Below are 71834 nucleotides of genomic sequence, written 5' to 3'. Positions count from 1 at the left end.
TTTTCAGGAGACATTCACATTTACAAATTTAAAACAAAAATGAATTTTTTTTTTTTTTTACTAGATCTTGTCTTTTCCAGAAGCACACCACTAAGCAGTAAAAATGGGTAGACTGCTGGAAATGATACCAATGTTGCATAATAAGAGTGGAGTCGACCTAGTTTGTTACATGGTGAGTGACTGAGATCGGTTTTGAGATGGCGCGACACCACTATCAACCAGTACACAAAGGCCCATGCTCCCGAACCACAGAAGAGGGTTGTTGACCAAATGAATTACATCTGAAGTACAGACAGCATTTTACCCCAAACAATCCAATAAACATCTCCTTCTCAAATAATTCAGTATGGAGGCACACACTACTCTCTTTCCCTCGGTGGAAACTGTGGGGTTTTCGCCTGTTTGCACAAAGGTTGCTTTAGTGATTTAAGGCCCTTTTAAAAATCGAACTTTTGTCTTCCGATGAATTTCTGATACACACATGGTAAATAGTTGGCATTTATATAGCGCCTTTATCCAAAGCGCTGTACACTTGATGCTTCTCATTCACCCATTCACACACCGACGGCAATTGGCTGCCATGCAAGGCGCCGACCAGCTCATCAGGAGCATTTGGGGGTTAGGTGTCTTGCTCAAGGACACTTCGACACAGCCCGGGCGGGGGATCGAACCGGCAACCCTCCAACTGCCAGACAACTGCTCTTACTCTTACTGAGTCATGTCACCCTCACAAATACATATTAACATTCTGGCAATGTCTAATATTAATGTGTGCAACTAAGGCAAGTGCGTTTAACAACATGTACTGAACATATTTGAAAGCCAAAGCCAAAACTTGGGGCGTGGGGGTTGGACCCAAAATGCACGACTCAGAAACAATGGTTAGATAAAGTCCCGTCAGGGCTTTATTCGAGACGAATCCCAGGAGCGTAGTCAAAACAAGCAAAGTCCGTACACGTAGATCCAGCCAAACAAACACTAAACAAACAAAAAGCACGGTGCCGAGGGAAGGGGCAAACTCGTAGTCGGTAGACGTGCAGGAAGGTCCGGTAGCAGGAGAGCCGTCAGCGGGGCAGAAGTACAGGCGGACGGCAGGCAGAGTCGTAGTCGAGGGCGATGCGGAAGTCGAAATCATGAAACAATCAGTGAGGCAAAGGTACAAAAATGGTAGGCGAAGACGTGGTCAAAAAACAAACGATGGTCAACGAAACAGAAATCAATAAAAACCAGTCGGTAAAACAGGCTTGGATCTTAACGTGAATCAATCAGTAATAATGCTCAAGAGTTGCGTAGTAAACTAGAGACAGACAATTTCGCAGTGAACAGTAGCGTGACTGGGATATAAATGCAGGTGTAGACAGGTGTAGACAATTAGTTAGAGCGTAGCAGGGAAATGGAAAACAGGTGCGATGGATGACAAGTTTAACAAGGTAATTAGTAATCGTTAGTAATAAACCTATCCTGCCCTAGCATTAGTAAATTACTAAATGACATGCACGAGAAACGTAAGGTAACATGAACACATGATTAGTTTGTTAGTTTCTACCCAATCCTGATCTAGTGTTAGTAGTTTTAGTAAATAGACAAATGGAAACAATTAAGGAGTGAATGACAGAAAGAGAGAGAGAGAAAAGGCGGAACGCAAGGTTTGCGGAAAGACATGTAAAAGTGTATGTTTAAACAGTAACCAGTCTCCGTAACAATAAACATAAATAAAAACATAACACAAAACGAAACTAAGATGATAACCACTCAACATAACAAGGTAATATAATCATAACAAAACATAACTAGACATGACGAGAAAATAAATCGTAACAAAAAAAAGAAATAAACTAAACAACATGACAAACTTAGACTAACATAATACATGATAAGACAAGACAAGACTAAGACAAAATGAATAAACATAAAACATGGCGAGACAGACCTGAAACGTGACAGAATGAATGAATTTACAACCAAGATTGTAAGAAAATTGCTTTAGAAAACAAATACATTACGCATGTTTAATTAACCAGGGATGACTTATGCCAACGACCATTTCATCCATCCATCCATCCATTATCTGAACCCGCTTATCCTGAACAGGGTCGCAGGGGAGCTGGAGCCTATCCCAGCATACATTGGGCGAAAGGCAGGAATACACCCTGGACAGGTCGCCAGTCTATCGCAGGGCACACACACCATTCACTCACACACTCATACCTATGGGCAATTTAGACTCTCCAATCCACCTAACCTGCATGTCTTTGGACTGTGGGAGGAAACCGGAGTACCCGGAGGAAACCCACGCAGACACGGGGAGAACATGCAAACTCCGCACAGAGAGGCCCCGGCCAATGGGGATTCGAACCCAGGACCTCCTTGCTGTGAGGCAGCAGTGCTACCCACTGCACCATCCGTGCCGCCACGACCATTTCAGACAAACAAATATACAATTTGATAAATGTTCTTGCGGCATTTGTTCCCCAGTATAACGCAGGCAGAGGTTTGGCCGTAACTTGTATGTACAGTTTAACTTGAATGTAATATATAACTCAAAAGGCTCTGGCAGTTTCAATACTACAATTTTTGTCGTGTAACTTTGTTCTCAGTAAAAAGTTGATCACAAAAAATTGGCGCCTACATGGATTCCATGAATCTTTCCATTGTTATCATGAATTATTATTACTGGAAGCAATTGTTGTCATCTAGCACCTTAACTAGTGACATTTGCCAGCTTGCGCAAAAGCAACAGCAGCTACTTAGCCATAACAAACATTATTACAGCTCACCTAATGTTAACTTTCTTGACCATGGCTGCTCAATGACTTACAGTGACTGCTGACAGTGAAAAATTGTTTTTTATACATTTGAAACTTGATTCATTTCCATACAGAGGCGTTTATTTATTTTAAAAATATACAATTCCTTAACATTTTCTTCCATCCTGGCATAGCCTGCTGTGTCCTCAAGCCTCCAGCATTGTCTAGATATCCTGACTCATAGTAGCCTGGAGACCTTTTTCTGAGTCCTACCACAGCTACGCGCTGTCTGGCCAGAGCCTGGGTGCAAAGGTGTACACATTGTCTCCTCTGGATGTGTGGACCGCGTTGTCATTTCTCGGACCTCATCCAGGACAGACATACATAAATGATAGTGGAAACTGTGGCTGAGGTGTATGTTATACAGAGCTGCATCATTATCACAGATAATAGTGATAGCAATGATGTTATATTGAGTGCGGTAACGCTCAATATCTCACCCGTTTCAAAGCCGCAGGTCTGCTACAATGGCAACGGACTTGCAACTACTGATTAGACCTCAAAATGAGATTTTGATGATAAACTGTAGAAATGGAACAAATGGAGAAATGAATGGAGAACAGGCTGATGATAGCGTTAGGGCTGATCAATTTAATTTCCTGTCTTTTGAGGCTTTCAGCAAATGCAAACATTTAACTTAAAACATGGTTTTTTTGTGATTAATGTACAGTTAGCGCTGGTTCACACATGGCCCAGGAGAGGGGTCACACACTTGGTTATGTCCATGAATATGAATGTTTAGTCTGTCTGATGAATGCATGTCAAACAAATGAAAGTAGAGAAGGATTATTATGGCTTTCATGCAGCTTCATCCATTACAATGTGAATTGAGTGCCCCAGTAACATATTTATTTTTGTTGATGGCATTTGTTATCATGCCCTAAATAAATATTTCTAATTTGGTCAGGGACTAAACTTATGAGGGCTCAGCTCAAATTACATATGCAAGATCTGCCACAGATAATGTAAAGTAGAAGAGACTTGACTTGCTCTCTATACCTGCCAAGAAATTATCATTCTTGTCGAGTGAAAGTTCCATGTGCCTGTGAGAACTCTATAGGACTGAGTCTCAGCTGTGTGATCTTCAGTCATTTATTGGACCGTCTCCGCCACCCCACCCCTATCCTTGCTCCCTCCTATATTTATTCAGTGCCATCGCAGTTCTACAACAGTCAACCCCGCAATTCTCCAAATGTCTGAGCAGATTCTTTCACGGACATGAAACGTCTCGTCCTTCACTCCCCCTGAATAAAGCCTACAATAGTAGAAAATACGCGGTTTTATTTCCACTTCTCACATTTTCCCGCTTTAAAGCTCCACGAATTTACACTGCAAAAGGAAATAATGTCTGTTTCATTCTCATAATACCAATTACAATAACTGAACTTCATATGAAATATGAACACTTGAACTTTTTGCCTTAAGGCTGACATAACATCGTCATACACATGACATAACAGCTGTCACAAGACGGCTATTATGTAATGTGTATGACTATGCCAAATGACATAATGACATTTATCAATACATTTATCGTCGATTTAATGATATGTCACTTGACATAACTTGATATCATCTGTTATACCATCTTGTGATGTTGTTATATCATATGTAAGACAGTGTTATCTCAGCCTAATGGTGAGGGGTTCAAGAGAAGTGGTACCGAAATTTCAAATTGCATGTTACCACATCACTCCACTCATCTAAGAATATTTTATTCACAGAAGCATATTTAATGCAGCTCAGAGGTTGTTAGACATTGAAATGTACTGCAGTACTGCAAGTACCTTCTGTAACAACAACACAAAGGAACGGAACTGGCAAAGCATATATTGAGGGGAACATTGACCCAATATTTTCAATTTGTGCAAGACTGCCATCTATGGACTGAAGACTAGTGTGAGAACCTTTCATTTTCTCATGTTGGAATAAAAACATGCCGACAGCAAACTAGGATTTGCACCATTTCTAATGGATAGATGACATTTCCTCGTATACTGTCAGACACAAGACATAAAAATGCAGTCTTTGTGGCCCCACATTGACAGGTTTGAGGCCATTAGCTGACTGTAACTGATAGTCCACAGTGGCAGAACACCATGGCAGTTCCATCAAGGGTAGGTTGGGTTTGAGTCAGCCAGGGTTCCTCAGATTGCAATTGCATGATTTCCTCCTCAGAATGTGTAAATTTGCCTGCCCATACAGTGAGCTAGTAGTTGCTGCCAGTTAGAGAACTTTTCTTTAATTACCAACAACTCATACTGTATGACCTAGGCTTGTGTGAAAGTGCATTGGATTTTCCAACTGCAAAGTTTCTTGTGCACAATGCAGGTGGTAGATTTGTAACTAGAGAAGTACAAGTATGGGTCAAAATTGGATATAAATTGCCATGAAAAATTGTCCAGACAGATACAGATAAGCAAACATGAATCAAATGTTAATATACTATATGAAACATGACCACCACAAAAAGGTTCACTATTTTGGTCTACACCTACATCTTTTCATTGACCATGATTGTAAAGATTTATTTACCAGATTTAACAAATTTGTCCATTAAAGTTCCAACATTTTACAATGTCTATCAAAAGCCAGTGAAATTACAGGTTTATATTTGTGGCTGAATACAATTCTAGCCACCATATTCAACATTATTACACTTCAGGGATTTTATTCAAAACTATTATCTAAAATCTTAACCAGAAGGCCAAGTTTGAACAATGGGAAGTGTGTTAGGCATGTCAGTCCAACAAATGTCGTGTATAACTTTGGCAACCCACAACAACACTGGAAATCAATACCGGCAGTAAATTGCTATTAATAAATAAATGTTTCTAACTACATCCCTCAAGGCATGAATCAGATTATGCTTGATGAAATTGCACATTTTAGGAATGTGGCAGGCAATAAAACATACACAAGCACTATCATACCTGTCATATGATCACATCACATACTGTAACATTCACTACTGATAACAAATTCAAATCAGCCACACGGGTTTAGACTTAATTTTATCACCACGACCACCTTGACCTACCTGCAAGGTCTCAGGCCGAGACAAAGAGAGAGGCATGGACACCACTTGTTTTTCCCTGCAGCCTCTTTAGGTGTAAAGGCTGGAGTCTCAGCTAATCATTTAGGTTGCTATAACCAAGAATAACTACATTGACGGTGCTTTTGCAATGCTATAAGCACACGTCTGATCCAACCCCCAATGTCATTGCTATAAACAACATGATGGGTTTTTTTTATTATGTAGTATCATGGTCTTAGCTTCTTAGGCTGACGAGCGACATGACGATACCTAGATGATTGACCAGAGTGATTCCCTGGGCAACATTAGTGAGGTACATAGCACACCCAGGCCTATCAGCCACAGCATGTTCCAGATTTGATAACAAACTGTGGGGGCCTTCTACAAACTAGAACAGTGGCAGAACAATGAGTCACCCAGCATGTTGAGATTTGAACAACAATACTATTGTAGGTGATGCCACCCACTGCATTACTTTGGGAATTGAAGATATTTTTCTTGGTCTTGTCAGTTTTGAAAACAGGCATCAAAGTAACCATAAAACCTCCCAGTGCAGACTTCACTTTGCCTCATAATCAGTGATACTATATGTGTTGCTGTTGGCTTTCGCGTCATAACAGACATGAATACCGATCATATGTATGTTGTGTGTCAACAAATAGTGATTTTGGCTGCATTATACCTCATTAAGCATTTTAAAAATATCTCAGACAGACTGTCCCCGTTTAATTTGTTTATATGTAATTTCTAGGTTTAACCTGAAAGTTAATTTAATTTTAAAGGCACTGAAAACACCACGAAGCACATGGCACAGGGAGTGGTAAGTCACAATTAAGAAACTGTTGCTCATCGCTGTTTAACCGGCAACAGGTTGGGATGAACTATGCCATGTCACTGTGCCTCATTTAAGATGCTAAGTCCTCAGCTATCTCCTGTATAACACCTGTATAGTGTATATACACTTTTACACTTTTCAGCCTGTCATAAACCATAAAATAATAATGTCTGTCACACGCTGTTACACACCCCTGGGAGGACAGAAGAGCTGGTCACAGGGAGATACAGAAAATGTTGGGTTTTCTCCGGCTTTTATTGATGCAATAGTGGCTGGAGAGAGAGAGAGCACACAGCCATAAACAAAAGTCTTCACCCTCATCACATTTGGGCTGAAAAAAATAAATTAAAATAACTTGTGTAGCTCTTAAGCTGTCTTGTGTCTTATCCTTCTGTACTCTGCTGCATGTTCCTGACAGCTCCACCTACTGTGGAGAGAAGCAAGTTTTTAAATTCCTGGACTGATACAAATTACTGGCCAGGTGTGTGTCTAATTAAGCAGTAGGCGCGGTCCTTGGATTGCCCTGCTTCCTTCCCACAGACATTTCTGTCTCACCCGGAGCCGGGAAGCGTCTGCCAGACGACCCCTCCCTTGGGACTCATTGGTTATCACCTCACCCCCGGCTCCAGCGAAAGAACAATGAACACCCCACTTGTTGGACCCCTTCTGTAAGCTTTACCCTCGCCATCTCTCTAAACCCAGGCCAATCATGTCCCAGAATCAGCAGAAGGGGGGTGCGGGAAATAACCCCAGCCATTATACTATACTTTTGTCACACAATTAAAAATTCAATCTGTGCAGTCAGATAATAATGAAAATCCCCATGCACACACCGGATGCCCACCTCTGTGAGTCTATTAATAGCCTCTGGTGGAACTAGGCATTGGTGCACAAGGGCACGTTAGCAACCGGAATCCAACAATGCCTGGATTGCATCCCCTTTCACACTATGAGGTATGAGATACGTCTCGGCTGGAGCGGAAAGGATCTGTGGTGTGCGGGGGATGGCTGGGTGGGGACAGGGGTGACCTTTAGGGAAACAGTTGCCTGTGGATGGGGTAGGGTTAAAACAGGGAACTGGGGCTGGGGTGGGGTTAAAACGGGGAACTACAGCTGGAGTGAGGCAAAGATGGGGAACTCGGAAGCAGGTGGAAAGGGAAGGAGCATGGGGAATGAGAGAGATGTTTAACTGGTGCGTCTTCATTCTTCCTCCCTGTGTCCTCTTGGATAGACAGGTGATCCTCCGCTAGCTGGATAGCCGCACTCAGGGAGGGTGGTTTGTGGCATCAGAGCCAGTCAGAGGTCCCTCTCTGGAGCCCCATTATAAACTGCTCCAATGCCACCAGCTCCACGATGTCGTCTGGAGTATGGCACTCGGGTTGCAGCCAGGGCTGGCAGGAGTCAAGGACATGCTTATCGTAGGTGAAGTGCAGACCCACTGCCTTAAACGGACATTCTCACAGTCTCTTCCGGTGGTCCTTCGGCTTCAGTCCCACCCATTCCCAGATGGTAGCCCGGAGGATGGCGTAATCGATCAGTGCACTGGCCGGTATATGTCCTGCAGCTAATTGTGCCTCCCCCAAGAGCAAAGGTAGGAGGTGCAATGCCCACACTTCAACAGGTCAGTCACACGCCATGGCCGTCCTTTCAAACAGTTCTACGAATGCCTTTGGGTCGTCCTCTGGCCCCATGTTCTGTAATTAGGGTCAGGGTGGGACTAGATGTTTGCTTCCTCAGCAGCTCTGTCAGGACAGCTCAACCCGCAGCTTGCGACCCCGCTATAGCCTGCATCGTCTGGTGTAGGTGTTCCTGCAGGCTGCAGAGACTTGATGTTCCTGCATTTATTGCCAGCTGCTTCACCATCTGCAGCAGCGCACAAGTTTCCATCTTCAGAAAAGAGTTGGACACAGGGTGATAAGGAAAATTACGGTGTTCACCAGATTTTATTCATGCAACAGAAGCTGGTGAGAGAGAAAGCACACACCCATAAACCCTTCACCCTCATGGGATTCGGAATAAAATAATAAATGAATATAACAAATGTAAAGAAAATAACCCAACTTGCATAGCTTTTCAGCTGTGTAGTTTTTCAGCTACTCCTCTTCTGCGAGTTCCTGGTCTCAGCCACCTGAAAAATCCAAAGTCCAAAGGCCATGCAGGTTAGGGACAACAGATGAAAATTAATGCTGGTCAGCTGGTTAAATGTATTAAATAACCAATTAAATAATACATGACCCCAAGCAAGTTTGACTGATTCTTTCTTCTGTATAGCCCTATACATTTCAGAATTCTTATTTTGTCTCAGTGCTTTATTCAAGACTGAAGTAAAGTTTTATGAAGTCATGCACATGAGCCATACTCCGAGTCATTATTGGCCTTCACTGAACAAGTTCTGTGTATCATTTTTTTTAAACTATTTTTTCTCATTATAATGAGATATGTTGGTATGTCGTTATAATGAGAAAATGATCTTATTATAATTAAAAATGTTTGTACCCCTTTCCATTTACATTACTAAATTTTATCTTGGTAGATTTCAGGGAAATTTAAAGCTAAGTCTTCTGTATTGGGTGTGATCAGGTGTATGGTCTACTTTACCTGAAAGTAATTCTCACGTGTTTGACCCGCATTATAGAATCAGTCCTAGTTAACTATGATGTGCAGTGTCTGCTCTAAAATAAAGATTTCTCTGCTCATTTGTCTCAGGACAAAAAAAGATAAGCTTTTTAACTCTGTTACTCTGGGTGTGTTCATACCAAGGTAATTGTGCTTGATTATTATTTTCTTCCATTTAAAAAAGTGCCTGGAATAGTTAGTGTGCAAGTCACGTTTCTCGGTACTGTTTCAAAGCAATCATACACACCGCATCATTAAATGTAAGTTATTCCTGGAAAGATCGTGGAATGTGCCAGAAATGCTTCAAAACGGTTTATAGATGTGATTCAGTGAAGTTAATTTGCTATAAAGAATCTTGTGTATCCAATTGTTATAAGCATGTGAAGTCGTTTAGTCATGGCTGAAGCTGCAATGTTGAACTATCAGACTCAAAATGAATGCATGTTGAATTATTGCTGCAACTGAATTAAACTAGTTAATGCTAGTTAAAGACTTACGTTTTGGCTTTTGGTTTTTAAAAATAATCTAGCATTCAAGCCAAGCTAAGCAATGTAATGTTACACACTAATTTGTTCATGTGTGACATCTGTCTGTTTTGAATGATTACACACACATTTCACTTGCTCAATTGTTTATGTAATAGGAAGAAACTAGGAGTAACAGGAACAGTAATTTTTTTATTGTATAACTCCAAATAATGATAATGATTTATATCAGAGATGTTCACAAGTCATCAAATGCAAGTCAAGTCTCAAGTCTCTGAGCTAGAGTCCGAGTCAAGTCTCAAGTCTTCAGAATGGTGCAGTCTAAACAACACTATGGCGATAGAAATTCATCACGAGTCCTATGCTAATGTGTAGAAGACATATTTTGTATATGACATGAAGTGTGTGACAGCTGAATAAGCAGTATTATCAGGGGCCTATTTAGTCTAGGACTAGGCCTAATCTGCATCTGTGACTCAAGAATAATAATTATAACTTTATTTGTAAACAAAGTTACAAAGTGTTGAAAATTGAATCACGTTGCAGTATTGGTTTATTAATATACTCATACTTTTTTTTTTTTTTTTTTTCAAGTTGTATTAAAAAGTTGTGTAACATTTTCAAATGAGGCTAGATATTTTTTATGCAAGAAATTGTGAGCTATGATTTTGGGACTAGCTACATCTACATAATGCGGTAGAAAACTTCGAATCCTAAGGAATGCCATTGCATTTTTGCATAGTAAAATTATAAATAATTTCAAAACTGCATGCAACTACAGTACATGACAAACTCGAGTTCTACGATAGCTTTTAATGTTAACGTCAATGACAAACAAGCTCTCCCGTTCATATTTGTATTACACTGGAATGGCCATTTTACTGAAAACGCAGCTGCTTGTGTGAACTACGTTGACAATGAAAATGTACGGGGCTTTTCAAGCCACCCTGAAGAAGTTTGTTTTAACGTTACTGTAGCTTAAGCTCCTGGTTTTCTAGCTTGCATAGCTTTTCAAGGTCAACCATTTGAAATGCAAGCCAACATCGCTACAACTTGGCGGGCAACAAAATAAAAAAATATGCAGTCTGAAACGCGCCAACACAAGAGTTTAGCTAAATTACGTTAACGAAACAGTGAACAGTGGTGGGATCAGATCCAGTGCTGGTAAACTGACTTACCTTTCCGTATGAGTTTTCAAATGTCTGTTGAAATTTTACGTGGTTGCTCCCGCATCTTTTATTTTAGTTCTCCACATTTTGATAGTTGCAATAATTTAGTTTGTCTCGATGAGCCTGCATTATTTAAACTCAAATGCCACAACATGCTGTAATATTAGCGAGCCATTCTGCAAGAAATACAGCGTAGGGTGTTGCTATGGTTGCTACTAAAAGGCACACAGTATGGCGCGTAAAACGACGTTGGGTGTGTTTTAACTAAGGAACGTCTTTCACATAAATAATTGGAAAATAATAATTGGCTGTGACATTATTCACTTCGTCATTTTCACGATGCCATTTGGCAGACTCTTACTGTTCACGAGTCCTTATAGACGAGTCCGAGTCGAGTCTGGTGTCCGTGTATGTGCGACTCAAGTCGAGTCCCCATCTCTGATATAGCCTACATACTTTTTGAGCCAATATTAAAATAAAAACAAAATGATATGTCCACAATGTCAGATTTTAACTGATTCAGTACTAACAATGCATGTCATCTTGAATCACTTTGAATCAATATTACTGTAAGTGTTTCTTTCAGAAAAAATAATTCACTCAGCAGAAAAGTGCGAAGCATTGCTCAGCAAGCACACCCTATGCGGGAGTGACACTGTCGGTCTGTACCCCAGTGGATAAGGTACGTGACTGGGACCAGGACGGTTGGTTGATCAAACCCTGGTGTAGCCACCATAATATCCACACAACTGTTGAAACCTTGTGCAAGGCCCTTTACCCTGCATTGCTCCAGGGGCATCTGTCTAATCAACTATAAATTGCTTTGGATGAAAGTATCAGCTGAATAACTAATTGTTGTTACTATATTAATCCAAACAATTCCACAGGTTCGCTGTTTTTAATATCCCCAGACCACTTTATTTCACATTTGTCCAGACAGCCATTCCCAGCCACTAATTTTTTCATTCCACATAATTTGGTCATTAAGGGGCCATTTATTCTTGTTTAATGAGGAGTTCATGTCTGTAAAGAGCATGTCGGAATATATCCATACACATACTGTCCGCTGCAGGAAGTATATTTCCTTATTATATGAATTGTAGTATTTATTCTCCTGGATGGTGGCAGAATGTTTTTTCATTAATATACTGTGAAATATTTTGTAGATGTCCAACTGACAATGAAGTAAATGTTGGTCATGAGTGAGAGATTGAGAACCTGCATCACGTACGTACATACTAGACACCAGAAATCATCAGCAAGGGTATACTCATACTGCTATTTATATAACACACCTGCTCTCTTGTTATTGTTTCAATGAAACTTCCTTAATGCTCTAATTGGATTGACATGAGTGGAAATGAATGTGGATACCTGAGAACAGTCTAAATTGCATTAACAGGGGCTATCCACAGTGCCCATGACTTTAAAGTGGCTGCTGTACCCTTCAGCAAATGCTGTGCTATCTGCGCCATTCGGGTATAAATCAGGCAGTACAAGATGTCGATGCCACAGAATCATAAAGATGAATTCACAGCTGCTCTGTATGTACGGTCACCATAGAAAAGGATTAGGCTGGCGGCTGGCCAAACCTTTCGCTTTCAACAACTTGAACAAAGTGTTCATTCCACATGGCTCTAGTTGTCCCAGAGGATCACCGTGTCCTCACAGAATATTCCGTCCTCTACTAGGGGCGGGGCTCCGGCATAGCCACTGAAGATGCGGGACAATAGGCACCCAAGGAGCTTAGATCCTAGACTTACATCTAGAATGATAATGTGCATATGTGCATATGGTGACTAACCATTATAAAATTATAAAAATATGCCAGGACTCATTTTAATACATGTACGTCTTTGATAGACTTTAATGAATGTATGCCTCATGGAGTTTAACAGGGATATTTGGTACGATTAACCAATACCTCAGGATTTATGTGTGTTAGTAATGTCATGTTCTGTTTTCTTTTTCCAATTCAGATAGGAACCGTACAAATGTCACTGGTGGATCAGGGCTGGGTCCTGTCAGTTCTGCTAACAGAGGTGAGGCACAGGTGCACATGCATGGGCTATTTCCTCAAGATGAAGTCAGAGGAGATCTTCCGGAGTGGTTCAGGTGTCAGACCTGACCCTAAAGGGTAACTCGGTGTAACTCTGCTCTTTGTGTGCCTATTGCCTTAAATAGCCCCCTCACGGTCAATCCCAAGAAGGACAGAACTCCTGAAATGGTTAAGAGTCATTTTCTTGCATAGTGTTGTTAGCTTGTGGATTTAGACAAGTTAACACGTTGGATGCTAATTGGGCCTCACTACCTTCTGCCAGAGTGATTCTGACCAGGGTGCTTTAGGGGAGTGTTAATGGTCACAATGCTGGTACATGATTATACTGTATAAGAGCATAATTCTCTCATCTGCATTGGTGGAGTTTTTGCTTTCTACTGCTGTTTTTAAAACAATAATTCCCCTCTTTTGTTCAAGCTTACGTTCCAGCACCTAATGACATCATACTGTGTACCTAAGTGAACTACTGACGGGCCTTGTTCATCAATATAAATAAACAGTGACACATACCCTCTATAAATCTCTGATGCCTGTTTTTAGCTCTTGTTGCAAAACAGTCTATAAATTAAAATCACCAGTAATGCACAGACAAAAACAAAAGTGAAAATCTAGGATCCATTTAATATTGGCAACACTCACCCTGTGAAAAGCAATACGAAAAGGATATCAGGAATTAACAATTGATAAATGATAGTGTAGTTCAGTGTAAACTTGTTATTTTTTTCATTGTGCAGTATGGTTTCCCCCAGTTTTCATTGTGGATCAAATGTCTCATGTGAGGGACAACTTGGATGAAGGAATTTTAGCTTGGACAACTGGAATATGAGCCTAGTTTTTGACAAATTTTTCCCCTTTTGTAATTTTTTTAAAGTCCTGGTTTGACCTGCAGTATGGATATTAGCATGTACTGTATGCATATCATCCACGGACTCAAAATCAAAGCAGGTAAATTTTAATAGTAATTATTCATTTATATCACATACTGTATGCTGCACTTCATGCATTGGGATAAACAAGGCATTGCTGTATATTTAATGTGATAAAATATAACCTCCTAGACATAAGTTACCTGATACAGCAGAAGACTGCAACTAAAAGTTGACCAACACAGATTATTTTTATTTCAGATAAATAGTGTTGACAGCTTTACAGCAAGATGCAAGTCTTTAAAAAAAGCAACAAGTGTACAACTACATATTTGGCTCAGTGTTGGGTGACAATATTACCATTACATAAAACATGAGTGATGACTCAGTCGTGATGCAGGTGGCAATAACAGTAAACCATAAAAATTAACAACTAAATTAGCCTCTAATATTTACAGTATATGTATAGATTTGCGGGAACTAGAGGCAATTTTATAAGAACTGTGTTTTTATAAAAAATGAGTCTCAAGCTTAACGTGACTGCTTATGATGTTTCTTCAGCCTATGATTTTGAATGATGTGGAGTTGTTGCACAATTGGTTTAAAGAGTGCCAGAGCTGTCTATTGTAATAATCCATGGGCTGCTTTGCCCAGATTCGTTTTTCAAAGGAATCTGTTGAAATACTGATCGAAAAATCAGCAACATGAATTTCAGAAAAGCAATAAACTATGAATGGCACTGACCTGTGCTCATGAATTATTATGGCTGTAAATTCTGAAAGCATGAACAATATACATTTATTTAAAGCCATAAAAGCTTTCGGATGCAGATCATATCACTCCCTGGCAGTCAGAGTCGGGCCTGTCAATCAACCCCAAACTATCAGACAGATTTTCTGACAAGCAAACGTTAATACATTAGATAGCATTAACACAAGATACTACCCAATAGGCAATTATATTTTAATTATGCCATAAGCTTGCTTCTTATTATGCAAAGTACCACCAGCACATGGTCACCTACAGCCTAATAATGAATCCAATTACCAAACAACAGAAACATCTCAGTTCTCCATGATCAGCGTTGCCAGAGTTGAACATGGCTGTTTGACTGATATAAGAAATACACAACTTATTCCTTATGTTGTGTATTTCTGTTTGCAGGCATCCAATAATGAACTAAGACAAGATCCAGATGGAGCAACCTGTGGAAAGATATCACACTTACACCGGCTTTGCAGGCTAAAGGTCCCTTTAAACCTGGGAAAGATGCTTTACCACTCTGCCAGACACATGTGAAGTCTGCCTTATGAAAAGCAGTACTTCCACTTGAACAATTACCCGGGGCAAGAATCAGTGTAATGGAGCAAATACAAACTGGTTCATAGGGACACAACTGTGAAACTTGCTAATTGCTATATATTTGGAAAGCATTAAATAACATTTGTACCTTTAATTTGGCTTTGTTCCGTTATGGCTCTGTATGTAATTGTTTGGGTAATTAAATTGCTTTGGTGACTTACTGACTGCACAACAGCTACAGTAGTCCTTGAAGCAGCAGTGTGCCTGAATAGATTTGCCTACTGTACTCCAGTCTCCGTGACCATCAGGCCCTCTCTGGGAGAAGCCTACTGTGTGAACTAAGCACTAATTTAATAGACGCATATGCTTAGAACAGCTGACGACACCTGCAAACTGTCATGTTATCATAAATTTGTGCAGAACGAATGCCCTCTTTAACATTGCCCTCCAGCCTGGAGCCTGAGAGGAGTTTCCCAGAAGTCTGACGCCATTAGCTGAATGGAGCCAGTACAGTGCTTCAGAAAGGATTTCTGTCACCTTTAATATTCAGGTCATCAGGGAGGGTGCCAGAAGAGACAAAAGCATTAAATCAGGTTGACAGTACAGTAGCTATTGCCAACCAGCCACCATACATGGCCAAGATCATGGAACTATGTTAATAACTGGCAGTAGCCATTGATTTCTTCATTTCATATGCTTCACACGTATTTCACCTCAATTAAATTTTTCATTCTCCAAAAATTTTACACCTGAAATTCTGTTATTTCAGTAAGGAATAGTTTGCTTTTGAGGATTACTGAGAAATGACTGTTTTTGTATAAGTCCAGAAGGAATTTGGAATAATTTAATGTAATTATGCTGGTAATTCAAACATTTAAAAAATGATGAACGTATTTCTGACATTTCTTGAAGCATATTATACTATTCAGCAATAAACTGCCAGTTTAGAGCAGGAATAACAGGAACTTACCATCATTTGTGGAGAGTGTCCTAATGTCACTCAGGATCAAACACCACCATAAATCAAAGAGCTCCCCGGGCTCCCAGCAAAGCAGTCACTGCATAGCCTAAGAAAAGCTATGAGCAGAATCCACGTGTTCCCCCAATTGGAAGCAACAACACACGATGCAAAGGGCTGACATCACCTTGGTTTGAATTCCTGATTTACTGCTTTCCTAACATGGCCAAGACTGCCACCTACCCACTTTTAAGGACAAGACATTTTAAGGTTGACTGTCAAGATAGGAAGTGGTCATCAGCAACAGGATGTGGGGGTACAAAAAATACATTCTTTTTGTTCTGGTATTTATTGTCATTGATTGGCCGTCTTAGTGACCCTCTGTTTTATCTTCTAAAGTGGAATAATATGTGAACAATGTTTTGAATGATGAGTGAACTATTCATTCTAAGCAGAAAATATACCAGTAAGATGTCCAATGTCAAATAAAGGTTTATATATATATGAAAGAAAAAAAAACACTTTTGCACTGAGAGGGTCTGTTTTGGAGTTGAGGCACTGTTAGTGCACTGTATATAGGTTCAGTGCAGGCCTGAGACCCTGCAGCTGTGTTGGCACCTCGGAGAGCCATGCCGGCGATCAGCTGGAGCCGCTTATGTGAGTGACCCGCTGCTTCGCTGAGCGTGGCGTGACCCCCTGAGCACATTAATCAGCATCACGTCAGTCAGGTAGCCAGGGGGTGGGTGCTCCAGCATGATTCCAAAACCACGCTGCTGCTCATGTCATGCCTCAATGTCTCTTCAAGGTTTTAAGTATAGCTATTAAGCTAATAAAGCCCTGTGGCCCACTTGGGCTGAGAGTAGGTTACATAGACTCTGACGATCCTCTCGTTTCATTTATTTCATTAATTGTTACATTAAGTATGTATTTGTGATTGGCCAGACTTTGGTTACAAAATTGTGTGTCTAAAAATCATACGTTGCGTAATTAGTTTTGGTCTCATAGGAGGTATTCTTCTCAGCTATGAGGATGACATCTTAGCAATGTTATCTTTTTTGATTGCACCACAATGTTGTGCATTTGGCAGTCACTGAAATTAATGGAACTTGCTATTTCACAGTACGCAATTCCTACTCGATTTTTGCTCTTCATTGCCGATATCACCTCCAATTTCGTTGCCGATATTACTCATATGGTATGGTCATTGGTGGGGGAGTTGAGGTGTGTGCCTGTGTGTGTGTGTTTGCATGTGTGCGTTCATGTGCCTGTGTGTGTATGTGTGTGTGTAGGGCATCACATACTGAAGAGAGCTGTCACTGTTAAGGCACGGCAGGAACGTAAAGTGGGGCGCTGGGAACGCACCGCTCGGCGCTCTCACCGTGATGCCTGTGGGCTGAAGTCATGGCCCTCTTTCTGTGGCTGTTACATCACTCTCAAATCCATGCTTCGCTGAAGGTGGCTGGCCCATCCATCACGCAGGCTGTTTACGGAGGCCTTGACAGGCCTGTAATGCTGGGGTGGCAGTGGAAGGTTACTACAAAAGCTCCTAAACACCTGGCCTGTGTAGCTTTGGCCTGGCGTGCCTGCTCCTCCTGCCAGCCCTGTTTAGTGGGGATCTTGCTCTTTACACAAGTCTTCCTAAGCCGTGCTGTCAGCCCACCTGATTGAAGTGCAACCTAAAACTGCCCCCCGCCCTGAGCCTCATCTCTCTTCCACGAGCGTGGCTCATAAACATGCCATGCTTCAGTTTCATTAGTTGTGTATTTCTCCCCATGGCCAGTTCCCCAGCAGGCTGCTGACAAGCAGGATTTTCCTGATGTGATTACAGATTTTCGCATTACATGCAACTTACGCAGTTTAGTCTTGTTGTTATTGCTGTTTTTTCCACTGAGAGAGGTAGGGGATGCCCTGTTTGTTGTTGCTGCATTGAATCTTGGTGCAGATAGTCTTTGTTGCTGCAGGAGTGCTATGCTATGACTCCATGTACATGTATGCGACATGCATTGTCTGGACACCCACATAGCCAGCATATGGTGGACATTTACTGGCCGGCTGCTCAGTTTTGAAGTTGTAACCAGTGGGTTATGACCTCTGTGCTTTTGTGTGCTTAAGATCAAGCCTATACAATTCTCTGTTGCACGGAGTGCGTTTGGCTGTCAGCTGATGAATGCTCTCGCTTGCCCTCGGACCATGAGGTAGTGATGACACACATTCGCAGCAGATGAAGTGGCCGGACCACCCGGCTCCGTAGTGCCCGTGGCTTGACCTTGGGGATCCATTTTAAACGCAGGTGCCAAACAAAAAGAAAAATTACAAGATGACCTACTTCTTCAAGGGCAGAAACGTTGCTCGGCAATTTTCATATTTACTTGTTAACCGTCCACTTATTTGTATCCTCCATGTTGCTTGTCCTCAGGCCGTGGCCATGTCCTTAGCTGCTTTGATCATTGTACTGGTGCTCAGTAGGGGTAAACAGGCTGCTGGTCAGTTGTACACAGGGTATTGATTCCATCTTTGACTTGTCACCTTCACAGCAGCCCCAAGGATGACCTCTCAACATGGAGCTACAGGGAGCAGGGAACGTCAACACGGTTTCTGTATTGATCTGCTACAAATTATAGCTTGCAAACCCAGACCTCAAAAAATATCATCTGTCTAAGAGCATATCAAAGAAACAAAATACTAGCAATGCCATCTAAGAACTTTGCTCAAAACATTCTGCCTAGTTTTGAAAAAAGGTGACAGATTTATAGCAATTCTTTTATTTCTTAGCTATTTGAAGTATCTGTTTAACAGATTGTTCAGTGAATTTCTGGGAAGACAGATGGGGAGTTTGCATGCTTCTAAACAGAAAAGGAATGAAGAAATTTTTAAGCTCAGTAGATCAAATTCGATACTGATTTGTCATTGAATTTATTTTCTTTATCTTGTTAGACAAAATGAAATATTTCACTAAAATATTTTCATATATCTTAGCATATTCTCTGGCATCACTTGAAAGAACTGACAGGACAGGTGAGAATAAAATGATAAACTTTTTGGCCTTGTGTAAAAAAGCAAATGAAAATTATTTGCAGTAAAACTTTATTAGGACATACTGTTCATCTTTTGAATCACTGAATGTCTTAATATGCAGATCATGGCCAGATCAAGTTTTGATGGTCATCACATTCACCTGACCTGGTTCCTCACAACACCAGATGGAGACATCCTTCTTATTTATCAGTTGGAACCAGGTCTTAAGAGTGTCTCTATCTTTGTATTGAGCATTGCTATGCAAAGCACACCTCGGATGAACATGCATACATGGACATATGTGGGTTGGTGTACGGACTCGGTGCTCAGCAGAAATAGAGTTGAGGGCATGAGGCACGGGCAGTCCAGGTATGGAAGGGCTATGACTGCAGCAGCTCCCTCTCTATGGCTCATTAACTGGTTAATTGACATGTCAGTACGGTGTGCATTTCATTGATGAGAATTTCAGGTCAGACTCGTGATCTCCTTTGCTGATCAGCACGTCACCCTGCAGCTATCCCAGGGATATGTGAGATCAGTTTCAAATACCCTGACTATTCCTCACCAGAGTCAAACTCCTGAGCTGAAGCCCTGGTCAAAATGTGTCCCCTTCAGAAACGCAGCTAAAGGTAAAACTCTTCTTTAAAAACTGATTCTTTATAAAAATTGGATTATGAGGTTTTACCAGCTGAAAATAATTTATATAGTGCACATTTAGTGTCGAATGAAATCTCAGTTTTTGTAAACTGTTTTCTGGGAACCTTATTTGTTTGCATAAATACAATATGTATACACTGTTTTATTGTTCACTTAGATTTTTTAAAAAGAAATGTGATAGCTATGACTAACTTCCAAGTGAATAAAGCAGCCAGTTACTGAAACTGTAGTCAGCACTTAATAGTTAAAATTTTACTCCTTTTGAAATTAAAATACCTGCAGGACACATCACTCAAAATGATGTCTAAACAAATATTCAGGAGGTTTCAATAATTTCATAAAGCTTAAATTAATCTTCACATTAGTATATATCATAGTTCAATTTTCATGAGTGCAACCAAAAAGAGTGTGTAAAACCTGCAACTGACCATGAAAGGAAAGTGTCACTCATGACAGAACTTGTTTGTATGTGTGTGCATGCATGTGTGTTTGTGCATGTCAATATAAAACTTAAGGTGCATGCTGAAAATATTTGTGAAAACAGCAGATGTTTTGAAGTAATCTACATCGGTTCATTACTGGGAGACAAGCCGAAAATCTATGAGAAAAAAGCAGCATCCTTCACAAGTTTACTCCATATCCAGTTTTTTTTGTTTACCTTTCAGTATTCAAAAGTAATGTGACCCTCTCTGGAGATAACAACCGTAAATATGGACTATCATTTCTGGCATTACCATTTTGAGTCATAAATCCAAAACTTGATATTCATCCTTCACTCACAATATTGATAGTACATACTAGGTCACGAGTAGAATGGGCCTATCTGCTCTAATTCAATTTTCAGTGTTATGAAGAACCATTCCAATTCTCTGAATGGCTTGTGCAATGTGCAATCATCTGATCTGGGGCTACATGCTACCTGAGAATGCCCTGCAGGTATTTTAGCCACGCTGGTGTTTAAATCAAATCTCGGCCAAGTGTAGGGAGGGCTTGTCACAAGGACGGGCTGGGTGGGCGGGCCTTTGAAATGTGTTCAGAGGAGCGTGTGTTATCATTTCTCCTCGGCGTTGGCCATCCAACCCTGTGTGTCGTCCACCCAGATTTGGCGGCAGCTCAAAGGGAATGCAGGGAAATGTGATCCATATGGTGGCACTATAAAGTCCACCCCAAACCTGAGCCCATATCAGAACCAGCCGAGCCTCCATAACCACCTCGCGTTCACTCTCCACTCCTCAGCGACAGCACTGGTCCACCTTGCCTAGAGATCTTCTCACACCTGACGTTCTCCAGAAGAGACTGCTGAAAGGGTATGTTGTGCTTAGCGGGAGAGGTGCCTTTAAATCTGAACTCATCATTTGTATCAGTTTTCATTTAGCATGTGAATAATAATGTTTATGGCTCCCTAGCTCTGATCTTTAACCTTCGGGATTTATTTGGGAAAATAACCAATTCTAGAAATAATGCAACAATCATATATGTTTTCAATTATTTGCTAAATGCCCCTTGACATCTAATGTTGGATTTAAATGTCCAGATTTCCAGGATTTATCTGTGTAACTCTTGAATCGTAGAATTGTCCACAGGAAGAGAGCACTAGATTTCAACAAACAAGACCTAAATGGGCAAAGTTGTAGACTTTAATCCTGCAATTGGATGTTGAAGGTATTCCCTGGATTTGAATGTTGAAGGTATTCCCTGGATTTGTATCTTTTCTTTACAGAGATCCGGTTGGATTTGCTATGAATTTACTGTACCATCTGGTGTTCCTGCTTCTACTGGGAGGGGTGTCCTGCCAGAACAATCGCAATGCCAAACCCAGCAGCAAGGTGAGCAAGAAGACCGGCAGCAGCCAGAGTGCTGAGCTGGCCCCAGATGATGAGCCCCAGGCTGCAGCGGGGGGTGGAGATCCCAGCAAGGAGTCCGGTACCAACGGGAAGACCAGCCCACAGCAGGCCCCGGCCCCGGCCCCGGCCCCGGCCCTCCCCAAGCCCAGCGAGGACATGAAGCTGCACTTCCTGAAGAACACGCAGGTCACCTGCAACGATGCCACCGCAGCAGGGTGAGACGCACCGCCACACTTTTCTCCTCCTGACCTCCCGTGTATGGGCTTGCTTGATGGAAACTAGCAAGGTGTGGAGGGAGGTGGAGAATCTTTTCCCCAGTCTGAAACAGGTTTCTGGGGAATATGCTTTTTAAAGTAGAATGAGTGCATTCTCCATCAATCAAAAACAATTTTCTGTTGACCATTGACATATTATTAATTTATCTATATAAAAATATTTATATTTTACAAAAGACAAGTGTGTTGTCAAGTTTGTCACAATAACATGTTACAATCATAGAATCTGTTCAGAAGAACAAATAAATATTTGTTTATTATTTGCTATTTGTTATTTAAAATTTGCTTATAATTATTGACAGTGACAGTTTAAAATATTCTTTTTTATATTTCTTAATTTTCTGCATTTATAACTAGCACAATTAGAGCACAATCAAAGCACATGGACAAGCTATAAATCACATTTTTAACATAAACACGGACAATGATTAATTACTTCCACCTTTTGACAAGGAAATGCTTTCCCAGTGGGCTTATTTCCAGGCAGGGGTCAGAGTTTAGTTCCAGAAAAAGAGGACGGTGATGTCATGGGCTGGTTTATAAATGGCTGTTTCTCATTTTGTAGCATTATTAAAATTTAAAAAGAACTAAGGTAATTTCCTGGAATATAAATATTAATATCTACTGTCTGTGCGCATCTGTTGTGTATGATGGGCTTTATACCTCACATGTGCTAACTATGGTTGGTCTGCAGGTTTTACTTAAAGGAATTTAAAGGAAGTAAGCGATGGCTGATATTTTTGGAAGGTATGTATTTTGAACTCATCTGGTTAATTTTATCAAGGGAAGTCACTGTGCTTGAATGTTGCTCTCAGCGGCATTTTGACGCGGAGGTCACTATTTTCAATGAGCCTTTTCTATAAATTTAAGGGTATCATCTGTCTCTGGAAAATGTATTTAGAATCTTTTTTTAACCTTAGAAACTTCCCAGGGTTTGCATTTTGAAGTTATGGACTTTAACTGCCAACTCATTCAACAACAAGCATAATAAAGTAAACATATCATGAAATTCTGCACTCTTTTAAGGACTATCAATGCTTTTATGTGTGCCTGAGTGAACTGAGTTGTACAGAGCAATTAGAAAGTTCAGCCAGGTGACTGTAGCAGGTGGCGTTGCAGGTGCATGCCTCAGATAATCTCAGTCCATTCCCCACAGGCTTGTGTTAAAGGCTAATGCCAGGGCTTCCCTTCTCAACTCATCTAAAGCTAATATTAGGGTCTTATTTTTAGGTGGGTGGTGCTGCTATAACAAAGAGACCTGCAATTCCCGATATAAAAATATCCCTCGTCTCATGAGTTCATCAGACTGGTCTCTAACCCGCAAAGGTAAGGCACATTACTTTTTACTTAAACATGACCCACTGACCAACATCATTCTACTGTATATACTAGTGCAGTTTAATGGTGAATTAGATGGAAATTTATTGAGCATATTCACCGGGTTCATGTGTTTTTTGTTTTTTTATTCTTTAGGGACTGGAATACTGTCATCGCAGGTGGAGGAAAATCCTCACTGGTGGAATACCAACATTGTGTGAGTTTCACAAACATAAAACAAAAATGTGATAAGTATGCACCTCTTCTACATGCAGTAGCAATGCACTCAGGATGTCCTACATGAAAGGGAGACATTATAAATCGATCACATCTGAATGTATTGGTCTGTGTTCCTGCCATCGTTTTCTTACAATATGGTGTCTTTGGAGTAACTTGGTGCCTCGTGGTTTTGCATATCACTTACTCTCACATATGGCATGACAAAGAATGTGTATAAGACCCCTCACATGCTAATGAATGCTTTTACTGAATGCTTTTACAATTCCATGTCCAATAGTTCTTGAAGCTCAGGAGTAGTGATGTGTTACACGTGGCCCAGTGCGGTGTCTTCATGCGGTTAAAGTGTTTCTGAGTAGAGCTGATGACGATGTGTTACCTACAGGTTTATCCCGTACTGCTCCAGCGATGTGTGGAGCGGCACTGCCCCGCTACCCAAGACCAAACAAAAAGACACTGGTAGGATTCATCTCCATGCACCCACTATGGACTTGGTTACATCAATGAAATATCTCAGTGAATGCATACATGGGAAGGTGTAACTTTGCTCATTACTCTTCTCTGTTGTATTTCACAGCTGAGTATAGCTTCATGGGATCCTTGATTATCAGGGAAGTGATAAAGGACCTTGTTCCCAAGGGCATCAAACAGGCCAAAGTCGTCATGTTGGCTGGCACAAGGTGAGCCTGCTTTGAATCCAGGTTGCTTGAAATTCACTGGCTGAAGGTATTTTTGGTACATGTTTGACAGATCCTGTTTGCCATGAACAATGACCTAATGCCTATAATTGTTCCCTCATGAAAGCAGGCATAAACTAAGATTCAATCAGCATTTGTCCTCTATTTAAATAACAATTAAAAGTGGGATGCTTTTGTACACCAAAGCAATTTGGTAGTTTGTGATAAAAAGTGTAATGCTTGTGTTTCATTGTATGGCAAAGTTCATTGTATGGACAAATGTTCACTGAATTCAGACAATGGTTCTGAAGACCCCAATAACAAGGTTATTGTTAAAATGGGTGGGATGAGCTCAGCATAATTGAAATAAAATGTATTTGATGACCTGGGTCAAATACGCAATTGTTTTGGATGCAAATAATTTTCTATGCTTTACAGAGCTTGTGTGATGTATTGGAATCTACAAAATACTCACAAAAAGTACAAACCCCGCATTCTGGCCCACATGCTTGGCTCAATCAATCGAGCACAGGAATGTATTTGAATCCAAAGTGATTACGTATTTGACCCAGGTCTGGTACTTTGTAGAACAGGTTAATGTCTTCTGGTGTGGTGTTTTAACCTTTCAACTACGTAGTGCTTCACTATGGAATGCCATTCAAAGAGAACAACTCATTCTGTGTGTGTGTGTGCGTGTGTGTGTGTGTGCAGTGCTGGGGGAACAGGTGTGCTGCTGAACCTTGAGAAGGTGTCCAGCCAGCTGGCGCAGCTGGGGGCGGAGGCACAGGTGCGAGGGCTGGTGGATTCCGGATGGTTCCTGGAGAGCAAACAGCAGAAGGCACCAGAGTGCCCTGACAGCATCTCCTGCACTCCCACAGACGCCATCAAGAAAGGCCTGCGGTAATGCGAGAGCCCTGAATGGTGTGACCATCCATAAAGTCAGCATTTTGAAGCCAGGTTTCTTTTCTCAAAGCTCAGCAGTTCAGTAGATTCATATTCTGTCAGGGAAACATGATGAACACAATCACTGCTACACAAGTATTGATGTTCTGTTTTTTAATTTTATTTTGATGCCAGTTCAGTTATCTGTGGTTTTACAGCTTTGTATTATGAAATAGCTTACAGTTCCTGCTATTTCATGTCTGGTTTACAGGCTCTGGAATGGCGTGATCCCAGAGAAGTGCCGTCAGCAATACAAGAAAGGGGAGGAGTGGCAGTGCTTCTTTGGTCATAAGCTCTACTCCTCCCTGACTGGTGAGGACCTCCACTACTGTTATACTTTTTTAGAGTAGTTTAAAAGATTGTCAAAAGATGTTACAACCCCACTGCCTTACACTGATAATTTAATTAATTAAAGTGTCACCTGAAGCATCTCCATACAGAACTCATACTCATATAGCTTATTTCTGCCCCTCTGTAGCCCCTCTGTTTGTGGTGCAGTGGCTCTTTGACGAGGAGCAGCTACGGGTGGAGAATATCTACATCGGGGGCCAGTCTTTGTCTGAACAGCAGTGGACATACATGCAGAACTTGGGAAAGGAGCTCAAGACCTCACTCAAAGATGTCACGTGAGTGCTCCAACTCTTTCACTCTTCACTGTATATCCTTAAAAAGCAAGAGTGGAATAGCAATATAAAGTAAAGTGGGGTTTTCAGCTATGTACGTTTAAGATTACTGCCTTCTCTGTTCTCATCATATTTCTGAAACCATATTCCAAACATGTATGTACAGGTTTTAAAAAAATAGATCCTGGAGAGATTGGTTGATTATTAATGTCACTGTTGTTGGATCAGTGTGTATTGAAGTGACCTGCCCGTGGCTTACTGTGAGACATGTGCGTTTCAGGGCGGTGTTTGCTCCCTCCTGCTTGTCCCACACATTGATCACTAAAAGGTAAGGATATCTGAGCTGGGCCTGAAAAGCACATTAACAAGCGTCGCTCCATCTCTCCAGAATGAGCTCATGCTACTCTTTCTGTTTGCCCGTACATCATGCCACATTCTGTCTGTCACTGAATGCCATCTCCTACTTTCACTGTCCGCCAGCTGGGCTTGGCTGCCTTAGCGAGAGCGCTGCAGCTTTCACTGTCCACCAGCTGTGCTGAGCCGTGCTAGCAAGAGGGCTGGAGCTTTCACTGTCTACCAGCTGGGCTAGCAGTGCTAGCGATAGCAGTGGAGCTTTCACTGTCTACCAGCTGTGCTGAGCCATGCTAGCAAGAAGGCTGGAGCTTTCACTGTCTACCAGCTGGGCTAGCAGTGCTAGCGATAGCACTGGAGCTTTCACTGTCTACCAGCTGTGCTGAGCCGTGCTAGCAAGAGGGCTGGAGCTTTCACTGTCTACCAGCTGTGCTGAGCTGTGCTAGCGATAGCGGTGGAGCTTTCGCTGTCTACCAGCTGGGCTTGGCAGTACTAGCGATAGTGTTGGGGTAAGAGGTAGGGAAGTAGGGCAAGGGAAAGGGGTGTGGTTAACCATGAGTTGAGGTCACCTGGGGGCGTGGTTTGTTCTAAAGGTGGTGATAGGTTGAGGGGTGTACTTGCTGTGTTTTGTAACCTAATGCATGATAGGGTGGGAAGATAAATTGACCTACATACTGGCATACTGACAGGGACTAACCCTAGAACTTATGTCAGATGGTGGTGGTCGGACCAGAGTGTTCCCTCTGTCTCTAATCTTTCACTCTCTCTCTTTCTCCCTCCCTCCATCTCTTTCCCTCTCTCACTTCTCCGTTCTTCTCATGCAGTAACTGGCTGGATTTCCTGGTTAAAGGAACCTCTCTCTCACGAGCCCTGCAGTGTTGGGACAAGAGCCTCCAGGAAGCAAATCGAAATAGCAAGACTGCCCTGAAGGGCTGTCCCATCCATCTGATTGACAACTGCCAGTGGCCTCAGTGCAACCCCACCTGCCCAGCTCTGATCGATCAGACCACCCAGCAGGAGCTCACGCTCCTCCAGGTGCTGGCAGGAATGGGCCTGGATCTGAAAAAGCTGGGCTTGGACCTTAAGCAGGAGGGTAGCTCCTTAACTGGCATCGTCAGCAATGGCGGCTAGATCTATGACACCCAGGTCGGGACATGCACCCAACCATTAAACCACTGTGGTCCTTTGTGAGGAGGAATTATGATGTAAACATAATGATCTAAATCTGGTACTTGTGCCACCAAGCATTCCATTGTGCTCCACTGTAACATGGTGTTTTCACCAGCTGGTATGCCACTGGGAATGTGTTTCCCCAGGCTTGTCTATGAAATGCCCCAGTTAAACATGAATGCTGAATACCCTGTATATAGCCACCAAACATTTTGAAGCTTTCATGTAATCATAGTGAACAAAACTCAACTTCACAACTTGGTAACGAGGTAGCTTACAGTCTTTTTTTTTTTAAACATAGTGACTTTGGTAGATTTAACTGATAGAGTTTGCTATGATGAAGGAGCCGGACTGGAGCAAGAGGCACTTGTGAACATTGGCAAGATGTAGATTAGTTTGGGGACACCGCCTGAAGCTATCAAGGCTATCAGTTGCACTCCTAGTCTCTGTAACTGATACCTTTCCCCGTTGATTGAGTGGGTGAAACCCTCCAAGAGCAGTGCTACAGTACACCTTAGCTATGCTTGGACATCACACTCTGCAGGACTGGAGAGTCATTGCCTTTCTCCTATTTCTGAGTTGTGACAATGTCATCTACTGCTGCTACTGCTATTGATAACGCATGAATACATAAATATGTTCATGTACAGATTTTTGAATATGATGTGTGCATGCTGGGAGGGAAGGGCAGTATATTGGGGCATTACTCTGATAACCTCCCATGTGGCTGTCATAGCAATAGCAAGTGTTTTTATTTTTTTGTTTTACAACACAGTTGATTTAGACAAAACTAAAATGCTAAGTTGATCATTTGAAGTGAGTGTGATACCTGTGTCTGAGGATTCCTTTGCTGTAGGGGACATTTCCCTGGTCTATTAAGACTCAAAGGTTAAGTTTTTCACCGTTAAACACAGAGAGCATTCACCTCTCGGTGATAAAGTGTAATGTTAAGACTATTTAATAAAGCACATTATTTTATGTTAGAATAATTTCTCCATGATTTCAATAAAATGCCACATACTGTCCTCTTTATATCAAACATTTTTCTGCCTTTAAAATTAATTTGATTGTTAACAGTACAACTCTTGAGGTTGCATTAAACATTTATTGTTCATTATATTTCTTAATCTATATTCAGTCAATTGAGTAACTAACAAGATGTTTATTCTTACATTATATGAAATTAAGTATTATATATTGTATACTGGCACAATAAATTAAAGAGTTCAAAACCTGGTTTTGTTTTTTTTTATTTTTTATAAGTGCACAATTATCAAGGATAATTTCTATCTTCTCTATTCTCTATTCTTCTCTATCAGATTCCTCCTTTGTATGGCCATTTGGATGCTGTTCTATTCCTATGGCACTGGAGGGTGCTCTATGCCTGCTTTAACTGAAGGGATTGCTTTTAAATGAAGAACATGACCCAAGAAATGAGTTTTTTTGCCCTCTAGTCATCATCTAGAAATGCCATAATGTGAGGAGGAGCATTGGGAAGACTTATACTGAACGCCTGAATGATTTAATGTTCTTGCAAATGTTTCACAGAAATATGGTGTGTATTTATACATAATGAGTGGAAGAGAATAAGCAAACACAGTCCAGGGTAAAAGGTGTAGAGTACATTTTGTGTCAGAAAATAATAATTTTGCTAGTTTTTATTGTTCATCAATTATATGAGTTTAAACATATATTCCCGACCTCAGCTTGGCCGAAAAGCATTCCCTCTAATGCAAAACATATGATGTCTGTGAGAGCTACATTAACCATGAAGCCTCAGAGAGCTCTCATGAAACCGTGATAAAGTGAGCTATTTGCTTATCTACAGAACTGGATGGAGAACAGCTGGCTTTATGACCCTGGCACAATCTCTCTCTCCATGTCCATGCTCCACTAACCCAACATTCATTTTCCCATGACCTAATCATGCCGTCATTGCACGGAAATGGTCAGCGGAGAGTATGAAGCGGGAGTTTCCATGGTAATGGGCTCAGCCCAACAGCAGGGCTCTCTGTATGACAGTACTGTACTTATTTGCTGCCCGCCAGGGAGTGATGTTAGCATAGAAATCTGGGAAGTCATTTGAGATGATGTTGAAACTGAATGGAAAGACAAAGTAGCCAAGGTTTTCTGCACACTGCTGTCATAAATTGTTCAATTCAAAGGATTTTTTCATTTTAGTCCAGTGGTGCCTGGTGGTGGGTAGAAACTGAAAAGTTAGTTTGAGTTCTAGCATTTTTAGATCAATATGAGTGATATGAGTTATTTACACTAGTACATGTACTAGCTGTGAGGTTTCCTACTTAATGCAATTCCCCTAACAAACTAGAGTGAAACATACATATACATGAATATATTTATTTCTAAGAAGATTTCCAGATATCTTAATTGAGAGTAAAATCTAAATCACAGTACACAGGGACCTTCAATTTTGTGAAATGTTAGCAGGCATCACCCACTTCAGTCAAAGCAGGCATTTAACTTTTGGTGTCTATGATTTATGATACAATTAAAAGGTTTTATTAAATAAATTATACAACCAGTACATCCAGGGTTAGTCCTAAACATAGGCAACGTAGGCGGTCGCCTCGGGCTCTATCCGTCCGGAATGGTGTCAAACGGTAATCACTATCTCCACACCCCCCCACCTCCCATCTATCTGCAACCTCACAAGGGGCCAGAAAGCCTAGAGCCCTGCCTGAGTGCATAGATCCATATATGTTCATATATGGGCTGTTTCATCCTGACTATAAAAAACACAGGTGGAAATAACTTGTTGTGCTACATATGGAGTTCTAACGGCCAGCTGGGTAATGGCTGCTAGATATATGACAGTGCGTGATGCTTCCTGGCCTTAGAGCCCAAGATACCATTGGGTATTTTGGGAACACAGATAAAATGCAATTAGAACTAATTGAGATTAATGAGGATTAGTCATAGGGATTAATTCCCTAGCTATCACATTATTATTATTTGTATTATTATAATTTTGTGTATTATTATTATTATTGTTATTATTGGTAGATTGAAACAAATATTGATTTAGGATTTACTGTATCATAGCTACAGTATATAGGAAGGTTGCTAGGTTTGCACATTTATGATCATCTGTTTGTGCAGGAAACAGATAGGGCAGGGCAGAAATAATTTCTTGTTGAAGATTGTTATCCCTGTTCAGTGCAACTAATTTAAATTATGCATGCTATGAAAAAAGAATGGAACCATTCAGGACAAAATAAAGAAAATATCCTGTATAAAAAAGCCACAGGTCTGTGCTGAAGGCTCCAACTATATCTACAGCATGCAGTCATACAAAAAATCATACATGAAATGTACCTTTTCACATGTGACTTTAACATTTTCACATGTGAATTAAGATATTTACATTACATTACTGGCAGACACTCTTATCCAGAATGACGTATAGTTTTTTGTATGTGAAAACAGCATAGGGTACCCTTTTCTGCTTTCATCTTATAAGTGGAATCATTTTTATAGCTCACATATTGGGTGTGCTTTTTGATCATGTGGTTTTTGAACATGTCATTCACAAGAACAAGGACATACACATTGGAAAACAACATATCCTTGTTTCTGCTTTAGCCTTCATGCCATTAAATATATTTTCGATACTGAGCCAACATTTCATGAATATTAAAACAAACTGCATAACGATTAATTTTGTCACAGTTCTTTTTAACATGACAGTTGCTTAATCTAATGAGCAGACATTTAAACTCCTGAACGTGGGCTCTGGAATTTCCAGTGGGACTAATTTTCTATGCCACATGTCCATTAACTTAATTTATACCATGGCCCTTCACCCAAGCCCTGTATGGACAATGAATTTGAATTCAAACTCAGTTGGTGGTTTGGATCTCCTCCATTTTGTTTGTCTCTCCCAGTGTCTGGTTCACAACCAAGAGAAGTGACTCCATATGTATCACATCATCATGGATGTGTACTGTGTTTTGGGCACTGTGAAATAGAGGGCCCACAATGTGGAATGAGTCAGCAAAGTGAAATAATGTCTAATAATGACATTGCTCAATATTCCCTAAACCTCAGAATCATCAAAATGGAAGAATAAGATGTTCTACTGGAAACATGCTGGATAACCAGTATTAAAATTAATCATAACTACTCCTTACTGTCATTATGAGAAGAAATAGCCCCCATATACTTTTAAGACAACATTTGAACACTTAATATTGATTTTGACAACTGTGGCAGCCTTTTGAACCCAGGAAAAGCTAGCAGGAACATTAAGCTGCTGTGGTAGCTCAATCCCTTCATACATTTCCTACTGCAGTTTTAGTATAAATAGTACTTCCTTCCACAGCATGAAACAGGCAGTGACCTAAGTTCCTCCTAACTATGACTATTTCCTCATGGTTTGAGGCCTGTGTCTACATATGGCAAAGTTTTGGTTTTGTCTGACAGACACCAGGAAAGCCTCCTGAGATTGTGTCTAGTGTGGTGAGAGTGATAGAGTGGTGGGGTTTTTATTGTGTGTTTCCTTCTGGAACAGTACCCCTCTGTACCAGCCTTTGGTGTCAGTTAAAAGTTGGGCTGGACTGTTTAAACAAAAAACAAGGTTCTTGTTATCAAAACATTGCCTGCGTTCAGACATGTATTTTAAAGGTGCAGCACATTTCTATAGTAGTAGTAAGTGAGGCAATGACACTTGAGTCAATACATTAGACAATTGCATTGCATTTCTATTAAAACCTCCTCATTCTGAAAGTTAGCCACACTTACCTAGTATACATATGTAGACTATAACATACATGAGCTTTGGGTTAGGACTAAACACTGAGTTTAATCTCTTAAAGTGATTTATTTATTTATTCCATGATGGGACACAGGGGTTTAGGAAAATGGCAGAGTGTGCTGACCCCTGACAGTTTCTTACAAAGCATGCATATGTTATTTGGGGGCAAAGGGTGCTGTGTTTATGACTGAGGTCAGGTCAGGGAGTTCAGCAGCAACACTGAGCTTACATTGTGTCCGCCCTTTCACGCCTCCATAAGAAAAATATAATAAGCTCTTGTTTAATTTAAAGCCACACCTCCACTGAAGTTACTACTCACAATTGCCACATATTTCCCAAGTAAAAGTCTTCATTCTTGCAGGTTATTCTACAGTTATTTTCATACGCTCATGTTCCTCTTGTCTTTCTGCTTGTGAAGAAATTTACCCTTTTTAGTAACCCAAATTCATTTCTAGACATGGGAAAAGTTAGATCAAGTTACAACTATCAGATAATCAAACAATGTCAAGTGTACAACTGAACAGAAAAGTTCAAGAAAAATAAGAAATGATCAGCTTACTTGCTGCCCAATATATGAGAGAATCAATACAAAGTAAAGTCATAATTTAATGATTGGGAAAATTGTGTATGATCCTGCTTTGAAGGAAAAACACAGGTATAATGGTAGGTATAATCACTGTCGCAATAAAGAACTGGATTTATTAGCTACTGTAATTACATTTAGTGTTACAATAATATTATAATTTTTTGCATCTGTCTTCCTCCCAGCTGATGGGGGTGTTTTCCCCACCCTTTGATTGTTTCCTAATTGCCATTCAAATATATCACCTTTGTTTTATCCCATGAAAGATATTAGGCCTTGCATTCTATACAACACCATATATCCTGATGTTGTTTATGCCTTTTAATTGTTTTGATGGCAAGCTAGCATAGCCTTAGAAAGGGAGTGTATTTTTTACATTTAGAAATGATCCTGCTCCCATTGATTACCCTCTTTATTAACATTGAAACAAAGCAGCAGTCCAATGTTCTCTATGCTTAATGTATAGCTTTTGATATAAATTATTTTAATTATAATTTATATTATTATTATATATTATATATTATATATTCTACAGACTTGCACCAGCCATTTATCATACTCCCTCTCCCCCTACAGCAGGGGCTCCCAACCCTCGACTCAGAGAACCCCAATGTACGCTGATTTTGTTTCAACCAATCTCTCGATTAATTAAGGTTATTGAAAAGTTAAGTTCCATAAATGTTGACAAAAACTGATTTAAATACAGTATTAAGTGACAAAGAACTGGTTCAATCAATTAAATCAGTTCGCAGCTGGAACCAGTATTCCTTCTTACATTGAAATCTGATGAGATGTGGAATGAATTGGATAAATAATCAATTGTCAAATATTTTTTAAAAGAACAGTTTGTTCGAAAGTGTCGAAAGTTAGGGGAAAACTGCATACACTAAGGTTCTCCAGCACCAGGGTTGGTTGCCCAGATGTGCAATAATTGGCTTTGTCTCTTTAAGAGAAGAGGGAGGGCGGGGCAAGTGCGCCTGGACACCAGCCTCTGAGCTCTTTTTTTAACTGAAATTCTTCTGCTGAGAGTTTGGTATTTCCTCTGAGCTCACAGAAACTGAGCGCTCGACTCTGAAGACTGTCGGCACTGAGGGGGAACTTTGAAACGGCTGATAAGGAGGAGCTGTAACTTCAAAAAAGTTACAGCTAATTGGAACTTTACAACAAACACTTTAGTCGGAAACTTTTCTTGGGAGGTGAGAGGAAGTTTGAGTCTGTTCCCACTGTGCTAATAGTGCGATCCAACAACGCTGAGTTTCAGGAGCTGGGAGAGTCACCATGGGCTAGTCCACGTTGCTGGTGCCCTGTTCTGTAGTGCGTCGTGGAGAATCAGAATGACTGTGTACACCTTGAACCTCAGGGTCTTCTGGCCACTGGTCGTCTGTGTGCTCACAGCCTTCGTGCTGCTACACCTCTCTCTCCGCCTAGGTCCTGACCCTGGATCTGACGGGTGTCCAGACCGAACATTGGGGCTCCTCTCATTGGTCAAGCTTCTTTTGGCTTTTGCTCTCTGCTACTTTCTTATTAGGTATTGCTCATCTGAAACAGGCAGGACAAAGCGACGTCTCACTGAGATCACTGAGGGCCCTGCCAGAGCCAGTTCCTCCAGAAAAGAGCTGCTGGAAGATTACTACGAGAGGCAGGTCCGCCTGTCACCCCATGTTCTAGGCCATAGTAAGGCACACGTTGCCAAGCTGGTCAGTGAACTGGTAAGGGCGGGACGTGCTGAGATCCCTCCAGAGTCCTCTCTGGGTCTTCGCGGGGACTTTATCCAGATTGGCAGTGCTTATGAGGAGCATAAAGTGGGCCATCCTGACTGCTTCGACATCTTGGTCCCGCTGCGGCTGCCCAGAGCCCTGAAGCTGGAGCCCAAAAGCTGTGCTGGAGAAAAAGGAAGCCCGCTACTCTGCAGTCTGGAGACCCCCCGCAAGTCAGAGTGGAACAGGCGACACAAGGCCTTCACCGAGGCGTTCTTGAGCTCCAAAGAGCCGGGCGGGGTGTTAAGACTGACTCCGGCGCCCGTGGTGCGCTGGTTTTACCCCACGGTGCAGCGCTGTCTCTCTGCTGTGCGCTACCCCTTTGAGCAGCGGTGCTCCCTGGGTCTGTCGCAGAGCGAGGACCGCATCCTGCTGCGCCTCACGCCACGCTCCGACTACGTCTGCTGCCACATCTCCATGGGCGTGCGGCTCATCCCCGCCGTGCCCCTGGGGAATGGCGTGTTTCTGGTGGCTGCGCCTAGGGGCTCCCAGCAGGAGGACCTTTGGACGGTGTACTTCCCCCGACAGGAGCAGAGGCTTCTGGGCTGGCTGAAAGGCAGGGTGCCGTCTGGCTCCTGCCACCTGAAGTGCCTGCAGATCGTGAAGGCCGTACGGGACCTGAGTGGGCAGGCCTTGGATTGCCGCGGGGGAGCAGAGTGGAGGGCCGTGCTGTCCTCCTACTCCCTGAAGATGGCGTGGCTGCGACTCTTGCTCAGCACGCCTCCTGAGGCCTGGGAGGAGCACCATCTCCTGGAGAGGATAGAAGATCTGCTGCGAGGCTTGAGGGAGAGCCTGCAGCAACGATTCTTGGGTCACCTCTTCCTTGGGAGTGACACTGGGCTGCTGCCAGATTTTCTTGCCTTGCCTAAGCCATTCAAGGACATAGCTTCGGCCAATCTCTTGGCCAGCTTCAACCCAACATCTCTGGATATAGTGTCTGCCCGCTTGGCCTACTCCTGGACACATCTGCATCGGCTAATTCGTCTTGGGTGTCCCCAAAGGGACAGTGTGGGAAGGGGTGTACGCTGCAAGCACATGGATGCTGAGTAAGAATAAAAAGCAGTAAAGCTCAAGCTATATCTTTCCTTAGTTTCTGGTTTCAGGGAAAGAGGAGGATAGGTTTAAAATATTTTGCACGGCAGCTCGCAAAACTTAACTCAATGATGAACATTTGATATTGGACTGTTTTATTCTGGAACACAAATACCATCCTCTGGCTCTATTTAATATTGATGTAATATTTCTAGCTCAAAAGCAATGAATTTATTTAACTTAGTATTACTTGAAGAAATGGAAAAGTGCAGCTTCCACTGGGGGTACGTATGGAATTGAAAACTTTTTGGAAAAAACTATTGATTTTAAGTGACAGTTGCCTTATTGGTCAGAGGAAATAATATTGGGTAATTTTCAGGAATTTGGTGCAGGGTTTTCAAATTACTATTGGCTGTCATATAATATAATAGGAATATTGTCAAAGAATAGTGCAGCTTCCACTGGGGGTACGTATGGAATTGAAAACTTTTTGGAAAAAACTATAATTTTTTAGTGACAGTTGCCTTATTGGTCAACGGAAATAATATTGTGTCATTTTCAGGAACTTGGTGCAGGGTTTTCAAATTACTATTGGCTGTCATATAATATAATAGGAATATTGTCAAATAATAACCCCATAACGGTTTATTCTACAGAAACCATGGCAGCTTCTCTGCATATTTCTGTCAGGAGACCAGGAGGCAACTATACATGCTGAGAAAGACTATCTCAGGTCTAATCCAGCTCTCAGAGGGCATACGACATTGTTTCATCCAGACTTTTATATATTCACTGCAGCAACAGACACATGGTAAATGACCAAACATAGAGAAGCTAAACAAGATGTCTGTATTGTTGCATTTTTAAATCTGATCATCATTACAGGTACAGAGTAGTAACATAAAGCTTGTTACTATTTGACTGTAGAGCACTGAATGTTTCTACAAGTTGCCTTGCCAGAATGATTCTAGGACTGATGCAAGAGTCATTATACATGGCTGAGCTGTCTGAATTTCTTCATCGTGTGAAGGAAAAGAACAATCAGTTCAATGACGGTTTGTTAGTCAGAGCCAGCAGCTACGTGGTACTTTCACAGTTTCAGATATGAGGTAGTGTTGTGGATGCCAACATCTAATCAACTAAAGGGAAACATACAACAGGCATTATTTAAATATAAGTATTTAGGCAACGATATTTCAACAAACGTAACATGTTTGTCCAGCCTGTGATGTTTGGGCCCTTGGGGGAAGGGCATAGGGAAGCGAGTCAGACCACTGCCACGTGACTGTTAACCAGAGCCATGCTGGTACAAGGTATTAAATATATGAAACTAATCCAATGTTATGAGCAATTTTAAACATTATTGATGAAAACTTCAGCATGTACATATCACTCTGAATATGAGTATAATATTTATTGCAGCTAAAATATTGGAGCTGTTTTACCTTGGATTTGCAAAGCATCCCCATTTCTGTCTACCCTACACCTATCTTACAAAATTCCTCTGATCTTTAGCAGTTTGTATCACCTTGTAGGCATTCACCACTCCCTGTGGACACATTCCCACAGCATGTTGTCATGGAGATGCCACTCAGCATTTTGGGTCACTCTCGCGAGCTTGTCTCCTAGAAACCTTAATTTGCCTCTGGGAAATCAGGATGACAATTAACACAAATCAGTGCATTGAGATTAGCAATGCAAACTGCCCACTTCATCTATGATTGCTGGATTTTGAAATGGGGAAAATAAGATATTTCCATCTTCTGTACGGCACAGGACTCTGCTCTTTTCCATCCCCCTCTAACTTCTGTAAAATGGGCTTAATGGCTGCTTAACAGCAAAACAGGATGCAGATTAAGGAACCTTAAAAGAAACTTCCACTTGCTGAAAACAAAGCTGGTGTAACTAGTAATTATTTCGCAAGAAAAGTACAAAAGTTGCAGGGCAGTCTCTAATGTCTGGCTTGATATTCCTAGATAAAGTAAGCCGCAACATTTTGCTCAAGGATAAAACAGCAGATTGCCATTTGCACATTGACCCACAGACCTAGAGTTCTGTGCCTTAACCACAGGGAAGGGCATCATAACTACATTATAAAGAACTCAAGCCATAATAATGGACCACAGAATGCTTGTCCATATGGTTTTTGTTGGTGATGATCAAAAGCTGGATGCAGGCACAATGTTTTTGTTAATTGCTTGGCACTGTAGTTAAGGTACACTTGCATTAAGGACAGCCCTATCTCTCCTTTATTCTTCAATGAAAACTGGATGACAGCCTACTTTTAAATTAGATTTGTTTAATGGGCTTTGAGCTGCTATTATTAATGGATAATGGCACCACACATTTCCCACTTGATACTGCACAAGAGCTGCATAAGTAGTTTAGGTAGTTTAAAAACACAAAGCAGAAATAGTTTTTCTCATTCTTGTCTGAGTAGTTTTGCAAAAGGAAATCTTCATCTTGGCCCGATTGCAATTTGTTCCACAAATGACTCAGCAAGTAATGCACTAAAGGGTCCTCCAGGATCATATCAGGATCGTATGTGGCCATGTCCTTAGAAGTCTTCTAAATTTTATTCAGTCTGAGATTTAAAATAACTCAAAATCATGCTGATGGATGCTGTGTCTTTTTAAGTTGTTGGCGTTCTCTTCTCTGACCTCAAGGAATGCGATGATTGCAGTAATCATAGATGAGTTGGTTCGATAAATAGAGAGTTCCAGAAAGACAAATAGAGAGTGGCCTCTCTCCTGTTAAGGAAGGGAGACTACTATCCCTGAACAAAAAAACAATATGACTGCAAGTGTACACCAGCTTCATGGAAGTTCTAAAGAATAGTGAAAAAGAGTTATTCCTCATGACTGGAATTGTATATACAAAATGGAGTCCATTCATTATAGAAATGTTATTTTTACCAGTGACTCTAATCCAGTTAATTGTTACACCCATATCCACAAGCATGAGCTGTGCTGGACTGTATTCCCAGAGGGTTTCATGTGAAAGCTCTGTATGGAGCTCCACCAATAGGAACTCAACTGTTTCCAAGGCAACCCTGAAATTAATGGAAATTTCTAAAGTTGTGGAGTGGCAGATGTATGCACTGATAAATTGTTGAGAGTCCACCTCCAAAATACATTGCTGTCTATATTCAAATGCATGCACACTTAGATCCATCATTTTATAACTTAGTTTATTTGGCTTCATTAGTAGTATACGACGAAAAGTAACCTGAAGGTATGACACATAATCCATAATGATAAAACTGTGTGTTTTTTCTGTGTGAGCAAAATCTGTTTAATATTCACAAGGCACAAGACGTACAATTCAATTAAAATAAATGGTTTGTGGAAATGGGAATGTGGGAATGTTCAAGCCAGGCAGCAGAAAGAGAAAGAAATGCAAAATGCAGAAGTACATGAACAAGAGTTTACAAATATGGCAGTGGTCTTCAAATGTGGTACTGGAAATCTTCAACTGTAATCACAGGGTCTGGTTTTTGTTTTCACCTTATAAAGAGCAGCACTCAGTTATGCTCTGTTCAGTTGAACAATGGGCCTAATGTTCTTTCAGATTAGCTTTTTTAATGTATATTACAGAAGGCAAGAATGTGTTAAAACATGCATCATACCAGTTGCCACTTTCATAAATGAGTCACTACACATGTTGTATATTCTAAAAGTGCCAAAAGTGTCATGAATGGAAAAGTGTAAATTAATAATATCCATATGATAAATGTTTTATTTTATAAAAAGGACCAATTTTGTTGTCATGTTTATCATGACATTACTTGTTTTCATTGATTTTAATTGAAAAGGGTACTGTTTGCCTCAGGAAACAGAGTGTACAATTGAGTACACAGAGTGTTTATTTATTAATGTATATACAGTCTTTTGTTAAATACTATATGAGAGAGTCATATAGATAGGCCCACACAAATAATGCACTCCATGTTGATCACAGTAAGTGAACAGAAATCTACATATGTAACGTGATAGTTTATGTAGATCTTTTCTTTTGGGGATATTAGTTTTATGCACTCCAATTTAAAACTATTATGTTCTAACCAGAAAGAGTATTTTGTTTTCAATGAAGTCACTATATTATGTATGTCTTAATGGCAGCCATTCTGCATAGATTTTCAGGCTTTTGTAAGTTTTGTCAAATTTTAGTTTGTTTCCTAAAAATAAAAGTACTTTTAAAAGACATAATCCTGGTTATGTATGTTTTAAGAGCCAAACATTTGGGATCTTGGGCAAAACACCTTGCATAAATGGACGAGTAAACAATACTTTTTGGTGTCGCTTCCTCAGATTTGTATAATTATACCACAAAATGGTATTTGTTTCTCTTACACAGCAGCCGTTTTTTCTTTGAGCTTTTTTGTTTGTTTGGTCAACTCCCCATCCAGACAGAGTGGGTGTTGAGATTCATTATACCTGGGAAAGTTTCAGACACTTGCTTCACCTGTCTCTGGTGAAAAATAACATTTCATTCTTTCTTTCATACACAGTAGTCCAGGTGCCAGGAAATGGGGGACATACTCTGTCTTAAAATGCTCAGAATGGCTATATTTTGGTCCAGTCGAGGTCTGGGTAATGGAGGCTTGCAATGTTAGTGTTGTACTTGCTCCAGCAGTCCTAGGCTTACATGGAATAGGTGATTATGTCTGGGCGGACTGGCAGTACAGCCACAGCCACTGAAATGGTTGCATATACATCAAAACGGTCTCAGGTGCCATAGCTTATGAGCCTGATGGAGGGCAAGGGACATTCTCCCTCCCAGAAGCTCATGTCATTAAATGGGCGGCAGAGAAGGGGATGGTATGGGTGGTGTTCTTCCAATGACCCATTCAGCAGAAAACTTTTTTTCAGAGATCCTAAAGTCCAGTATGAGCTTACATGTGGCCCTTTTGGTACTTTGTCTTTGTCTGTATTTTTGAGACACAAATAAATGTAGGCATTATGACAGCTGTATTACAGTTGGAAGAGCTATGGCCACTTCAGACTGAAAACTAACTAACTCAACTGTGTTCCTCCTCCGGTGGGATTATAAATGCCACGCGTCCACATGTCACTGCATAGTCATGCGAAAGCGACCGCAGAGCCACGCAAGCCCACACTGTCCCACCTCTGACTCATCGCTCCAGGTCTAGCCAGAGAAATGTATGCGCATAATACTGTAAACAAGCAGATGCTGATTCTGACTGCTTTTCTACTGGACCCACAGGCCTTGTCTTTTCTTTGCCATGGAATGAAAAAAAAATAATATATTTTTTAATGTGGTCATTCCCCTGCTGTAATGAGATAGGATATTCAAAAGAAAGATACAACACTATTCTTTTATCATCAGTACTAGAAGTCACTAGCTAATTTTTTCCGATATGGCTGTTGTATAACGACTTCCTGCAACATGTTAAACAAATAGCGTGTTCAGTATTCTGCATTGCTTTCTTTGAAGAAAATATTTTTATTTTGAGGCTGTATTTTGAAAATGTATTTTCAACACCAGAGGTCACTATAATCCTTCTTTTTTTCTCAATTGTTTATTTCCTTTACAGAAGAGAGGCATCTGTTTACGGAAATAATGTCATAATGTCAACCTATTTTCCTTGTTAGAATGCGTAATAGGTAATGAATTATGAGACAGTATGCTGTGATGAATGCATTTACATTGAGATGAAACTGAACGGTCATATTTAACAAAGACAATTATTAAGATGTTCAGAAATGCTTTTGAAAAACAATATTTATCTTAAATGTTGTCTGAAAGAAAAAGGATAAATGAAAACATCTGCAACCTATAAGTATTATACTCAGCAAAATAGGCAGGTCTCTTACAAGGGCAAGGTTACTATGTACTGACACAGCAACAGGTGATGGGTCCTATTGTCTCCATGGAAACGTACTTTTACCTTGGTTTCATGCATTAAACAGTCCACCAGCTCAGGTTACTGCCCTCAGCCGAAAGTAAGTACTCCAGACGCTTATGCGTGCACTCACACCTACAATCCCCTACTGCTACCCCTGACACTGCACCTTGAAGCCCAGACAGAGCCCTACATTTTGTTGTGGTCACAGATACCCAGTAAATGTGCCTCAGTCTCTTACTTTCAGCCTTTTCTCTGTTATGGGGACATTGGTGTAGACAGTGACTATATCCCACATATATGAAAGGCATATAAACATTAATGCCAGGAGGGGCTTCTGTAAGCCTGGGTGACTCATTGTCTCCCAGATACAATGAGATACAGGGAGGGGAAATATGGGGAGGATGAGAGGTGACAGAGCAGCACAGGGATTAGAGAAAAGCGAGCATCTTGTTTCAACTGTGAGGAGTGGGAGAGAGAGAGGGAGAGAGAGAGAGAGAGAGAGAGAGAGAGACAGAGAGAGAGAGGGAGAGAGAGAGAGAGGGAGAGAGAGCAGTTGAGTGGGGATGGGGATGTAGAATAGAAGGGGGAGAGACAGAACAGAGAGAGAGAGAGAGTGTGTGAGAGAGAGATAGGTTGTGTGGTTGTAATGTGTTGGGGGGTGTGTGTGTAACTCTTGGCATGGACTGTGTGAGGATGGAGAAAGGTACTATCAGGGCTTGGGAGAATTAACTCCTTCACTCAATAATTATTTCCCCTTTTTTTAAAAAAAGGCAAAGTGGACGCAGATGAGGAACATGCTGTCCTGGCTGGGCTGTGACATAGTGGGGTGAGAGTGAAGTGAAGATGGCGTATATACAGGTAAGTTCCGGCGACTAGATCACCTAGACTAACCCAGAGCATACAGTGCACTCACATACTCGCTCACACATGCACACACAGACAGCAGGAATCGTATATCATAACCTGATCTTATATTCTAATCTTATATTTCTGCCACATCCCTCAGTGCACCTGCCATATCTCTCCTGCTTTCATTTTATTTTCAAGGTCTTATTTCTTATTATGTTGCATATGCATTCATGCACCAGATGGCTTTCATTAGGGATATAAGAGAGATAAAATCCTCATTTTTAATACTATTGGCTGATTACTATTGTTTTATAGGCATGTCAATTTTGTTTGATGCAGTAGACTATATAGTTTAAGTATTACTGAGATAATGTTGTTGCTTTTCATGGTTTCAGTATTGATACCGGTCAAATATTAGAGTAAGAGTTACTATATACTTATGTAAAAGGCAGGAGTAAATGCATGTATTTGACCAGGAAAAAATTTTTACTTCTGTACATTTTCATTGAGAGCTCGCAGAGATTCCAACAGGTTGCAGGGCCTCAGTAGATTCTGTAATGGAGACAATTTCATTTGAAATGAAAAAGTAACTTCTGATTAAATGTCTTGTCTACATGTGTCTTTTATATATGTGAGTGCATTTGTGTATATGTGTACTTGTGTGTATGCATGTGTACATGGCATGTCTTTGTGTGTGCATGTGTGTGTGTTTTGGCTGTGTGGTTGCGGGCATGTAGATGGGCCTGTGCATGAGTGTTTCTTGTATGCATTTTGAGTGCATATATGAGTGCATATATTTCACATTAAGTCACAGTACATGTGCCTTCCCTCGGGCAAGTCTATGTCTGTGTGTCTGCTGTGACTAGCAATCCCTGCCTGTCAGCTGAATGCTGTGTTATGCTTGGCTGCAACTGGTTCAGTGGTTTTGTTTTGCCCAGCTGTAGCAGTTTCTGTGCCTCTGAGGACCAGAGTGTATCCAAAACCAGTACTCTCTAGCCTCTGGTTGAGGGTCCATCAGCTTAGAGTGAGCAGCAAGAGAGGGAGTGGGAGGGGACTCGGTGCTCATGCCGCTGTTGCCGTGGCTACAGCTACAGCTAATTGCAAGGACAAGAGCAGTCTGGTGACAAGGAGACCAGAAGCCCAGGGGCTGCATCTGGGAGGAGCCTGGTTGGGGAAGACACAAACGCATGCACACACACACACACTTGCAGCTCAGACACAGAAAAAAACCGCAGTCAGAAACAGATCTGCCACTGGGGCTGAAAACAAAAAAAAACACCCTTGCATTTCCATAGATCATGTGTCTCAGCATGAAACAGATCACAGAATATATGGATATGTTATATAAATATGTCATAATTATTTAGATGAGTTTGAGTAAAGTTAAACAATCTGCAAATGTGCAAGGTGACAACAGGTTCTTGTTGTATGTAAACAAGATAATTGTATTAAATAACGCTATTCAGCTATAGTTACAATAATCAGCTTCCAAATATAACAGTTTTGACAGGAATAAAATAAAGTAGTCAGTAATTGTAGTGTTCTGTTGCGATCACTTGATAATGTGCAGTTGTGCATGTTGGAAGTACAGCGGGCTCCAGATTTATTGGCACCCTTGATAAATATGTGTAAAAATTACTGTAATCTAAAAAAATGATGCAGTTATTGATATAAGCTTTATTTTCCAACATGAGTAGTGTGCTTTTTTAACGATTCAATGGAATCAACCACAGTCTTAAAAATTTCAATTAAAACATACATTTCCCCAAAAAAACAGGTTCCACAATTATTGCCACCTCTGGTTTAATACTTTGTGCAAACACTACTGGCAAAGATGACAGCCACAAATCTGTTCCTAGAATTTGTGATAAGGCTAGAACGGAACTTTTCAGAATCATTGATATCCTTGGATTTGCGCTTATGGACCTCCCTTTTCAGTTCAGAACCCAGTTCAGAATCATTATTTTCACTAAACCATTTCTGTGTGGATTTTGATGTATGTTTGGAGTCATTGTCCTGCAGGACAATCTACCTTTGACCAAGTCTCAGCTTCCTTGCAGAGACAACCAGATTTTCTCATACTTTGCTGAATTAATTTAGCCATTGATCTTAAGTAGTGCCCCTCGACTACTGGCAGCAAAATTACTCAAAAAAATGAATCACCCACCTCCATATTTTACAGTAGGTATGAGGTGTTTCTCCTTCTATGCATTCCTCTTTTCCCACCAAACATGTTGATGGTGTGTATGGCCGAAATGTTACATTTTGGTTTGACCATAGGACTTCCAGTAATAATTGCTGCAAGGATGATAAGAATGTTAAGATGAGAATGATAAGAATAGAATAACGACCAAGGCACTCTTGATTTGGGCGCGTTAAACAACCTTTATTATACGGATAATGCATAGGCAAAAATTTAAATACAAGCACAACTCGTTAAGCATACAGACCTTCCTCAGGGTGAATAAGCAGATGAGGCGTCGTCAGGTTGACTTTGTTTATTGTGCTCAGTTTGTGTATTCCTTCCAAAGAGTTTGTTGGTATGGAGGTGCCATTTTATGGTTCATTTTGAGATATGGTCACCCCAAAATGCAACGAATCCCGGCAATTCTTTGTGTAGCTATTCATTACCAAGCTAAATAAATAAACTGTTTTATAAAAACAAGATATCGCCTACTGTGCGCTGCCAATATTTTTTTTCTTTTTTCTTATTTTTTATTATTAAGTAATATTGAATACAGAGCATATTCAAGTGACAATCATCAATCATTTTCTATTACAGCGCTGCCACGATTTAACCAGTTCCGTTCCCAAATTGTAACGTTATTTCACTAATGACAGATAGTTTCCGGTATTGTAGCTTAGTTTAGCACGTACCCAATACAATAACGTTATAGTTCGTTATAGTTGGCTTGTATAAAATGTAAATTTCCACAACGTGAACACTCTCCGTTTTCCTGGCAAAACACAATAAGCAGGTCTAACTGTTTTCATTGTATTATTAGGCTTTAGAAAAGTAGCTAGCTAAGCAAGTGACCATATTAGGTAACGTCAGCGGATGCATCAGCCTTTTGTAGTTCGTGAGTTTGTGAACTTGTACCAGTATCCTTAAATGCAAACTTTTTTTTCTTACTCAATATTTTTGGGTAGGCTATGTATACTGTCTATTTTGCCATAACGTCAGCTAGTTGTAGGCACATAGAGCGTATCAGAATTCAGTGGGAAGGCTATATGAAGATTACTGAGCTCGCTAACGTCAATAAGTTAGCTGGATAAATTCACCGAGTTACCAACCCTTCCAAAACTGGAATATGGATTGAAGTTAAACAGCTGTTCCTAGTTTTACTCGGTGAATTTCTCCAGCTAAAGCAGTTCAAAAAGCAGCCTGCTTGTGATATATAGTCAGGTCCATGAATATTTGGACATTGACAAAGTTATTGTTATTTTAGCTGTCTACCACAGGAAATTGGAGTTTGGAGTAAATTGAATATGTGCAGACTTTCAGCTTTAATTTGAGGGTATTTACATCTAAATAGGGTGATCGGTGTTGAAATTACAGCCTTTTTTTTATACATAGTCCCCTTGGTTGCATCTCCTTTGCATGCCATGACTTCCTGATGTCTGTGACCTATCAACATCAACTGAGTTTGGATGTCTTATTTTCAGGTTGTCCTACAAGCGCTAGTAAAACTTTGCATGTGAATGGATTAGTATGGCAATTATGCTGATATAGTAGGCTATAGAACACCTGAATGGCTTTAAGTCATAAAGGGTCCAAGGTATCAAATTAGCCTCAAAGCATTATACTGTTGTCAGATATGCAGCAGAAATAAAAGTATATTGTTTGCATATGTTTGAACATAACATATAGAACATAACATGTAGATTATTCTGCAGCCTTTTTTATTAAGGGTGCCAATAATTCAGAAATAAAGGTACGGAAGGTCCCTAAAAAGGTACAAATGTTTGTTGCTGGGACAGTACCCTATAGGAATACAATTGTACCCATTGCCAGCAAAAAGTACTCATTTGTACCCAAAGAGTACATTACTGTACTTTCATGGTACAATTGGGAAGAACAAAAATGTAATGCCACTGTCACTTTATTTCTGAGAGTGTGGAGCCCACTGTATGTCCATTGAATCTAAGCTGTCATTTTGCTTTCCCTCTCTCCTCCATCCCTTTTCTAAAATGGCTTTTTCTGCGGCTGTGAAAAAGGACAGTTGGAACCCATCAATGAGGTAAGAGCAAGGTACAATGAAGATTAGTCTATATCTTATTCAGTCTTGTAAATACATGGTTACAAAGCGCATACCAAAGCTGACTCTGATGAATTTGCTGAGTCAGATGTACACTAGACTACAACTACCACATGCCACAGTTCTGCTGAAGCATGCAGACATGGTCAAGAGGTTGTTTTTGAACTGGTTTTGAGCTGGTTTTCAGACCAGTGGAGAAGAAATGTGATCTAAGTGACTATGACCGTGGAATTATTATTGGTGACAGATAGGGTGGTTTGAGTATGTCAGAAACTGCTGATCTCCTTAGATCTTCACACACAACAGTCTTTAGAGTTTGATGAGAATGGTGCGAGAATCAAAAAACCTCCAGTGAGCAGCAGTTCTGCGGACAAAAGCACGTTGGAGAGACTGGTCGAAGCTGACAGGAAGATGACAGTAACACAAATAACCATGCATTACGACACTGGTATGCAGAAGCACACACAACATGTCAAACCTCAATATGGATATGCTATTGCAGCAGAAGACCAATAGGTACAAAAATAAGTCTTATAAATACCTAAGTGCTCAGTGAGTGATTTTGCAAGCCCTTCTACCTTCTATCAAATATTGAAATAATACAAATAATATCAAATGCAATTTGAAAACTAATTTTGATACTGGTCATGAAGTGAATTGTAATTCCAATCTTCGTTGGTCATCGGAGGAATAGTGATTGCTTTTTTAAGCAAACCTTGGCATGAATGCCTGAAATGATCTGTGCTTGCAAAGAGAATAGAAACACAAGAGAAGTGTTTGAGTCATAAACAGGCAGTTTTCCTTCATGTGTTTGTTCAGGAAGTTGTAAATGTTTGTTCAGGGCACTTTGTTGTCAGGAAGCAGGTGATTCATGCTGTTTACTATGTGTCACCACAGTGAAAACTCACTCAGGATTGGGTACAAGAGGAAGGCATGAATATTTAAAAGTCTATGCATACATTTAATGTGGAGAAGTATAACACTGGAAAACCCTCGCATTAAGAGGAAAGTTACATTGGCCAATCCAAGATTAGACTACACCGTATTCCATTAACAGTGGAGCTCCTTCTGTATGTATGAACAGAATGCTCTGTGACCTTTTATAGCAATCCATCCTATCACCAACATGGAATTATATTCACACCTCAAGTCAATTTATTGAGAAAACATGCTGGAGAAAACATGAACTGTGTGTTCATTTGTTCTTACTGTGCATTAAAATATATTCCTAAATCTTGGTCTGCCATCACAGAGACTCTTCTCAAAATCTTAACCTTGCACTTGGTCTGGTTTTATATAGGAAGATAAGCCCAAATGATTGCTGACATAAAGGTTATAAGAGTTTAATAACATCAAGTGTTATCTGTTCCTTGTCTGTCCATGCAATGTCCAGGGTCTGTTGTCCAAATTATCCAACTTCCTGCTGTGTCGCTGGACCTGTCAATCATGCTGGCAGTCCTGCTGGGAGTGCAGCTGCTGTCAGCCCAATGATGAAGAAGTGGAGATTTTGGGTCCCTTTCCAGCACAGACCCCATCCTGGCTGTAAGTTTCCCTGCATGCAGGTCCAGTGCATAAATTAAGCTGACATAATTTATTTTTTAATTGATGCTTTTATCCAAAGTGACTTGCACTTGATTAGACTAAGCAGGGGACAACCTGAAAGGCCCAACAAATGTGCAGATCATATCATGGCTACCACTGGGGCTTGAACCACCAACCTTTCCGGATCCCAGTCCCTTAGCCACTAGGCTGCAGTATTATAGATGCATCTATTTTACAGAGGCCATCTATAATTTAAACAGATTTCAGAGACTGAATTCCTTGATGCATTATCGTTGCATTAAAATCTTCCATCCTCAGTCCCTGGGCAGGTGTACAAAAATATAAGTGCACATGCATAAAACCGACATTATATACAATATTATCTATACAACAATACAGCAACAGCAGGCACATTGCAGTACAGTGCATGCATGTAGTCCGATTACAAATCCGGTATTGCAAGTTTGAGTGTGTTACAAGATTAAAATGAGGGAGGATGGGTTTAATTGTCCTTGATCTCTAAAGAAAAGGTTTAAAGTCTGAGTAGGGTCACAGTAGGTTTTGAGATTAGTTGAAGAGGGACTACCAGTCCTTAATTGCATGAAACTGACTGTGCAAATCGGGTGTGTTTCTACAAGGAAGCACCATAATCACCTCTCTCTTCCGATGATCCTTCTGACTGCTCCTGTAAGTGGTGTGATATAATCGTTTAAAGGTGCAGTTAGCCATTGTCTTGCCAGTTATACTTCAGGATGATAAATAGCCATATTTACAAAGCCCAATAAAGCAATTGGCTGGGATACCAGGCAACCCCCTGCCAAAGTGCTACTGGGTCGATAAATTTACATTTCATGTAAAATGCATCTTCCAAAGCACTGTGTCCCTATCACTTTACTGCGACATTTGTCCAACTTTGCCCAAAGGATGTACTGCCCCCAAGCAACCAACTTTCCATAGAAACTTGTTTTTTTCCAGGTATTGAGTGGCTGGAGCCCTCTAGCAGGCCTTTCTGCTGATAATGACCTGAGCTGAGTGTTCATTAACTGTCATTCGGTTGTGACCAATCTGCTGAAAAATGGCCTGCCTATGGCCTCATATATCTGTAATTTGGTTTCATTTGAGGAAGCAAATGTAGTGCTTCTGTAAAGAGCACACAAATTCCCATGGGACAGCAGCTTGCCTGTGAGGACAGATGAGTAACATCCAGGCTTTAGCGTGGCACATCTCTTCTCAGTTGATCAGGCAGGGACAGGGCTGTGAGTCATCGCCTGTGGGTGCGGTGTGCAAATTAGACGATCCTGGAGAACTCCTCGTTTACTGTAAGGCTTCCTCAAGATAGCTTGCAAAACTTCCTGTGCATTATCTCCTGCTGAAACTGTACAGCACAAACGTACCCATGGGATAGATTTGGAACAGGAGAGATCGATTTTTAATGGTGTAACTGAATACTTGCATTAAGAATAGTGGAAGTCATTGTATATTATATTTCTATTAGCATACTATTTTACAGGATGGTAGCAATTCTGGTAGTGTGATTTGTTTAGAATACCTCATACTGCATGTGTTGCAGTTTGATTTAATTTGATAAAGAATTACACCATTAATTGTGTGCTGTGGTAAATTACTGCTGGTGGGCTAAAAGTCCAGTGAACTGCATTAGCTGCACTACTAATTCTTCTTCTTCTTTTTATTATTCTTCTCATTATTATAAGCAGCAGCATCAACAGTAATATGGTGAAGTAATATCACTGAAATATTATCAGCTGTAGTGGGAGCAGCAGGTGCACAGTGTTGCTGTGCAAGAATAATGTTAATGTGCAAGAATAAAAAAACTGTGCACTTGCTGTGCAATATTACCATGCATTACCAGCTGCATTTATTACAATACATTGATACAATATCTGATCAGCTGGTGCAGTCGGATGCTACTTTGCAGTCAGACAGTGCTTTGTATGGTGTGTCTTGATAAGCATAATATCAAGCAAGGTCTCATAAGATGAAAGCGTATGTGTAAAACAAGCAATTTCATGTTGTTTGTACATTTTTTCCAGTGACCCATTATTGAATCTTTGTAATGTTTGAATATTATGAACCACAGGCATCTTGATCAAAGCGTTGCAATTCTTCAGAGAACAAGCATTATTGTTTGCATGCATGTCTTCGTAACTCAACGGAAATGCAATAACAAAGTGGATGTGTAATAATCATTTGAAACAACTTTAATAAAACAGGGCTTTGCATTTTCTCAGCAGACTCATTGTATTTAGTGGCTTGGTGGGGGCCAGCCAGTAGGTGTCAGCCCTGTCTGAAGAGCCAATGGAAAATTCTAGATTATTTTATGGGAAAACCCAGATCATGCTTTGTTTGTAAACATATTCAGGCTTGATGGAAGTATTTATTGATTTCTGTCTTTGTTGCAGTTTTGTCACCCAGCAGCAGCGATGAGGAAATTATTTCATAACTGTATAATCTCCATGCGCAGCATTTGCCTAATGAGAAATGCTGTAATAGCACTGGAATTCTTTTGGATAGTCATGCCAATCAACACATAATAAAATAACAAAACTTTAGAGTTGGACTTTTTCTGTGTTGCATTTTAGATTCTGCTTAGTTTACCATTTTAATGTAGTCATCTCAGAAACCCCAGATCATTATAATTCAGTGACATTGTGTCTATTTTGTACAGCACTGGACCAGGCAATTTCTGTTTGCAATTAAGGATTTGTTTTATATATTCACCGAAGTGTCTGATTACTTGCTGGCTGTATAATGGCTGGTATTGGGTTGGGTTTTGTGGTTTAAAGCTAAAAAAAGTACTCAGTGTCACTCCAAAGCTTGTACCGAGATTATTTTGTTTTATGCCTACATAGGCTAAACTAATAGGCAGATGAATCCTAAAGCATCTATTGACAATTATAAACATACAAATCCGTTTTATATCCTGCCAGAATGTATTTCCTTCTCAGTTTCAAAGAGGTGCAAACTATTCAATCCCGGGCCAGAATGATATGTCTTAGATGCATCTGTTCTGGCTAAGACATTGCATACCACACTGCTCATGTTGTTGCATGCTTTGCGTTGGCAAAGATACTTGGAAACTTAAACTGAAGCTATGATTACACCCTGTGATTGCCTTTATATTAACCACTGCAAAGTCAGCTTGTCACCTTATACAAAAAATATCTAAAATACCCATAAACTGTCATGACAAATAAAAATGCATTCCAAATCATCCCTCTAATATCTGAATAATGGTTTTGTCCACCTTCTTCAGGGATCCTGCATCAAGTCACCACCTTGACGTCATTATTGCATTAATTAATATATTTGTATTTGTGTGTGTGTGTGTGTGTGTTTATGTGTATGTGTATGTGTGTGTGTGTGTGTATGTGTGTGTGTGTGTTTATGTGTATGTGTATGTGTATGTGTGTGTGTGTGTGTGTTTATGTGTATGTGTATGTGTATGTGTGTGTGTGTGTGTTTATGTGTATGTGAATGTGTGTGTTTATGTGTATGTGTGTGTGTGTGTGTGTGTTTATGTGTAGGTGTGTGTGTGTGTGTATGTGTGTGTATGTGTGTGTTGGGGGGATGTACTGTATGCTTTAAGTCTGGTTCTGTTACTGAGCGCGTTATTGAGATGCCGTCTTTTCTGGCAGCAGCAGTGAGTGGTGCTCTTTTCAGCCTCCTTATATTTCCACAGCACAGCTCTGGGGATTGCAGTTTCTCTGGGAGTGCAGTTCCTCTGCAGTGACCTGTGCTTACAACACTGCTCTGGGTTCAGAGACTGGGCTGGAGTCACTGAAAATAAGGAGCAGATTGAAAGCTGCACTGTTCTGGTTAAAATCGGTTGTATCATTCCTGGCATTTACTTGAAACAGCGCAACCTCTCCAGGAAGATAAATCCTCTTACTGGTACATGTCGTGTGTTCTGAAGTTTTGGCATTGCAGTTGTTATCGCACATGCAGGTCTTGATTCTTCAACAGACCCTCTCTCCTTTTCCTGCAGTTTCCAGACAAGCAGCTTTCAACCCCTGTTAGTTTATTCTGCCTTGCAAAGCCATGTGTTTCAGATTGCATAGTCAAACCTCCCCGGGAACAGAAATCATGGACACAGTGGCTCCCCTACGCTTCCTAAGGAGTGCCAGGAGACCAGGCCTCCACTAAGAAATGTGCTGAAAAGCAAAATAGTCATATCTTTAAATTAGTACAACATTGAGGCACAAAAACTGTTAGGAACAGCAACACTGCTGGACTCAAAGTGCCCAAGGACACACTTATTTATAACTGGCAAGGATTTCCTGGCTAGGGTATTTTTATTTTTATAGATCTGCATATGCACATTTAAAATGCAAAAAAACAAGCCTTTGTTCTTTGTTGACTCTGTATTACTTATACTGTTTATCCACATGAAAAATTTAGCATTTTCCAAGATTTTGTCTGTTCTTTAAAATGATGTTTTGTACTGTCTTGATCTGATACCATTTGTATTCATTAAGGCTTCACTAGGCAGCAAAGAACTTTGTATGAAAAGGATATACTGTTATGACAGAGCAGCATTGTGTCTTACGTGTATAACAACAAAATCAATACCCTCTCTTCAGGAGTTGTATCTCAAAATGAGGTGCCTTCTGTCCAGTTCAATGAGGCCACACTTGCTGCTCAACATTTACATATGTTCATATATATCTTCATTTTTCCATTTTAGTCATTTAACAGACACTTTTCTCCAAGTGAGTAAGGTCCTCATCAAGTGAAAAGCCTCTCATCTCAAAATTCCAGCTAATACTAGCAGTGTTTCAGTTGTGTTCTTTCAACACTTCTAGCTGGTCATAGCTGGTCTGTGGCTGGTCAAAGCTGATCCGTGGCTGGTCAAAGCTGGTTAAGCTGGTATAGCTGGTGGCCAAAGTGTTGAACTATTGGCTGGTCAGCTTGTGAACAGCTGATTGAAAACACAGCCCAGGCTGGTTTAAGCTGGAATTTTCAGCAGGGAAAGTTAATCGCAGTGCTCACTTCTGTCATTCAGGGTCAATGACTGCAATGGTGAGAAAGAAGCAAATTCAGAGGTATTGGCTTATGACCCCCCTGCTACACCCCAGGACAGCTCTCCAGACAGGCATGGTTCAGGTTCTGAGGCATCCCGCTCCACCTACAGCTTGGCTCGAAGGGTGTCCAGTGAGTTCCTCTCATGCTCAGACCTCTCATTCTTCAGAAACAATTTCCAGCGTTATGGGTGGACTACTATTACAGTGTCGGTGTAGCAACTGTTCAGTTCATTCTCTACTTTCCTCTGTCAGGTCTTGAGGCTCAAAGGCCCAGTTCTCCCCTGGTGGACATCAAGCCCATCGAGTTTTGGGCCATGGGTTCCAGGAAGGAGGCTGTCCAGCCTGCGGTTTTGCGGAAGGCCTACGCGGCGTCCGAGGACTACTCCCGAACGCTGGAGCCACGGCTGTACTCGGTGGACTCCAGCGGCGACGACGTGGACTCGCTGACGGACGACGAGATCCTGCTGCGCTACCAGCTGGGCATGATGCACTTCAGCACGCAGTACGACCTCGTCCACAACCACCTGAACGTGCGGGTCATCGAGGCGCGTGACTTGCCCCTGCCTGTCTCCTGCGACACCGCCCGCCAGGACATGGCCCATTCCAACCCGTACGTGAAGATGAGCCTGCTGCCCGACCACAAGAACTCCCGGCAGACGGGCGTCAAGCGCAAGACTCAGAACCCCGTCTTCGAGGAGCGATTCACATTCAAGCTGCCCTTCCTGGAGGCACAGCGTCGCACGTTGCTGCTCTCTGTCGTTGACTTTGACAAATTCTCCCGCCACTGTGTCATCGGCAAGGTGGCCATGCCCCTCAGCGAGGTGGACCTGGTCAAAGGTGGACACTGGTGGAAGGCCCTGGTGCCCAGCTCTCAGGTATGACTCACATTGTTTTTTATTACGCTGCCAGGCTTTGGACTGCCTTATGTGTCATACTCCCACTCACCCCAATTAAGTCTTTGGGGGATTAGAGTTGTGCAAGCAGGTAGAAGTGATGTGACAGGGCACTGCTTTTGTGTGGAAATGGCTAAAGCAGAAAATACAACTTTTCCATTCTGGGTCATTAGCTTCCCGTTATTGTAAAGCTGGATTTAGTAGCTATTGACATAAAGGTCTACGGTCTAACCCCATTTTATTCAAGCGGACACAAAGAAGCATCTTTCTACTGTGATTTTTTAAATGTGAATACACCAAAATATCTCTGTGCTGTGAAGTTGGGGTGGCTGCTTGATTGAGGTTGCATATTACATGTGTCATTTTAAGAATGTCATCAAGTCTGAGAATGGTTTCTTTTCTCCATACACTGATTACATTGCATTTGTCCTGCATTCATTGCTTAAATTATTAATGACATAAGTTTTTATGTCAGTACGTTCTTCACTCAGAAATGATTCTTAAAAACAACAGAAATTCATTGTTGGCCTGGCATAATATAACACTAAATATAAGGGTGCTGAAGACGTAATGGCATGGTATAACCGGTAGGCCTATATGTTGCTGTCCACTGAAAAAACACCATCTTTAGCAGCAATAACTGCACTTCCTGTATATAGTCTTTTTTTATAGAGGAATTTTAGCCCACTTTTCTTTGCAGAACTCTTTTAATTCAGACAAATTCTTGGTTATTTACTAGTTGGCTGATTGAGGGAGTGAAAATTTAACTTAAAAGATTCAAATGTAATGGATTTTTCGACTGTCCAGTATGAATAATGTGATTTTTCCAGATACCACTACTGTCCACAACTACTGCAGGCCAATATTCTTTGACAGGGAAACATATTTTAACAAAAAAACTGCATATTTTAGCTGATGTGTACAGTGCCTGTGTGTCTTGTGAGCTCGAAGGAGTACTAACAGTCCCCTGCATTCGGATTCCAGGATATTCAATGTAGACTTTATTTCTTTGTTTTCTTTTGCGTCTGTACTTAGTCTAGCTCATGTTTTGATTTATTTGCCTTGATTGCAGTAAATTATGCCATTGCACGTGTTATTACTACACACTGCCTCTTAGAGGGGCGAGGAATTGAGGCACCGGATAAAGATGGTGGAATGAATACACGCCTGTTCATTGCACAACTATGGTGTCAGAAGTGCCTGTGAGGTGAACACTCAGAATAGCTACAAGTCATGGAACTGCTAAAAAAACCCCACAGACAATGAACCATGATTTCTGTGAATTGGAGATGATGGATTCAACAGTTTGAGCTGTACTTGTGTGTAAGCAAAAAAGCCGGTGAAGCTACAATGCTCACTGTTACTTCACTGCAGAGGTGAGCAAGCACAAGGACTGTAGGACTCATTCACATTCTCTGAAGAGGACACTGATTGAATGTATCATTGTGAATCTACCCACTACAGTGCCCATACTGGGTCTGAAAGACTGTGTAAATCTTGATGCAGTCAGTCAGACTGATTAGGAGTGTGTGTAAGAAGAACACCATTGTGGAGGAGCACTGAGATGTGTTCAACGGCATAGGGTGGCTGGCTGAGCCATATAACATCTAAATAAAACCTGAAACCTCAGTTGTGCATGCGACAGAATAATACCAGCAGCACTTTCTGAAAGGCGGTTGGACCCACACATTGGGTCAATTCTGTGGTCATCATAGAGACATGTGCCTAGAAAGACATGTGCCAGACAATATTTTCAAATCCATTGATCAAGTCACGAGTAAGCTGGCTGGAGCATCACGGTTCAGTATGTTGGATGCAAGCTGGAGCTACTGGCAAATCAGAGGAATCATTACCTCCTTCAACATGCCATTTGGAAGATACCAATCAGGGAAGGGGCAAATATTTTTCATGGCACTCTACCTGTATGACTGATCTAAACAGTGATTATGATTGGAATATAGCTTATTGGTGATCATAATCACTGTTTAGATCATTATTGCATTTTGTATTATAGAACATAGCTTAGCTAACATTTAGACCTCATGAATGAAGTGATGCTATGTCACCTACATGGCAGTGCTTAGTCAGTTTTAGTATGTGTTGTTTTAGTAACATGCATTTTTCATTGAAACCATTTTCACCCCGTTCATTTAAGGTAGCACATTATTGGCCATGAGTTATATTGTAGCACTAAATTCATAGCTATTTGCATAGCCCCTATTAAATAGTTTGCCACCCAGTAGGTAGCTGTGTGGCAGGTTTTTTGTTTGTTTTTGTTACTCCTCATGCATTGGCTTCTGACTCTGTTAGCTATGATTTATCTGCATTATAGTCCAGTGCATGTCTCAACTGGTTATTGTTGACCACTTATTTTCTTATTTTTCAATCACAAATTTGCTGGCAATATACCACACAACAGATGTAATGATGTACACTTTGTGAGGTAAATTGAGGGGCCCACTCCAGTTAAGAGGAATACATTACACAATCCAGTCAGTTAAATGGCAGGCTTGCTTTCTGACAGGAGATACTGTCCTAAAAATCTGAGCATTCTTGTATGTGTAGGGGTATTTGTCGTAGCAATAGACATAGATTAATAGTACCATTTGTGGCCTTTAATATTATTGCTGATGAAAAAGAAGGTTTAGTTATTGTTATAGGCAGTGTGTGAATTATACCATGGTAATTGGGGGAGCTCCCTCTCAACACCCACATAATGTCCATGAAAAGCAAAGATGAGAGGCTTTCCTCTGGCATCCTATTGCGAGACTTGCTGTCTGTGTTATTTACAGCAGAAAATCCTCTCTCGCATTCAGCAGGCGGAAGTGGGAATGACGCACCCAATTTTACCCAGCTAGCTCAGTAATCATACCCCCTGGACAACTGGTTAGCTCACAACTGGAATTATTGTGAGATTGGTCAGACTGGTCGAATGGCTGAGCTTATTTAGCATTACTCCCAGCATTTGCAGACCTAACCAACAACAAACACATTTGTGACACGTCTCTTATTTGTGGATCATGTCGCACACATACAACATTTATTATGTCTCTCAAATCTGTCAATGTTTTAAAGAAATCGGGGGAGCTGAGCTCCCTGTTGCTCCCCCATAATTTGCACTCTGGTTATAGGCAAACATTTATGCCCTCCAGTAGGATTAGCCAATATACGTATATGCCCCAAATGCGTCCATAGCTTTTTTACTCTTTGTGACCTTAGCATCAAGTATGTAGCACAATTGCAGCACAGTTGCAGATGATGGAACCCCAGGCCCTCAGAGATTCTTGTACCCCATTGGTATTATTTTCACTACTCCTGCACTTTATGTAGACTACTGCTACAATACTCATTGTATTGTGATCTCAGATCATGCTTCACTCACTCTGGAAATGTCTTTCCCCTCTGAAATGATCAGTTAAATTTATCTTCTTAAAAATACATTTTGTCTCCTGCTACTAAAGGAATTGGCTGGGAGGCACTGAAAGCCTATCCATGGGGGGGCCAAATTATCGCTGCACTGCACTCAGAATAAACATTTCACGAAGTACCTACCAGAGCTGACAAAGCAGATTCTTCATTTTGATAAACAACATGCCAACTCTCTCCACTCCAGGTCTTCTGAAGAACATATGAACATACCGTATGTCACATCTATGCATGAAATTGATAGCTGATGTCACACCATGGTTATATTAATTCAAACATCGTATTCAAAAATCCAGCAGAGCGGGGTGTTGGGGTGTAGGGACCATGGCCTGAAAGTATATGGTGCAGCCCCATTAGTAGCATGTGTGTGTGTGTTTGCCCTTTGAATTGCTTTCAAAAGGGAGACACACAAAATTGCTATCATGTGCAAAACTGTACTATGTGTTACATACTAGATGGATTACCCATTTTGCTAGCTGTAATAATGCCAGTGCAGTGTACTTTTTGTGTGTGATTGCTCTGTTTACACTCGGTCCTTTTACTCGGCTTTACACAATATGTACTGGGATTTTTACATGTTGCCCCCCCCCACAAATATGGAAGCATATGATATGCAAGTGACAATGCATACCGGAGATCTCTGTGCGATCTCTGATGTTGACATTATTCCCACTGTCATTCCAGAACGAGGTGGAGCTGGGTGAGCTGCTGTTGTCCCTCACCTACCTGCCCAGTGCTGGAAGGCTCAACGTGGACATTATACGAGCCAAGCAACTTCTGCAGACTGACATGTGCCAGGGCTCAGGTACTGCTGCCGCTCTATCTGCGACATTCACTGTATGGAGTACTTACCACTCCATCTTCAACCATGACTCTCTTCCACAGATCCCTTTGTCAAGGTCCAGCTGGTGACGGGCCTCAAACTGGTGAAGACCAAAAAGACGTCCTGCATGAGGGGCACCATTGACCCGTTTTACAACGAGTCCTTCAGCTTCCGCGTTGCCCAGGAGGAACTGAACGAAGTGAGCCTGGTGTTCTCAGGTACAGGGCCGCCACATTGCTCCTTGTCCAATCAGTGCCCCCGAGTGTGAGTGATGTCATAGTGAAAAAGTAGCTGGGTCCCCAGCTGAACTTCCACCTTGCGTGGCTCTAATTAACTTGATTTAAATGGTGACAGCAGTTACCCGATTAATGCTGTTGGCTGTCTGCCCAGTCACAGGTCATAAGCTGTATTAACAGTCAGGACTTAGATTCTGTAGATGTAGAACTGATATGGGGCAGAGGACACATATTGCTTCCATGAACTATGTGGTCATTATTTTAACTGTAGTGTAAGGTCATGTAATGATGCCATACTGATCAGAAGAAAAGGTAATATTACTGGATAAAATAAAATATATACGTATATACACTCACCAAGCACTTTATTAGGTATTTATTAGACTTCTACTGCAGTAGCCTATCCACTGTGATGCATTGTGTGTTCAGAGATGCTCTTCTGCATACCACTGTTATTACAACAGTGTGGTTATTTGTGTTACTGTCACCTTCCTGTCAGCTTTGACCAGTCTGGCCCTTCTCCTCGACCATCTCTCATTAACAGCTGCTCACTGGATTTTGTTTTTTTGCACCATTCATTGCAGACTAGTGTGTGTGAAAATTCCGGGAGATCAGTCGTTTCTGAGATACTCAAACCACCTTGTCTGCCACCAGCAATCATTCCATGGTCACTGAGATCACATTTTTTCCACATTTAGCTGAAGCTCCTGACCCATATGTACATGATTGTATGCACTGTACAGCTGTCACATAATTGGCTGATTAGATAATCGCATGAATAAGTAGGTGTAATACAGTAAACATTTTCTGAATAAAGTGCTTGGTGAATGCATATTAAGAGCTTATTTCACAGTGTCATTAGTATGATATTTCTGCTTGTGGTATTTGTGTATAATAGTGGTATCATACTGTAATTAGGGCCACTAATTAGTCTCCACCATGTGACCTGCATGATTTGAACTTGTATTTCAGTGGTTATCCTCCAGGGGTACATTTCTAAAAACAATTAATTGATGTAATATGGGGAGGAATGAAAGCGAACATAGATAGAATTTTGAATGTTGCAAAACGTGTCGTTGAGCCGTTGGGAGTGTAGCTTTCTGTCGTCGGTCAGCTCTTTGGCTTTCCGCCCCGGCTCTCTCGTACAATTGCTCCCTCATCCGTAGTTCCCCTGTCTCAGACACCTACTGCGGGAAACAGCACACATTTAATTCATCATGTAGTGAGTCTACTTAACCGAGCATCATATTTTTTTTTTTTGTAAATTTACACGTGTAACCAGTAGTTATATGTTTTTGAGTGCAGGGTTTTTTTGGGCTAACATCATTGAACATCCCTGAAACCCAGTGCAAAGTTGGTCTGCAAACATGGAAGTACAGACAATGTAAGAATACAATGAAATGAACTGTCAAAAACGATGTGTGAGGAGGACACTGTCAGTGCTCTTCATAAGTAAAGGAACGAGTCCTCGTTGGTGCTTTCATTATCCTTTTAATTTGTGCCACAGTGGCTCCTGAGGGGGTGGCTGCAGAGTCAGCCATAACTGTTCATCTGTGGAGACACTAATCACAATGCATAAATGCCAGGAAACATTCTCTTCCATATTCAGTAGTCTCTGAATGTCTCATGGGCACAGTACAAAGAGAAACATTTCACTGACACTCCATTTAATGGTTTGTGGGAGCGCTCAACGCCCATAAAATGCTTATGAAAACCAGTGACAGCATGTTAAGGGATGACACTTAGACCCGTTTAGCAGATGATGCACAAGTCACAAGGTGAACCTGCACAGCACAACAGGGCAGGTCTCCTGGGCCGGTATGAACTTCATATCTGCGTACACTTGGCTCAGTTTGAGTGGGAGGTGACTTTACCCTCATTAGGGGGGCTGCTGTAGAGGTGGGGTGTGGGGGTGCGCCCCTGACTTGGTGTCCAGTGTTCGCTCTGATCTGCCACACAAAGAGAAGCATGCAATTAGGGGAGGATTGGCAGCTCTTCCCTGTAGTGCATCTGTCGTCCCCCCCCCCCCCGTCCCCCCCCGCTGCCTGTTTGATGAGGTAGATACAACGCTTCTGCTGCAGGTGAAATAGGCTGTCTGTTTATCATACTGTGTCAGCTTTGCCAAGAGGGCCTTAGTCTTAAAATAAATTATCCTGGCTCATGTCAATCTTACATGTACCACACCCAAGCGGCCCAAGCTCATTTCCTGGTCTTGTTGTGAGACGTTGCTCACTAGTGCCAGTGCAATTGCCTCTAGAATATTGTTCTAGAATCAGGGACAGTTTACATCTCTGCCGATTCGCTGTATCTCACATGCTTAGTGGACGACCCAGACTGTCCCCCTTTTCCCTACTGGCCAGTCTATGGCTCCCAATTTGTGGAGCCTGAAAATGTCAGTTCTGTGGTGTCAAAACTTTTTTCACAAGCCCATAGAAAGTACTCTTGAGCAAGGTGTTACCCTGAATTATCTCAGTATACAGTATACCCCACTGTGGCCATGCATAATATATCATAATACAATAGGATGTAAATGTAAGCTGTACAATTTGTGATTTCTTGTCACAACATTGTTCCTGAAAAACCCTTTGTTGTTTTTCTTTAGGCAAGCAGTGAGATGTTAGCAAGCTCTGTCTGTTCCCCAGCTCACGCATTAAGCAGCATATTCTGCCTAGTACAGGTGCACTTTACCATTATTTGGAACAGAGTCACTTCTGCTTCTTTGCATTCTTCCTGGCTGATTACTAGCAGATAAAAGCAAAATGAATGCCAGCATGCAGTCAGAGGGGAAAGTGTGTCCATGCTGCATTTGTCCCTGCTGCTTGGTTCTGGATGGCTCTTCTCCTTCCTCCTTCCTGGTGTCTTTGCAAGGCTGGGCTGGACAGGTGGACACGTGGCTTGTTACCGAGACGTTGCTGTTTCATAGCCCATTGAGAACAGACTGGAGCGGACAGAAGAAACTTATGCACCTGCTAAATTGTGCATAAGTGTCATTTTAAAGGCTGTTCATAAGTGAAATGTCATATAACTATATTTTTATAGTATTATTTCTCCACATGTTTATACATACTGTATACAGTAGTACATACATGCACACAAATGTACACATGCATATACAGTACATCACAAAAACTTGGTAAAACTCGGTAAGTCTTGGCTTAATTTTCTTCACTTGTTCTGCGATGAGGCATTCAGTGTTGGATAGCTGTAAGTTACCGAATGTGAAAATATCCACCCATGTCCATGGGCCGCTCGTCCTCACAAGCTGGGATGCCCTGAATCACATTCCTCGCCATGATCCGTCAACCAAAATACGCTCTATATTCCGTCCGCTGCTGACTCATGCAACATTAAAACGAATACACTTCGCGTCATATAGCAATAAAAACGCAGGGGCTGAGACGAAGAGGACATGGTCAAGAGAGGATGATCGAGGGCCTCATAAAATCGCAGCGCACCTGGCCCCTGTTTCGACATCAGAATGCCCATCCATCTTAACACTGATGCTAAAATGCTCTTGCCTCTATGGGGCACTACTGCTAGATGGATGGACTGTCGGTCAACTAATGATGTGCCTGTAATGTAAAGATGTATAGTTGATATATGTAAAGACACAAAGGTGGTATATATTCTCCTGTCTGTTCAGAGTGAATAGGAGAAGCACATAACTCAGTATTACACAAGTAATGTAGCTATACAGGCAACCTTCAGGCCACTCTACTCGGTGCAGTAAAACTGATGGATGGCTTCACTTTAGTCAGGCTGCCTAGCCTTTCTGCATTCCATTCCAAGTCTGTGCAGCAGGAGATAGGGGTGTTGTCAACTTCACTTGAAGGAAATGATTGCACTGATATTTTTTTCAGTAAGCAGCTTCATAATTTGTTTAATAAAAAAGACTCATCTCAAGTTTCTGTACCACTAAATGTGGTGGCAATATGGAGATTTATTTATTTTCTACAATATTTTTCCTTTTTTCCCCCTCAATTTGGAATCACAAAATGTGCTGTTCCAGTGCATCATCAATGAACTGGCACCTGTTTTGAATACCGTAGGCCACACAGCACTACGAGACAACTAACCCCAGTCTGAGTGTGAAAACACAACTGGAGCTGCACTAAGAACAGCTTTGTGTAGAACACCTGAGCAACCCTGGCTGGCTTATATCCACCCTACTCCATGGACTCCAGGACGAAGCTGACTGTGTCCCACTGCTCCTGACTCCCCAGCTGATGGCATTGTCAAGGCTCAAACCTTCAATTTTCTGGACTATAGAGCCTTGCCTGTTGTTGTAACTGAGCCATACACAGCCTGAAAGCAACTTTTCCAAGACTATTTGCTTGATAGTCACAGAAAACAATCAAAAACAAGGTTCAGCATTGTTACGAATTTAAGGTTGAGTTCTCACGCTTTGTGCTTTCATGGTCATTGGATTCCATGGGAAAACAGTGCAAGATAGAGGAAGCTAATGCTGGATTGGACATGCTTTTGATGTGTGACAGAAGGATAATCTCTTGTGTTTTCTCTCAGTTCATGTGTTGCTTTTGCCTGCTGACTGCAATTCGCCTCTGCTTGCCCTGTGTTGGCAGCAACAATGAGATTGTTGCCTTTGGAAAGCCCCGCAGGGAAGCTGCCTCTGTGTTTTGGGACAAATGTCTCTCTCTGTTCTCTGCTCCTTCTATCACTCTGCCGCCAATAATAGAATGGATCATTTGGCCCACGTGCAAAAACATTGATCTTATTTACTAGCAACCTGATGAAATGAAGAAAAGGCATACTCTGACCTCACTCCATTAAGAGAATTGGATTTCAGAATAAAATGCCGGAAAGGGAGAGATGGACAGTAGTAAAGAATAGATATTGCACATGAATTGCTTTGACATTTGCTAGTGGTTCAGTTCGCTGGGCACTGTAGGATTAGGAATGTACAGTGTTCCCATCACTTTCAGTCTTTTCAGTGTTCAGTTTCTTCAGCTTGGTTCAGGTTAGCATTGTGTGCTGTGTGACCGCTGACCTGGCTGACCAGTGACCTGGCTGACCTGGCTGTTCCGGTCTCTCTTCCCCAGTGTATGGCCATAACATGAAGAGCAGCAACGACTTCGTTGGGCGGATTGTGATTGGCCAGTTCTCCACCGGCCCTCCCGAAACTAACCACTGGCGCCGGCTTCTGGACTCCCAGCGCACCCCGGTGGAGCAGTGGCACAGCCTGCGCTCCCGTGCGGAGTGCGACCGCGTCTCCCTCGCCTCGCTGGAAGTCACGTGATGACCTCCAACATCAGGGATTGGCGTGTACAGTGCCCTCCATATTGTTTGGGACAAAGACCCATTATTTATTTATTTGCATCTGTACACCACACTTTGAGAATTGTAATAAGACATGTAACCACATGTGATTGAAGTTTTTTATTACAAATCTCAAAATTTGGAGGACAGAGGCAAATATATAAATGGGTCTTTGTCCCAAACATTATGGAGGGCACTGTATGTGTAGGATTAGGTATAGGGACAGGGGTGGGCCTGTGGGTATGTATAATGAGGGTGGGCATTTTAACAACAGACAACCACAACCATGTCAGGGATCGCCGGAGATTAGGGGGCCTACAAATAGATAAAGATCGGCTAGATATTGACTTATCTAGAAATCGATGTTCCACATCAGTGCTGACAGTTTGAAATATTTGGGTGCCTTCCAAACCCACCACAGCTTTACGTGTAGACCTCACATCCCTTTAAAAATGTACCTGGAGTGGTTTTTTTTTGTTGTCGTTGTTGTTACAAACAACGCAGAACCAAATGTCTATTCTCAACATTCTTTCTATGACATTCTTACTACCTGACATAAGCAAAATACGACCTCATCATCACTTCTGGAAAAACAAAAAGAAGACAGACAGACAGACTGGTCGCACATAGTGGTAGTGGAGTGGTAGTACAGAATAAGGTGCTTCATTTTATTGTACTAATTGTTGATAATCTATCTTTAGGCTTTGGAAATTAAAGAATTTCTCCCCAAAAGTAACTATTTCCTCAAGTTGGGCTAAATGGACTGTCCAGCAAGCAGACATGGAGTCGATTGTTGCTGTGGTTCCTGCCCATCTCTGACAATCAGTAAGAAAAGAACACTGTGCAGCCTCAATGTGACATCTCCCATCGTTCGGTCTGTCCAAAGGAGGCAGTGGACTGTGTGGTGGCTCTGCAGCATATGTGGGAGTTTAGAGTGTTTGTCTGTGCTGTTTTATTGCAAGGCTTCACTGGTATTGAATGTATTCCACAAGAGGCACACATCCCAGGCTATTCATTCTTGTTGTTGGGTAAGTGAGAACAAGATCCTTCTGTCAATTCATATATATCATTGCCTCTGATGTTGACAGTGTTTTTTAAACCGAGTCACCCTTGTGTTCTGTTGAAGCCTGCTGTGACCCTCATTGTGTAGAAGTGTTAAGTTAGTGTTACAATATCAGGGTATTCAGAAATACCAGCACCAAATGACATGACTCCCAATAGACAATGTGTGTGACTTGTAAATGTGTTGTGATCATTCAGTTTTGCTGCAAGCTATACCATTCTGCCAATACCAGTACTAGTGTAGATTACCTGACAAGAGTGAAACCCAATACTGTGGTTATAAAAAAAGAAGAAAGTGATTTTACTGTGCCAGTAAATTTAATTAATTATTTATTTAAAAATATAGAAATACATATTTAGATATATTTATCCCACACATATATATATATATATATTTATTACTTTTTCTGAATACAAAGAATATATACAGTATATTGAACAAATTGATGTTAATATTTGTTTGATATTGTGAAGAAAAGAGGAGCGAGGTGTAAATGTACATCTTCACCGATGTCTGTGGACAGAAACCTTCTGTGATGTGAGAATTGTAATTGTCTGTCCTTGATTGAGAGTTTAGGTCTTTGTGGCTCCTCTGTCTCCTGAGATCTGTGTCTCCAGTACCACCCAGTGGTAGCTGAAAATGGGCTTGAAGAGAGATCATTTGCAGGGAACTGCCAGTGCCCAATGATTAACAAACATGTGCAGGAATGCTATGGAAGAGGCTCTCATGGACATGGAGGAATACCTTCCCCTCCCAAACCCACTCCTCTGCCCGCCGGTACCTTTCCTGAACTCCAATTCCCACAGTTCCTTTCCTTGGCCTTAAATTGAATGTTGGGAAAAGGTAGAAACAGAAATTGTGTCGATGGTTGGAGCAGATCAACAGAAACCCTTTAAGATGTTCCTCCCTCTGTGTCCTGGACAGTGGGAAACCTGTGCTGTATTTGACAAAGTTATAAGCTGTTTTGTAATGTATTGAAATTGTCCCTGTTATTAAGCTTCTATTTGTCCATGTTTGTGCAAATCCATTGTAATTGTGCCTCATTGTTCATCCTACAGAAAGTCATATTGGACTGCTTTGCAATAAATGCTTGGGACACCTGCTGCTAACTCTGTACCCATATCTTCATTGTATGGACATCAATTTAGCTCCATTTTTGTACCTGCATTTCATGACTTAGAGCTCTACACTCAAACGTCTGCCATCAAACAATAGTGACCAATTAAATCATGTTTTAAACGAAACCCTTAATCAGAATGTCACAATACTTAGTATCCAAAGATTTCTTTAACGTCTTTCAAAGGGCATCACTACTTGGAGAAGTTTAGGTGAAACAATCTTTTCTGAGGCTGTGCACTTTGGTCCATATCTGTATGTCATTGTGAGTAACTGAGAGCTCTACAGAATCCATTTCAGCTCCTGTCTGTCTGTAATAAGTCCTGTCTTTTCTGTTGCCCTGTTGTGCTGCTGCTCAGTGACCACTTCCTGTGCACTGGGCAAAACCTTTAACTCAGATGGTTTACATTTGAATAAACTTAAATGGTAAAGTGACATGAAATGCAGCAGATAATAAAGGGTCTTGAATTACCTCTCACCTTTCACATCCTACCCTGGAGGCAGCTGCCAAATATTCCTGCAGCTTTTAGTTTTCATGACGATCAACTAAATGACAACAAAGAGGAAATTATCACAAATTCAAACCTAAAAGCAACCTTGTACTGAGTGAATTCACAGGGTGTCTCCTATCTATTCATAAGTGATAATTCCTCCTCTGCCCCATCTGTGTGTTACAGAATATTATCTTTGTCATCATCATTGTCGTAAAGCCAGACATGTTACCTGATCTGTCTAGATCAGTACTGTGTCATCTGCTGTGTGACCCCAAAGAAAATGTATTGACAATAAAGCATAAATAGCTACTTGTTCTGTCCATATAAAACTGAGATGCATACAGTATGTATGTAGAAACAAGGAAATACAAGCCTCAGTCCCAAGTGCTCTGCTTCATGGTGAGGGAATCTCTAATAGAATGTTCACCATTTGAGTGTTCTTAGTCAGGGTTCATTAATCCTTAATCTAATTACTGTTTCAAGCTACAAGCTACACGAACACCTCAACCATCCTGCAGGAGTTCCCTGTTCTAAGGTCAAGTTAAATTTGACAGCTAAGCTAATTATACTCCACCTGCAGACATTAAATTCTTTCAGCATTTTTTTGCCGTTGCTACTTCATTTGGAAGAGGAGAAACAAATTAGAGCAATGCCCAGTGAGCACAGAAGATAGGATGGACGGTCATTTGCTGTGGACTGGAAATTACGAGAGTCACCACCTGCTGCTGAATTAGGCTCAAGAGGACGTGCTTCCTCTGGCCCTCAGATAGCCCCAGCAGAGCTGTGGGGAAGATTTTATGTTCTCTTCTTTTTCCTCCATTTCCATGTGGGACAGACAGCCTGGTAGCAGGATGGTTCCTCTTTCTCCGACAGCAAGAAAAGCAGCAGAGTGCCGCACTTCAGCAGACTGTCAGTCTAATTTCTCCATCAATGAAACCATTCACTTAACTTCAGCTGTCTGTGGGCTGAGGCAGAGGCAAATCTGCCCAAAAGATTAGAGGAGGGACCTTTGTATTTAATTACCATGCTCTGTACTCCAGAACATGTCTTTAAAGTTCAATAAGCTGGCTGAGGTTAAATCCCCTTGTTCTTTTGAAGTGCAGTCTAATAATCATGGTGAACCACTTAAACCCTCTGTTCCTCACCTTCCAGGTCACTGACTGATTGATCTCCATGGACAGATGCACAGACAACATGCTCCAGATACTAAACCAAGGTCACTTCCCCTTCATTACCAAAGAACCTGATAGTCAGAGCCTTACCACACTTGCAGAACTAATGGAAACATTATTTTTTTAAATGACAGTGCAATGATGCTGTCATAGTGTGCTGAATTTTATAGACTTGCTGTCTTTGCTAATTAAGCATAGCTGGCATTCCAATATCCAGCTACCGTATGTTTAGAAAGTAAGACAAATGTGCAAGTAAGTCATTTTGGCTGTAAGCATTGATTGTTACAATGTCATTTTTAAAGTCATTGTGTTCTGCTTCCATTTGCTCTCCCAGTGTGGCACGGCTTTGAATATCAGGTTCTTTGTTAATGCATAGTGTCTTCTATAAAAGTCCAAAAAACTGTACTGTCAGCTACAGTATGCAGTATGCATAGCTGGTATTGCAGGGTCATCTTTTTTATGTACCTTTATGGAATTCTGAGGGGGCAGAAGGATATTATTCTACACACATTTCCAAATGCGGTAATATCAGGAAACAAGAAATATTAAAAACAAGGTTTTCACTTTATTGGAAAGAACATTAGCTACAGATGTTTAGCATTGTACACCTCTACAACTATCCCAATAAAGTGTCACACAAGGGACTGGGCTGGGGGTAAAGTAGAGAAGGCAGAGCTAGGTCCGACCTGCCACTCAGTTCAGAGAAATAAGGCCTTGTCTCTGATTCACTTCCAGGTGTCTTTCCTCCTCGAGCTCTTCAATTCTGTTCAGGAGTTTCCAACTCCTCTGCCTGCCAGACTGCTACAACAGCCTGTGGTGAATAGGCACTGAGGTGTGCCTCACATTAAAGTATAAAAGGGGATTGATCTTTCATAGCAAAACATGACAGCAGCCCAAATATGTAACCGTATACGATGATAATAGTGGCAAAGGCAATAACAGCAATGTGCTTCGGACGTAGCAGAGCCCGGGAGGTGACTCACAGCTTTAAATGAGGATAGATGGATTCTTCGGTGGCTTCCCTGGAGAGCGTGGCTAATGTCCTGGCTGTATCTGTTCAGGCGATGCAGGAAGAGAGGGGGAGGGAGAGCCAGCGTAATGAGGGCGCCTTCTTCTGCTCGTGCTGGGGTCCAGTGCTTGGGGCACTGGGGCTAGCTGCAGGTGACCAGGATGCAGTGTGACTGCTCCCTCAGGATTAGTTCTCCTGTGTGGGGATCTTGCAGACGAAGGGAAAGGTCTTTTCACAGCTGTTGTCATTCCAGGACCTTAGTGCTGCTCAAAGAATCAAACAATTCTTCAGGTTTTAATTCTTCTAATTCTTCAAGTTTGGTATTAGGTAAATTGCAGTTTACCTAATTTCATCAGTGATCTATTCAACTTTATTCTGGCTCACATAATAATATATTGAGCTGGGTTCAGGGAGCTTAAGCTCACTCCTTGACTAAAATGAGTTTTGCATGGATAATTTCTCTTCAAATTTTAATTTAGTCTGACTGGGCTTAATCAGTGTCTGTGAAACTGACCCATTATCTATTGGATTAAGCGCATGCACTCTCACCACTGCTCTGTCTGAACCAAATTTCCACACAGTCCTCATCTGTGGAAATACGGTGGATCCCGTCATCTGGCTGGTTCCCATCCCAGTAGCTGAACTCAAACGGAGAGCCATCGGTCCACTCCAGGGTGCCCTCCTGGTGATATACAGGACGAATGCCACAGTGGAGCTGTTGTGCCTGGCCAGAGTATCCACTTAACTTTTATGCTTAATACTAGGCCAGACATAGGATATATTTACTAGCTGAAAAACAGGTTTTTCTTCACACTTGCTTGCAAAAAGAAACTAACTCAGACTAAGTGGAACAAGACAGATGCAAATTACCCCCTACAGACAGGTAAAGGTGACCACTCATGAATCTTGAACAAAGGCAGTATCCTACTGTTCTAATATTGACCTTTGAAAGTAGTCAGCTTCTTCCCACCATCAATCTGGACCTGATTAAGCCTAACTGCCACAATGTTCACACAGTACTGTATATTTACTACCTGAGATTACAATGGGAAATGAGTCCTTGATAGCCTTCCATGAATTTATGTGAAGGATGTGCAGATGCCATGCAGATGACAGTATACTGTAAATAATATGTTATCAGGTCATTTTAAAAAATGCAGGTTAATCTAATGTTGACATACTGTATGTCAGAGGTACTGTAACCATAACAGAAGAAAATGAACAGAATAGTAAATTACCTGGCGTCTGTCATGGAGACCGATCCATATATCCATGGGAATCCCTGGGATACGACTGTTCACCAGGTCATAGACAAACACATTCTCCTCCCAGCTGGGGAGCACAATAAGATAAGCACTAGAAGATTAGCTTCTTTGAATAGCAGAGTCACTCAATATGTTCTGCATCTTTTATTGAATCACAAAAAGAAGGCTCTTTGTAACATTTATGTGGTGTGAGCCACCACCTCAATGCATAATATCCAGCCTGGGATTTGGGCTTACATTCTTAATATTGGTTATATAGTTTGCTGACTATACTGTGGTCCTCTTGACGAAGGCTGAGCTCAGTACAGTGTCCATGCAAGCACCGATGTGGGGCTCTGGGAAAGGCTCCCAGGACACACTTCTGACACGGTCAGCAGTATTACCTGTGTATGGAGGCGAGCTTGGCTGACTTGTACCCATTGGAGAACTCTGCACAGTACAGATCTGCTTCAGCCCAGGTGCGGTTGAGGGGGAAGAAGCGATAGCAGTGGCTCTCAAACTCCGTCCAGAACAGGGGACAGGAGGCCGGCTGGCTGGGGTTGAGCAGCTGCAGGGGCAGAGCCGCTGGGGCAGGGAAAGAGGGCATCGTGACTCGCTCAGATAAAGCCCTGGTGCTAGGCTAACTCTATGCACCTTTAATCCCACACATTTAGCTGCATTAGCCTTAAAGTAATGAAAGTTTCACAACTTATTCAACTTATTACTCACAAAGATATTAAATACGGCAATTACACAAGAAGCAGGCAGACAAACTGCAGCACAGTGCTTACAAGAGGCTCACGTATTCCTGCTTTCCTAATTCAATCCACGCCTTGCTCTAAAGCTCCTCACGAGTCACACACAAGTAAAACCTTCATGAAAACCAGAGCAGTACACTAGCTACCTGCATAAAAAATATCCAAACAACGTCCTATAAAGGAACATCATAAAATATCAAAGATTAAAATGTCCTGCACACAATCTTCAGCTCCTTGGCATCATGTAACTCAGTAAGTCAAACCTTTGGATCAGGTTGGCTGTGTTAACAATCAGCAATCACTCACCTTCAGTTATCTTGATGCCGGTGGGTGGCAATGCTGTAACCATGAGGGCTGTAAAGAGCAGGACCAAACACAAATCCCAGCAGAGCATTTTCTTGGGGGAGAACTGCCTGCAAATGTGTGTACGCTTACAGAGATATGTGTGTGTGGGTAGTAGGTGGATGTATATGTATTTGTTTGTAAATGAGAGGCACAAGGCTGCAGAGATACTCTGAGACAGAAGAGGGTGTCTAAGTCTGTCTGAGTGTGTGCATTCCTGTGTTAGCCTCTGCCAACCCCCTTCGCTTTGGTTAAATGTTCTCAGCTCTTCCCACTTAGTTAAGTCCAGTGTCCATGCTCCACTGCAGAAGGGGAGAGGAGGAGAGAAAGAAAGAGTGAGAGAGAGGGAGAGAGAGACTGACTGAATGACACTCACAAGGGTACACTCATCGTTCCTTGCACACCTTCAAGCAATAATAGGCCTGACCCTGAATGGTGAATCTATTGTATGAAAATAATTCCTGGAGCAGAATTGTTTCTTGATGGTTGCCTCAATGTCCATTTACATTTTCAAGTAAATTGAATAATGTTGTAATTGTCAAAAAATAAATCATTGCGTGTATGGCATGTTTGAGATCTCTCCACAGATTTTCAATAATATCCTGTCCAGGGACTGTGGTGGCCATTCCAGAACCTTCATCTGTCTTTCCTAGAGGTACTTCATGGTTGATTTTCAGGTATGCTTTGGATTATTGTCTTGCTGGAATACCCAACCTCTCTTCAGGTGTTCTGCCAGGAAGAATGGGGCAAAAATTCAAGACTCTTAACTGGTTACAGGAAGCGTTTACAAGCTGTTATAGTTGCCAAGGAGGAGTTACAAAGTACTGAATTTAAATAAAAAGTAATCTTGCTTTCAAATTTGAAGAAATGGGTCATGTTTAACGTTATACCATTTAGAGGTCTGTTCATTTCTACTTTGCTATTTGAAGCCATTTTCTTGATCTCATGGTACAAGATATTTTTGAGTGAGCCATGAGTGATTTTATCAGGAGTCTTTAATTAGGCCAAGGCAGCTGTGATTCCTTATAAGGA

At 41.3% G+C, this 71834-nt stretch overlaps 4 protein-coding genes across 6 annotated transcripts; 3 read left to right on the top strand and 1 right to left on the bottom strand.

Annotated features, from left to right (window-relative positions):
- The first annotated feature begins 21545 nt into the window (after window positions 1–21545).
- Window positions 21546–27203, top strand: notum2 (notum pectinacetylesterase 2). The gene is made up of 11 exons (XM_061232897.1): window positions 21546–21865; window positions 22620–22672; window positions 23156–23251; window positions 23399–23459; window positions 23865–23938; window positions 24057–24159; window positions 24868–25056; window positions 25310–25410; window positions 25577–25724; window positions 26002–26049; window positions 26897–27203. Exons 1-11 carry the CDS (start codon window positions 21546–21548, stop codon window positions 27201–27203), a joined length of 1500 nt encoding a protein of 499 aa, XP_061088881.1.
- Window positions 27204–33656: 6453 nt separating this feature from the next.
- LOC133121907 (inositol 1,4,5-trisphosphate receptor-interacting protein-like 2) lies at window positions 33657–39596 on the top strand. Its single transcript, XM_061231462.1, has one exon. The coding sequence runs from the start codon at window positions 33934–33936 to the stop codon at window positions 35404–35406; it is 1473 nt and encodes a 490-aa protein (XP_061087446.1). The 5' UTR covers window positions 33657–33933; the 3' UTR covers window positions 35407–39596.
- Window positions 39597–41848: 2252 nt separating this feature from the next.
- syt17 (synaptotagmin XVII) lies at window positions 41849–66225 on the top strand. The gene is made up of 8 exons (XM_061232344.1): window positions 41849–42115; window positions 46330–46347; window positions 47759–47907; window positions 52931–53079; window positions 53202–53824; window positions 57953–58073; window positions 58154–58309; window positions 63388–66225. The coding sequence occupies exons 1-8, from the start codon at window positions 42101–42103 to the stop codon at window positions 63582–63584; spliced, it is 1428 nt and encodes a 475-aa protein (XP_061088328.1). The 5' UTR covers window positions 41849–42100; the 3' UTR covers window positions 63585–66225.
- Window positions 66226–67992: 1767 nt separating this feature from the next.
- clec19a (C-type lectin domain containing 19A) lies at window positions 67993–71337 on the bottom strand. Of its 3 annotated transcripts, XM_061233184.1 has the most exons (6): window positions 71207–71337; window positions 70767–71104; window positions 70107–70287; window positions 69697–69790; window positions 69008–69140; window positions 67993–68721 (listed from the first exon to the last, which is right to left on the bottom strand). In XM_061233184.1, the coding sequence occupies exons 2-6, from the start codon at window positions 70852–70854 to the stop codon at window positions 68645–68647; spliced, it is 573 nt and encodes a 190-aa protein (XP_061089168.1). In that variant the 5' UTR covers window positions 70855–71104; window positions 71207–71337; the 3' UTR covers window positions 67993–68644. The 3 variants fall into 3 exon arrangements, with proteins under 3 accessions (XP_061089168.1, XP_061089167.1, XP_061089169.1); XM_061233183.1 differs by lacking the exon at window positions 71207–71337 and having other exon boundaries at window positions 70767–71160; XM_061233185.1 differs by lacking the exon at window positions 71207–71337 and having other exon boundaries at window positions 67993–68665; window positions 70767–71160.
- Window positions 71338–71834: the final 497 nt, after the last annotated feature.

Source organism: Conger conger, chromosome 2 (genome assembly GCF_963514075.1).
Source record: "Conger conger chromosome 2, fConCon1.1, whole genome shotgun sequence".
Lineage (NCBI taxonomy): Eukaryota > Metazoa > Chordata > Actinopteri > Anguilliformes > Congridae > Conger > Conger conger.
The sequence above is the reverse complement of the archived record's forward strand: the minus strand, read 5'-3'. Positions and strand labels throughout refer to the sequence as shown.

What these genes read in the sequence shown, in the direction of transcription:
- notum2 (XM_061232897.1), top strand. Translation starts at nt 21,546, where the DNA reads ATGAATTTACTGTACCATCTGGTGTTCCTGCTTCTACTGGGAGGGGTG. An exon ending in AACGATGCCACCGCAGCAGG is followed by an intron (nt 21,866 to 22,619) that starts GTGAGACGCACC and finishes GTTGGTCTGCAG; the next exon opens with GTTTTACTTAAAGGAATTTA. An exon ending in TGGTGGAATACCAACATTGT is followed by an intron (nt 23,460 to 23,864) that starts GTGAGTTTCACA and finishes TGTTACCTACAG; the next exon opens with GTTTATCCCGTACTGCTCCA.
- LOC133121907 (XM_061231462.1), top strand. Translation starts at nt 33,934, where the DNA reads ATGACTGTGTACACCTTGAACCTCAGGGTCTTCTGGCCACTGGTCGTC.
- clec19a (XM_061233184.1), bottom strand. Translation starts at nt 70,854, where the DNA reads ATGCTCTGCTGGGATTTGTGTTTGGTCCTGCTCTTTACAGCCCTCATG. An exon ending in CGGCATCAAGATAACTGAAG is followed by an intron (nt 70,288 to 70,766) that starts GTGAGTGATTGC and finishes TCCCTGCCCCAG; the next exon opens with CGGCTCTGCCCCTGCAGCTG. An exon ending in TTGGTTCAGACAGAGCAGTG is followed by an intron (nt 68,722 to 69,007) that starts GTGAGAGTGCAT and finishes TTCTTTGAGCAG; the next exon opens with CACTAAGGTCCTGGAATGAC.
- syt17 (XM_061232344.1), top strand. An exon ending in GCACAGACCCCATCCTGGCT is followed by an intron (nt 47,908 to 52,930) that starts GTAAGTTTCCCT and finishes TCTGTCATTCAG; the next exon opens with GGTCAATGACTGCAATGGTG. An exon ending in CCCTGGTGCCCAGCTCTCAG is followed by an intron (nt 53,825 to 57,952) that starts GTATGACTCACA and finishes CTGTCATTCCAG; the next exon opens with AACGAGGTGGAGCTGGGTGA.